We start from the raw sequence: 72,089 nt of genomic DNA, 5'->3' as shown, positions 1-72,089 counted from the left end.
AATGACAACGTTGGCACATTTTTCAAGGTAATGTTTGATGACGTGATGAGGTCATATACAAACACGTAATGCATGATGATGTGTAGTAAAAGTGTATGAGGGTGTTCACAGTTACCGGTACAACGCAAACAAGATTTATTGAGGCGGTGAAGCCGCTTCAATATTTGGGCATGTCCTTCCTTCCATCCATCGAAAATTAAGAAGAAGAAACTTTGTAAGCCACTGTGTTGAATTCTAAAGGGTAATTCTCGAGGGTTATAAAGGGTAATTCTAAAGGGTTGTAAGAGTTAATTCTAAAGGGTTATAAAGGGCAATTCTAATGGGTTCTAGAGCGTAATTATAATGGGTCTCGTTTATTTCTAGGCGTTGCCTATTTCATATTCAAAATTCCAAACTGAACTGCTTTCTTTGGACACAGGTGATTTTTTTTGAATTTTTGAATTCCAAAAAATATTACGCATGGACGAATAAATCAAATTAAGCTTATTTAAAGCACAAATAAATCATGAGGTTTTTTAAAAGCACGATTAAACAATGGGAGCTTATTTAAAGCACGAATAAACAATGGCAGCTTATTTAAAGCACAAATAAACAATGGAGGCTTATTTAAAGCATGAATAAACAATGGGAGCTTATTTAAAGCATGAATAAACAATGGAAGTTTATTTAAAGCACAAATAAATTATGAGGTTTTTTAAAAGCATGATTAAACAATGGGAGCTTATTTAAGGCACGAATAAACAATGGAAGCATATTTAAAGCACAAATAAAGAATGGAAGCTTATTTTAAAAATGAATAAATAATGGGAGCTTATTTAAAGCACGAAAAAACAATGGAAGCTTATTTAAAGCACAAATAAATCATGAAGCTTATTTAATGTGCCGATGACATAACCATGTGCCGATGATGTAACCCTGGGTCCAAAGGTTATCCTAAGGGTACCCTGTGGAGGCCGGACAAACCCTTTTTTCTATGTTTTTCAGATGTACATACACATACATACAAATAATTGCCTTGTTTAATATAGTAGCATGAAGCCTGGCGTTGGCTTAGCGGTTAGAGTGGCGGCTTGTGGTTCTAAACCCTGGTTGGTCGCTGTAATTAACACCAGGGGGATTAACTCAGCCTGTCATCCTTCCGAGGTTGGCAAATTGAGTACCAGTTCACTGGTAATTCCCTGTGTGTCGAAACAGGTGGGAATCAGGCCGTAAAACATTGCTTCAAAAAGGGGACAACGGTGTCCAAAGAAAAGCCAACCCCCGCTCTGCGGGGGGAAATGGCATCTAAAGGCGGTTAGTACGTCACGAGTAGCATGAAGACAATAGAACGCTTCAATCATACTAGGTGGTGTTGGGCTAGCGGCTAGGGTGCTGGCTTAGGATCCTGGGTTCGAATCCCGGTCGATGGCTGAATTAACGCCAGGGGGGTTGACTCAGCCTGTCATACCTTCCGAGGTCAGCTAATTGAGTACCAGTTCACTGGTAATTCCCTGCTTGTCGTTAAAGGCGGCAAAAAGGGTTGGTGTCAGGAAGGGCATCCGGCCGTAAAACATTGCTATCAAAAAGGGGACCAAAAAATAACAACAACCACTGTTCCCGAAAAAGGCCAACCCCCGCTTTGCGGGGAAAAATGGCCTCTAAAGGTGTTTTTTTTTTTGTTTTTTTTCATACTAGGTGGTGTAATGGTTTCTATCCGCTCTGAGTCTGGATTGAATGTCAGTCGTTCAAACCCCGGCTGAGTCATATAAAGACCTTAAATTGGTAAGTGCTGCTTCCTTGCCTGATGCTCAGCATTTAAATGGATTGAGCATGAGAAACAACCATAGGTCGCCAACCATTGCACAGGCTTTATGGGCCCATTGGCCTGCTCCTGCGCTGCAGTTCCTCATAAGGTAACTCATTAAATAACTACAATGGCGTGGTGCTCCACTCGGTAGAGTGCATACCTCCGCCAGGCCGAACAGTTTACATTTTGTATTCCACTTATAGACGAGATCAGCATCCGGACGTTAACCAAAATCTAATAGACTTACACATAATCTAATAGACTTAAAGCATGTCACCTACACAACTCATACACTAGATTTTATCATAATCCGCCCATAACCTTTTGACATATATCGTTTTTGCCCCCATCTATTTATGGCGAAGAATCACTTAGAGAGTTCTAGTATCCGGATCCAGATCTTCATCAAAATTGGATCAATTAATCCTTGTCACACACCAAACCTGTCCACCAAGTTTCATCCAAATCCATTCATACCTTTTTGAGATGCCCTGCTCACAAACAAACCAACAAACAGAGGTGAATGAATATGTAACCCCCTCCGAAATACGGAGGTAATAATTAAAGTACGAATAAACACAAAATCGTATTTAAAGCAGGAATAAAAAATGTGAACATTATTAAATCATGAATACATAAAATAAAGCTTATTTTAAACATTAAAATATTATATAAAGCATATTTGAAGAATTCATATAACATGGAAAGCTTATTTCATGCACAAATCTCATTTTAAATATAAATCATGTATGTATTTAAAGTACGAATATATCAATAAGTCTCAATATATATGAGACTTATTTAAAGCATGACGATATAATACAAAGCTTATTTAAAACAGGACTATACAATAGAAAGCTTATTTAAAACAGGACTATATAATAGAAAGCTTATTTAAAACAGGACTATATAATAGAAAGCTTATTTAAAACAGGACTATATAATAGAAAGCTTATTTAAAACAGGACTATATAATAGAAAGCTTATTTAAGGCATAACTATACAATAGAAAGCTTATTTAAAACAGGACTATATAATACAAAGCTTATTTAAAACAGGACTATATAATACAAAGCTTATTTAAAACAGGACTATGTAATAGAAAGCTTATTTAAAACAGGACTATATAATACAAAGCTTATTTAAAACAGGACTATATAATAGAAAGCTTATTTAAAGCATGACTATATAATAGAAAGCTTATTTAAAGCATAACTATATAATAGAAAGCTTATTTAATACAGGACTATATAATACAAAGCTTATTTAAAACAGGACTATATAATACAAAGCTTATTTAAAACAGGACTATACAATAGAAAGCTTATTTAAAACAGGACTATATAATAGAAAGCTTATTTAAAACAGGACTATATAATAGAAAGCTTATTTAAGGCATAACTATACAATAGAAAGCTTATTTAAAACAGGACTATATAATACAAAGCTTATTTAAAACAGGACTATATAATAGAAAGCTTATTTAAGGCATAACTATACAATAGAAAGCTTATTTAAAACAGGACTATATAATAGAAAGCTTATTTAAAACAGGACTATATAATACAAAGCTTATTTAAAACAGGACTATATAATACAAAGCTTATTTAAAACAGGACTATATAATACAAAGCTTATTTAAAACAGGACTATACAATAGAAAGCTTATTTAAAACAGGACTATATAATAGAAAGCTTATTTAAAACAGGACTATATAATAGAAAGCTTATTTAAGGCATAACTATACAATAGAAAGCTTATTTAAAACAGGACTATATAATACAAAGCTTATTTAAAACAGGACTATATAATAGAAAGCTTATTTAAGGCATAACTATACAATAGAAAGCTTATTTAAAACAGGACTATATAATACAAAGCTTATTTAAAACAGGACTATATAATACAAAGCTTATTTAAAGCATAACTATATAATAGAAAGCTTATTTAAAGCATAACTATATAATAGAAAGCTTATTTAATACAGGACTATATAATACAAAGCTTATTTAAAACAGGACTATATAATACAAAGCTTATTTAAAACAGGACTATACAATAGAAAGCTTATTTAAAACAGGACTATATAATAGAAAGCTTATTTAAAACAGGACTATATAATAGAAAGCTTATTTAAGGCATAACTATACAATAGAAAGCTTATTTAAAACAGGACTATATAATACAAAGCTTATTTAAAACAGGACTATATAATAGAAAGCTTATTTAAGGCATAACTATACAATAGAAAGCTTATTTAAAACAGGACTATATAATACAAAGCTTATTTAAAACAGGACTATATAATACAAAGCTTATTTAAAACAGGACTATATAATACAAAGCTTATTTAAAACAGGACTATGTAATAGAAAGCTTATTTAAAACAGGACTATATAATACAAAGCTTATTTAAAACAGGACTATATAATACAAAGCTTATTTAAAACAGGACTATATAATACAAAGCTTATTTAAAACAGGACTATGTAATAGAAAGCTAATTTAAAACAGGACTATATAATACAAAGCTTATTTAAAACAGGACTATATAATAGAAAGCTTATTTAAAGCATGACTATATAATACAAAGCTTATTTAAAACAGGACTATATAATAGAAAGCTTATTTAAAACAGGACTATATAATACAAAGCTTATTTAAAACAGGACTATATAATAGAAAGCTTATTTAAAACAGGACTATATAATAGAAAGCTTATTTAAAACAGGACTATATAATACAAAGCTTATTTAAAACAGGACTATATAATAGAAAGCTTATTTAAAACAGCACTATATAATAGAAAGCTTATTTAAAACAGGACTATATAATAGAAAGCTAATTTAAAACAGGACTATATAATACAAAGCTTATTTAAAACAGGACTATGTAATAGAAAGCTTATTTAAAACAGGACTATATAATACAAAGCTTATTTAAAACAGGACTATATAATAGAAAGCTTATTTAAAACAGGACTATATAATAGAAAGCTTATTTAAAGCATGACTATATAATACAAAGCTTATTTAAAACAGGACTATATAATACAAAGCTTATTTAAAACAGGACTATGTAATAGAAAGCTAATTTAAAACAGGACTATATAATACAAAGCTTATTTAAAACAGGACTATGTAATAGAAAGCTTATTTAAAACAGGACTATATAATACAAAGCTTATTTAAAACAGGACTATATAATAGAAAGCTTATTTAAAGCATGACTATATAATAGAAAGCTTATTTAAAGCATAACTATATAATAGAAAGCTTATTTAAAACATGACGATATAATAGAAAGCTTATTTAAGGCATAACTATACAATAGAAAGCTTATTTAAAGCATGACTATATAATAGAAAGCTTATTTAAAACAGGACTATATAATAGAAAGCTTATTTAAAACAGGACTATATAATAGAAAGCTTATTTAAAGCATGACTATATAATAGAAAGCTTATTTAAAGCATAACTATATAATAGAAAGCTTATTTAAAACAGGACTATATAATAGAAAGCTTATTTAAAACAGGACTATATAATAGAAAGCTTATTTAAAACAGGACTATATAATAGAAAGCTTATTTAAAACAGGACTATATAATAGAAAGCTTATTTAAAGCATGACTATATAATAGAAAGCTTATTTAAAACAGGACTATATAATACAAAGCTTATTTAAAACAGGACTATATAATACAAAGCTTATTTAAAACAGGACTATATAATACAAAGCTTATTTAAAACAGGACTATATAATACAAAGCTTATTTAAAACAGGCCTATATAATAGAAAGCTTATTTAAGGCATAACTATACAATAGAAAGCTTATTTAAAGCATGACTATAAAATAGAAAGCTTATTTAAAGCATGACTATATAATAGAAAGCTTATTTAAAGCATAACTATATAATAGAAAGCTTATTTAAAACAGGACTATATAATACAAAGCTTATTTAAAACAGGACTATATAATAGAAAGCTTATTTAAAACAGGACTATATAATACAAAGCTTATTTAAAACAGGACTGTATAATAGAAAGCTTATTTAAAGCATGACTATATAATAGAAAGCTTATTTAAAGCATGACTATATAATAGAAAGCTTATTTAAAACAGGACTATATAATACAAAGCTTATTTAAAACAGGACTATATAATAGAAAGCTTATTTAAAGCATGACTATATAATAGAAAGCTTATTTAAAGCATGACTATATAATAGAAAGCTTATTTAAAACAGGACTATAAAATACAAAGCTTATTTAAAACAGGACTATATAATACAAAGCTTATTTAAAACAGGACTATATAATAGAAAGCTTATTTAAAGCATGACTATATAATAGAAAGCTTATTTAAAGCATAACTATATAAGAGAAAGCTTATTTAAAACAGGACTATATAATACAAAGCTTATTTAAAACAGGACTATATAATAGAAAGCTTATTTAAAACAGGACTATATAATAGAAAGCTTATTTAAAACAGGACTATATAATAGAAAGCTTATTTAAGGCATAACTATATAATACAAAGCTTATTTAAAACAGGCCTATATAATAGAAAGCTTATTTAAGGCATAACTATACAATAGAAAGCTTATTTAAAGCATGACTATATAATAGAAAGCTTATTTAAAGCATGACTATATAATAGAAAGCTTATTTAAAACAGGACTATATAATAGAAAGCTTATTCAAAGCATGACTATATAATAGAAAGCTTATTTAAAGCATAACTATATAATAGAAAGCTTATTTAAAGCATGACTATATAATAGAAAGCTTATTTAAAGCATGACTATATAATAGAAAGCTTATTCAAAGCATGACTATATAATAGAAAGCTTATTTAAAGCATAACTATATAATAGAAAGCTTATTTAAAGCATGACTATATAATAGAAAGCTTATTTAAATCATGACTATATAATAGAAAGCTTATTTAAAGCATAACTATATAATAGAAAGCTTATTTAAAACAGGCCTATATAATAGAAAGCTTATTTAAGGCATAACTATACAATAGAAAGCTTATTTAAAGCATGACTATATAATAGAAAGCTTATTTAAAGCATGACTATATAATAGAAAGCTTATTTAAAACAGGACTATATAATAGAAAGCTTATTTAAAGCATGACTATATAATAGAAAGCTTATTTAAAGCATAACTATATAATAGAAAGCTTATTTAAAACAGGACTATATAATAGAAAGCTTATTCAAAGCATGACTATATAATAGCAAGCTTATTTAAAGCATGACTATATAATAGAAAGCTTATTTAAAGCATGACTATATAATAGAAAGCTTATTTAAAGCATGACTATATAATAGAAAGCTTATTTAAAGCATGACTATATAATAGAAAGCTTATTTAAAGCATGACTATATAATAGAAAGCTTCTTTAAAGCATGACTATATAATAGAAAGCTTATTTAAAGCATGACTATATAATAGAAAGCTTATTTAAAGCATGACTATATAATAGAAAGCTTATTTAAAGCATGACTATATAATAGAAAGCTTATTTAAAGCATGACTATATAATAGAAAGCTTATTTAAAGCATGACTATATAATAGAAAGCTTATTTAAAGCATGACTATATAATAGAAAGCTTATTTAAAACAGGACTATATAATACAAAGCTTATTTAAAACAGGACTATATAATACAAAGCTTATTTAAAACAGGACTATATAATAGAAAGCTTATTTAAAACAGGACTATATAATACAAAGCTTATTTAAAACAGGACTATGTAATAGAAAGCTTATTTAAAACAGGACTATATAATACAAAGCTTATTTAAAACAGGACTATGTAATAGAAAGCTTATTTAAAACAGGACTATATAATAGAAAGCTTATTTAAAACAGGACTATATAATAGAAAGCTTATTTAAAGCATGACTATATAATACAAAGCTTATTTAAAACAGGACTATATAATACAAAGCTTATTTAAAACAGGACTATGTAATAGAAAGCTAATTTAAAACAGGACTATATAATACAAAGCTTATTTAAAACAGGACTATGTAATAGAAAGCTTATTTAAAACAGGACTATATAATACAAAGCTTATTTAAAACAGGACTATATAATAGAAAGCTTATTTAAAGCATGACTATATAATAGAAAGCTTATTTAAAGCATAACTATATAATAGAAAGCTTATTTAAAACATGACTATATAATAGAAAGCTTATTTAAGGCATAACTATACAATAGAAAGCTTATTTAAAGCATGACTATATAATAGAAAGCTTATTTAAAACAGGACTATATAATAGAAAGCTTATTTAAAACAGGACTATATAATAGAAAGCTTATTTAAAGCATGACTATATAATAGAAAGCTTATTTAAAGCATAACTATATAATAGAAAGCTTATTTAAAACAGGACTATATAATAGAAAGCTTATTTAAAACAGGACTATATAATAGAAAGCTTATTTAAAACAGGACTATATAATAGAAAGCTTATTTAAAACAGGACTATATAATAGAAAGCTTATTTAAAGCATGACTATATAATAGAAAGCTTATTTAAAACAGGACTATATAATACAAAGCTTATTTAAAACAGGACTATATAATACAAAGCTTATTTAAAACAGGACTATATAATACAAAGCTTATTTAAAACAGGCCTATATAATAGAAAGCTTATTTAAGGCATAACTATACAATAGAAAGCTTATTTAAAGCATGACTATATAATAGAAAGCTTATTTAAAGCATGACTATATAATAGAAAGCTTATTTAAAGCATAACTATATAATAGAAAGCTTATTTAAAAGAGGACTATATAATACAAAGCTTATTTAAAACAGGACTATATAATAGAAAGCTTATTTAAAACAGGACTATATAATACAAAGCTTATTTAAAACAGGACTGTATAATAGAAAGCTTATTTAAAGCATGACTATATAATAGAAAGCTTATTTAAAGCATGACTATATAATAGAAAGCTTATTTAAAACAGGACTATATAATACAAAGCTTATTTAAAACAGGACTATATAATAGAAAGCTTATTTAAAGCATGACTATATAATAGAAAGCTTATTTAAAGCATGACTATATAATAGAAAGCTTATTTAAAACAGGACTATATAATACAAAGCTTATTTAAAACAGGACTATATAATACAAAGCTTATTTAAAACAGGACTATATAATAGAAAGCTTATTTAAAGCATGACTATATAATAGAAAGCTTATTTAAAGCATAACTATATAATAGAAAGCTTATTTAAAACAGGACTATATAATACAAAGCTTATTTAAAACAGGACTATATAATAGAAAGCTTATTTAAAACAGGACTATATAATACAAAGCTTATTTAAAACAGGACTATATAATAGAAAGCTTATTTAAGGCATAACTATATAATACAAAGCTTATTTAAAACAGGCCTATATAATAGAAAGCTTATTTAAGGCATAACTATACAATAGAAAGCTTATTTAAAGCATGACTATATAATAGAAAGCTTATTTAAAGCATGACTATATAATAGAAAGCTTATTTAAAACAGGACTATATAATAGAAAGCTTATTCAAAGCATGACTATATAATAGAAAGCTTATTTAAAGCATAACTATATAATAGAAAGCTTATTTAAAGCATGACTATATAATAGAAAGCTTATTTAAAGCATGACTATATAATAGAAAGCTTATTCAAAGCATGACTATATAATAGAAAGCTTATTTAAAGCATAACTATATAATAGAAAGCTTATTTAAAGCATGACTATATAATAGAAAGCTTATTTAAAGCATGACTATATAGTAGAAAGCTTATTTAAAGCATAACTATATAATAGAAAGCTTATTTAAAACAGGCCTATATAATAGAAAGCTTATTTAAGGCATAACTATACAATAGAAAGCTTATTTAAAGCATGACTATATAATAGAAAGCTTATTTAAAGCATGACTATATAATAGAAAGCTTATTTAAAACAGGACTATATAATAGAAAGCTTATTTAAAGCATGACTATATAATAGAAAGCTTATTTAAAGCATGACTATATAAAAGAAAGCTTATTTAAAACAGGACTATATAATAGAAAGCTTATTTAAAACAGGACTATATAATAGAAAGCTTATTTAAAACAGGACTATATAATAGAAAGCTTATTTAAAACAGGACTGTATAATAGAATGATTATTTAAAGTAGGACTATATAATAGAAAGATTATTTAAAGTAGGACTATATAATAGAAAGATTATTTAAAGTAGGACTATAAAATAGAAAGATTATTTAAAGTAGGACTATATAATAGAAAGATTATTTAAAGTAGGACTATATAATAGAAAGATTATTTAAAGTAGGACTATATAATAGAAAGATTATTTAAAGTAGGACTATATAATAGAAAGATTATTTAAAGTAGGACTATATAATAGAAAGATTATTTAAAGTAGGACTATATGATAGAAAGATTATTTAAAGTAGGACTATATAATAGAAAGATTATTTAAAGTAGAACTATATAATAGAAAGATTATTTAAAGTAGGACTATATAATAGAAAGATTATTTAAAGTAGGACTATATAATAGAAAGCTTATTTAAAGCAGGAGTAAATAGTAAAATTATGTTAAGTATGAATAAATAATAATTAAGAGACTTATTGAAAGTATGAATATATAATAGAAAGCTTATTTAAAGCAGGAGTAAATAGAAAAATTATGTAAAGTATAAATATATTGTTGCGGAAATGAGGATTGTGTTTTTTTTATTGTGTGTATTATTATTATTGCTTTATTCTGAGCCCTCCTTGCTCCAGTGTTGTGTAAAGGTCAAAGGGCGTCCCTGTAGTTAATTCCATAAAGCATACATTGAAGGACACTATAATATCCCTGTTCAGTAGTTTATTTCCTTATTCTGTGTATTAGGGTAAGGCTGTGTCTCCCATTAATTGAAATACTCCATTGCACCAAGTGAAATAAGAGTAGATCCCCTTTCATCATTGCCAAGCCTCAATGGCCAATTACATCCCCTCCAAGTCTCCATTGCCAACTGCACTGGGCAGTTTGCCAGTTTTGTTACAGCTGTGGGTTGTTTTCGCCCCAAAGCCGCCATTGAACATGTGCTCGGGTTGGGGAAGAAAGGCGTGCCCGCCCGTCGTCATCAAGGGCGGAGCCAGAGGGTCGCGCGACCAACCAGGGCCGAGGTGAGCACACCGATGGGCGTGTCCTAAAAGCCGGCGGCTTAATCGCCGGAGGCGCTATAAAGGCGCGCGCGCAAGAAGTTACAGAGAGCTGAGTTGTGTGGTTTTGGAAAGAGCTGAGTTGTGTGGTTTTGGTCAGAGCTGGAGTTGGTCGTCAGTGGTTGGGTTGAGTGGTTGCGTTGGTTGCGTTGAGTTGTCGGTGGTGAAGAGTGGTTGGACCCTGAAAGAGAGAGAGGAGAGAACCCGTCACGCCAGACCCCCCACCAGCACGTCGGCTCCACCAAGCAGCTCCGACCCGTGATCCCGCGCACACGACAGGATCGGTGGCATCAGCGGCCGTCGAGGTCCAGCCCGACGTCCCGTGTGGGATCAAGCTCCAGCTAGCTCCGTACCTTCCTCCCGGTCCAGCCTGTCATTCCTGCCTGCAGTTTCCCCATTCGTGTACGTGAGTTTGTTTTGTTTGTTCTGTCCAGGGAATAAGTTAAGCTTGTATAGTTAAGCTAGTAATTTTCACTGTGTCACCTGCTTTTTCCATTGTTCCCTGTATATAACTTTGACTGCTCAATTTGCTTGTGTGTGTAAATAATAAATCCCGTTACTCTTCTGTACGTCTTCTTCTTCCTCTTTACATTCGGTCGCTTTAGAGGTTTCCAAATTGAATATCTGTGGTGCGATACGGCCAACGTTCGGGTGAATCGGGGAAACTGTTAGGTCGCGGTGCCTCCGCTCGGCAAACAACATCATTAACCGCGGACCGTAACAATATAATGATTAAGAGAGTTATTGAAAGCATGAATATTTAATAGAAAGCTTATTTATAACAGGAGTAAATAGAAAAATTATGTAAAGTATAAATAAATAATAATTAAGAGACGTATTGAAAGCATGAATATATAATAGAAAGCTTATTTAAAGCAGGAGTAAATAGAAAAATTATGTAAAGTATAAATATATAATGATTAAGCGATTTATTGAAAGCTTGAATATATAATAGAAAGCTTATTTATAGCACAAATAAATAATTTGACATTTATTTAAAACATGAGTGTATAATATAATGTGTATTTAAAGCATGATTATATAATATAAAGTTTGTTGAAAGCATGAGTAAATAATAGAAAATATATTCAAGGCATGAATTAATAATATGAGACATTTAAAGCTTTAACGTATAAAATAAAGCTTATTTAAAGCATGAATAGATAATATGACTTAATTAAAGCACAAATGAACAATATGAAGCTTATTATACCTACAGATATATAATATTGTCCTGTCCGTAGCTAGTTAAGACCAGCCTTGGATGAATAGCCAAGACAGTTTTACTTTAAAGACAGTTCTACGAGACAGTTTCTGGAGGCATCCCGAAAAATGGTGGGATTTTTGTCGCGCACGGGATGAGGGAATGGGATGCAAAGCGTTTACCTGAACAAAAAGACAGGTTTAATCCAAAACCACAACGAATAAACGAACACGACAAATGAAAAATGCAACACAATGAAATTCATGAAACTAAACCAAAAAATGTAAATGAGTGTTGAGGTAAAAACTAAATCCTATTTTTAGGGACCCTTCACACAGTCTCAAAAACACACAAGCGAATAATAAAATAAAATAAATAAAACCCCTTTTTGGCCATCCGGTACTTGTTGTTGGCACAAGTGGGTCCTTTTTGTGGAGAGTGGTAGTGACGAGGCTAGAGCCTCCCACTCGGGAATCAGACAAGATGGCGATGGAGACAAAGACACAAAGGGTGTGAGGCGAAAATGTCCCTTTTTTTCTCCTCCGCCAAGCTCCCGAGTGAGCCCTGCAGTCCCAACGCTAATCCTGATTGCCACCTCTCCTCCACAGCGCACACAATCGCCAGTGTACTTCTCCACCAGGACACCACAGGAAGAAGACAAAAACTGGCCAATACCCAAAAATGGCTTGCTTCTTGTTCCAGCAAAGATCGAGAGACTCCTTTTCTTCGCTCCTAAGAGCCAATCGTATCGTTTTTCTCCCGCCTCGCCCTGCCCACGTCCTACAGGCCAATGGTGTCTCTCGGGGTGTGGCCTTTTGCTGTAATTGTTCATATGGGCGAGGCTTAGCTGCCGTGAAGGTTCATAGGGCCGGCGCTGATTGTAAATGTTGTTTAATGGAGGTTTTCATGGCCGACCTTGTCAGCAAAATGTAAAGGGAAAGTTACAGAGGAGAATCACGTAATGTGGAAAATTAGCCTTAATTCCTAACGAATTAGCACTTCACCCCCCATGTGAAGACACACAAACAATCTTAAGCTATAGTTTCCCTACTTAAGTACATCGAGAATTCTCCAACATGTCCACGGTCCATGCTATAATTATACAGTCCTACCTTTACTATGGGATTCCTTCATCTACCCCCACAAACATAACACTATGAAACTTATTTAAAGCATGAATACATAATGCAAAGCTTATTTAAAGCATGAGTAAATGGAAAACTTATTTAAAGTATGAATTAATAAGAATTAAGAGACTTATTGAAAGCACAAATATGAAATAGAAAGCTTATTTAAAGCAAAAGTAAATGTAGAACTTATTTAAAGCACAAATAACTAATAATATACTTATTCAAAGAATGAATATGCAATAGACAGATTTTATTTAAAGCCTAATTTGAGACTTATTTTAAGCATGAATATATAACAGAAGGCGTATTTAAAGCACGAATAGATAATTTGAGATTATTTAAAGCATGTATAATCAAAAGCCTTTTTTTTTAAAGCATGAATATATTGTCGCTCGAATACCCTCGGTTAAGACCGTGGGATCACGGATAGCCTGAACGAGCTATAACTCTGAGGTGACGATCAATTGCGGATTTGACTATGAAAGCACGGGAGGAAGAAGTGGGAATTTACCTGACGCGATCCGAGCAGTCTTCACCCCTGCAAATTAATCTCACACGAACACAGGATTTGGAATGAAAGGGAAAGTAATAAAAGGGTTTACTCAAAATAAATATCGGGACAGGGAAACGCGATGATTAAACTAGAACCTATGTTGGGACGTCCCCACTCACACTTCGGATAGAAACAATGGGAGATTGAATAAAATAAATGTCTCGTCATGTTTGTAAAATGTGGTGCGTCTTATCTGTGTCTGGCAGTGTAGCTTCGGGTCGATCAGGCACCGTCCGACGTGGCTCTGGTCAGCGCGAACCACTCGGTCCGATCTGCTGGCGTTCCACCGGCCCACCCCCATTCACCAGGCCTCTTGCACCAAGTGAGCATGCAACGGTCTCCGGGTTACTGCAGCTCCTGCGCTCCCCGTCCACACGTGAACGCCGTGGAAGATAATCATCGGCGCTCCAATGTCTTTCCACCATCTTTCAAAGCGAACTCCAAGCGGGAACGAAATCAAGGACAGAAGGAAGGCCCAAGCGGGAAGGAAAGGCAAAACAGAAGGAAGACCCAGGCAGGAACAAAGCCAAACCGAGAAGAAAGGTCTGGCAGGAACAAAGCCAAAAAGTGAGAAGAAAGGTCCAGCAGGAACGAAGCCAAAAGCGAGAAGAAGGTCCGGCAGGAACGAAGCCTAAAGCGAGAAGAAGGGTCCGGCGGAAACGAAGCCAAAAGCGAGAAGAAAGGTCCGGCAGGAACGAAGCCAAAAGCGAGAAGAAGGTCCGGCAGGAACGAAGCCAAAAGCGGGAAGAAAGGTCCAGCAGGAACGAAGCCAAAAGTGAGAAGAAGGGTCTGGCGGGAACGAAGCCAAAAGCGAGAAGGACAAAATGCCAGCGAGCCAGTTGTTTTGTCACTCGCGGTGTGACGTCAGCCCTCCTCTACTCCAACCAGCGTGGTGCCCCTCGACTTCTCGAATCTTCTCACTGCGTTGGCGTCCTCCCATTGGCCGAGCGCCTCCCACCCACTGGTCATGACATCCGTCGGTGGCCAACCACAAGTCCTTCTTTACCCTCCAATCACGGGGAAGCTCTCTTCCCTTCCATTGACCAATCACTTGTCCACCCCTACTCTGCTAATCGGTGCCCTGCTTGTTGCTCGCCCCTCCCCCTGGCCCATCAAGAGTCCTCCTGGGCATGGCTCCCAGCCTGCCCGGGCAATGCCTGAAAGCCATGGTGTACCACTGTGTGGCCGCTGCCTGCTTGTCTTTCCGGTTTGTTTTATTGTACTGGAGGGGATTTAATTAATGTGGTAGCACTAAGGGCCTATCTAAGTGTCTATAGGATGTATTGCCATAAGGGACACTGTGATGCTCACAGAGGGAACGACACACAATGGAGTTAGCATATTCCCTAATTCTAGTAACCAAGCCCCGCCCCTTCGCGGCGGGGACACAGACACGCACTTATTCCGACATACGGGCTAAACACAGAACTTATTACAGGTGATGTTCCCTATCACGACAGCCGGACACCAACCTATGCAGATCTACCTGGATCTAGATATTCCTCTACCCCAAATTCATAACAATATAATATGGCAATATGGCATATTTAAAGCATGAGTAAATAATAGAAAACTTATTTAAGGAACGAAAAAAATATTTGAGACTTACTTAACGCATGCGTGCATAATAGAAAGCTTATTTAAAGCATAAATAGATCATTAATGACTTGTTTAAAGCATGAGTATATTGTTGCGGATATGGGACTTGGCCTCAATATCCGCTTGTAAATACTCCCCTATTTCCCCAATACTCCCAAACTATCCCCCATCCCCCATTCCCTAGTCCCATTGCCTGTAAATAACACTCTGTAGAACCGACCTTCCCCTTTTTCCCCCATTAAATGTCGTGCCCAGGTCCACCGCATCTCACGTAGACAACTTTCGGACATCTTGCTAGTTATTCTTAGTCTATGTCAGTTAAGGACTCGTTTCCATTAATTCTGACTCTTCGTTGCACCAGAATGTGATTATATGGCACCAGTAGTGAGTTTAGGACCTTCCCATACCTCCTCCCATCTTCTTCCCCAAACAACAACTACAACAACAACTACAACAACAACTACAACAACTACAACAACGGCGCGCGCGGGGAGTGTGCGTCCTCACACCGGCTCGGTTAGCCGCCATTGACCATGCGCTCCACGGGGTTACCACGAAGGGGCTGGCTGTCAGCTCCTCGTCAAGGGCGGAGCCTGGTAACCCCCCCGCACCCAATAAGAAGGGCGGACCGATTCCATCTGGGGCGGAGCTAACGAGCCGAGGGCGTGTCACTCCCCGCCGGATATACGCAGCGACTTACCGGATGTGACAAGAGATGCGCCCCCAGCTTGGAGAAAGAAAGTCACCTTCGAGCGCTGAGTGAGACCTCCCGCATCTACTGGACCGGACCGGGTCGATTCTGTCCTTGAGCCAAGAGTGCACCTTGAGCCATCGACTGCCCGCTTTCCTTGCCATCAATCCCCGTGTGAGTCAGTTTTTGTCCTGTTTATCTGTCGTCTGTCAGGGAATAAGATAAGTGTGTCTAAGTGCCTGTCTTTCTATGCTGTCCCTCTTGTAGTTGTAATCTGACCTTCCGCCCTAATATAACCTCCTCCGGAGGTCTTGAGAACTGAACCCTTGGTGTCGTGTCATTTTAATCCCAGCCGTTGTGTCCTTTTCCATCATTGATTCAGCGTAGCGCGACTCGGCAACGTTCGAGTATAATCGGGTAACTTGTGCGGACACGGCGGCCATTCCGCTCGGCCCACCATAACATCAAAGTCGTGTCTGTAACAACTGGTGTCAGGAGTGTCGGATTCGAACCTGGGACTAAATTTATTAGGCCCAAATTTTGGAACACCAATTGTACCACTAGGGTAACAATTGGTGTTGGGGAGGTAGAATTCGATTCGGAGCGCGTTTACGCGCTCGAAATTATAACGGCGAAATTTGAATTTGTTTTACGGAAATAAAAACCCGAATTTTGAAAGTCACGCTATGGCGGATCAAGACAGCTGGGGTCCGGTAGAGGAGAGTGAGGCAGGGTCGGTCCAGGACCAAATTGAGGGACGCGAGGAGAGCGAAGCAGCGAGGGTAGCAGACGCACAAAATAGCGTCGTTGCGCCCGACATTGCGGGTGCGCAAAATGGCGCCTCGCTGGTCGCGGCGCCCGCGACCGTGGCAGCGCCCCTGGTGGATTCGAACCTTTTCCTCCTGCAAATGGGGGCCCTTATGGAGAGGCTAGAAGCAAAAATGGGGGTAATGAATAACCAAATGGGGATAATGGGAAACCAAATGGGGGTAATGAGGGACGAAGCGAGGGGTACCGGTGAGGAGTTAGACAAGAAATTTGGGAAGTTCGACAATAATTTTGAGGGGTTAGACAACGGGATAAAAGAGGTGAGAAATGGGTTAATGGGGGTAGAAAACAGAATGGCCGCTCAAGAGAATCAAATGGAAGGGATGCAAAAGGGGTTAGAGGGGGTAGAAAATAGAATGGCTGCCCAGGAGAATCAGATAGAGGGAGTGAAAAATGGGTTAGAGGGGTTAGAAAACAGGATGGAAGGCAAATTGAGGGACATGAGGGACCAAGCGGAAAGGGAAGTTAAACAAATGGGGCAGCAGATAGAGGGGGTCAGAATGGGGGTAGAAACCAAACTGGATGCTCACAGGGAGGAAATGGAGCAGATGAGGGTGGCAGCTGGGCAGGAGATGCAAGTGATGGGAGAGGAGATCAGAAGAGGAGTGAGTGAGGAGGTCGGAGGAGTGCGCGAGGAGGTGAGGCACTGTAAGGAGCACATGGAGAAGGAGGTGAGAAAGGGGACTGTAAAGTTACAAGGGGGCATAGAGGACCTGACGCAGGAGGTGGAGCAGCTGACGGAGGGACAAAAAGAAGTAACGGAGCAGGTTCAAAGGAACACTGCGGTATTAGGAGGGTTGAAAGCGACACAGAAAGAACTAAAAGATGACTTGATAGCGACGAAGAGGGAATGTCAGATGGTACGTGAGGGACTGACAACGAGGTTGGACGAGGTGATAGAGGTAATGGAGACGAAGGACCGGCAGGTGAGGACGCACATGGAAACGGTCAAGGTAGCCTTGGAGGACGAGCTTGAGGAGACGTACCGGGGAATAAAAGAGGTGAAGCAGAAATTAGAAGAAGTGGAAGAAGGGATGAGCGAAATTAAGAAGCGACGGAGAGGGGATAAGAAAGAGATAAAAGAGGAGATAAAAGAATTGGTCCGAAGTCTGTATTCGGATCGTGATGATGTGCTCATTAACCGGATGAGGGATTCGCAGGTGATGGAGGAGAAGCGAAGAGGAAGAGGACCCGGTGTAAGTGGTGACCAATATGGTCGTGCGTATGATGCGCCAGGTGATTTAAGAAGCTTTGGGGTCGAGATAGACCCGGGTGTTCGTGAGAGGCCATTGGTGAAGTGTGCGACAGGTCTGGTGTGCGAAAAAGGAGGTGTGCGAGAAAGTCCGACTCTGGGGTGTGTGAGGAAAAAGTGTGTGCCAAGGAGTGAGGATGCTGGCGAGAGTGAGTCGGTCGTAGCGCGTGTGCGAGGGAGCACATGGAAGCGCGGTGTGGTAAGTGTTACAGAGGGTGTGACGGGAGAGTGTGCGCAGGAGTGTGCGCGAGAAAGGTGTGTGACGGACAGGGGCATGAGGAAAGAGTGCGCTGTCAAGAGTAAGGGTGAGTGCGCTGTCAAGAATGGAGGTGAGAGTAGTGAGAGTGACACGGAGCGTGAGTTGGTTGTGACAGGTGAGAAAGGATGCACACCTGGAATGGTAGAGCGTGAGTGGGAATGCACGCTGGAGTTGGTGGTGAGGCACGTGGTTGGGTGTGCGAATGAGAGCACACCTGTGATTGTCACAGAGGAGGTGACCGAGGAGGGGGCGCGAAGAGGTGTGTTGGTGAGGTGTGCGACCAACGAATGTGTGCCAAGGTGTTCGGTGGTCAGGTGTGTGACCAAGTCTGTGAGTGGAATGAGAGTACCTGGGTGTGTAAGGAAAGGTACGACGAGGAGCATGGAGACGGCTGGATGTGTGAGCAAGGAACGGGCTGCGGGGTGTAAGAATCCAGGTGAAGCATCGACGGTAACCAGGTTAGAGGTTAGGTCGACTTTTAGCCGAAGCGGGCCCTCGGTGCGTGCTGGGCCTCGCGTGGGACGGCCGCGTCCGTGCTCCACTAGGCGGAGCGGGCAGCCCGATAGAAAGGGTCGTCATGGCGACCACTTTTTGTTGAGGCATTCCGGCAGGTCGAGATCGAGCCATGGGATGGCTCCGTGCCGAGATGGTGCGTGGGATCTCGGCACGGGTAAGCCCCCGTCCCTGCACCGAATGCCGGACGCATCCAGCCGCTGGCACAGAACAACCCGCATTCATGGCTTGGCTTTACGAAGCCGGGCTTTGGACAGGAATTGGCGCACCGAGAGGTATTAGTGAGTAGACTGGGTGATGAGGTTAGTGTGTTGGACCCAAAATTAGAGAAAAACAAAATTTGATGATTGGCAAGGGATTGGCAGTAGTGATTGGCAGATGATGGGTAGTGATTGGCAAATTTTTAATTTGTTGAAATTTGATGTGCAAAATTGGTAGTGAGCAATGGGCCCGGTGGGTAAGGGTGGCATCCTTGCCACCCTTCCCATAGGGGGGCAAAGGAGCACTAGATTATGGGGTGTATGGCAGTGAAAACTAGCCCGGGTGGGTTAGGTTATAGTGTGTAGGGATCTAGAAAGATGACATTAGGTGACGTTAAGTTTAGTTAGTGACTGATACCTGTAGTGGGGACGCAGGTAGATTAGTGTGGATGATAATGACGTGGGAGCGCAATAGTTTAAAGGGACGACTGGGAAGCGCAAGTTTCAGAAGGGAGTAGTTAGCTGAGATGATGCCGTGTGTGTGAGAATTGAACAGGTGTGATTGCACAGGTGTGCAACTGGACAGGTGTGTGGAGCAGTGTGTGAGTAGTGAGTGTTGTGGATCAGCGCGAATGCGCTTGGGGAGAGAAGGGTGCAGGTGGCACCAGGTGTGAGAGCACAGGTGTGCAAGTAAAGGTGTGTGGAGAGAGTTGGAGTAAGTGGTACGGAGTGGTGTGCATGGTGCGAAGGTATGAATGGGGGAAGAGTGGACCCCCATCACGAGTACCCGGGGCGGGTAGTGTAAGTGTTAGGTAGAGGGTATAGGTAAATTGTGGTTGGATATTGGCATTTGTGGTGCGGTTGCAGAATGGTATTGTGGATGGGTGCATTAGTGTTGTGGAAATGGCTGGGCGTGTAGCCTGTTAGTGTGTGTAGTTGGTTGGGCACTCCACCACTGTGAGGATGTCGGCCAGGTGAGGCCGCAGGTGGGCTCTGGGAGCCGGTAGTTGTGAGTGGGTGCCTGAGGATCCCGGGTGTGGATCGGGCAGCCCAGTGCCAGAGAGGGCACCGAGTGGGGAGAGCGCCAGAGGGCCTTCCCCAGGTAGTTAGGTTATGGTAAGGAGCAGGTAAGCTCGGAGGCAACTGCAGTGGTGGGGGTGTGCAGGTGGGTAGACCCGCTGGGAGAGGTACACGTCGCGGCCCAGAAATTGTGCGAGGGCACCGGGAGATGAATCGGGGGAGTGAGACCCCAAATTGAAAAGCACCACAGTTGGCCAATGGGAATTGGTTTTTAGAACCCATAGTGTAAGAGGGCCAATGGTTTGGCCGGAGAAAGACCCCGGGTAATGTAAAGTTGTTAAAGTCATTTAGGAAATAGTTAGGATTGATGAACCTGTCGCACCATACGCAGCCACTTACCTGTGGTGATGATGATGACTCCACACCTGTGTTTTCTTTGTTTTGTTGCAGGAAATGAGATTGCTGTGGATTTGTGAGACGCATCACGACGTGGATGAGACATTGGGGTGATTCCATCTCTCCCTCCCTAGGAGGGACTGATGATGAATTGGTGATAGCAAATTATGATGTTCAGTTGGAGATGGCAAATTTTGATGAGAGTTGAAAATGGCAAATTTGATTGGTTAGGAGGGAGAGAAGACGAATTTGGTTTATGGGAGGAACGGGGAAGACAGTAGGGACGTTTGTTGATTTGTAAAGTAGATGTTTATGGGTAGTGTTGTGTTTTGTGGATACAGTAAGGGGTAAGGGAGGGGCCATGTAGGTTACCTGGTTGGGGGGGGGGGCGTACGGTAGGAACGTACTTGTCTCACCTGGTTCCCATGTGCCCCCAGTGTGCATCATCTTATATTGCGTGCACTTTTGCGCCCTTACCACCTTACTCACTTGTCTGCTTCTTTTGTCTCCCACCTCCGAGGATCTGGCTTTGGGGCAGAGAGAGAGGAGAGAGAGAGGTGCTGGCTACGCAGTTGTGGGCCTGCACTTTCGCTGCTTGCTGCCTGGATCGATACACCATATGGACCGCAATTTTGGTGGCCACCCACAATGGACCGCAGTTCTTTTGCGGCCAAGCACCACCCGTGGATGGACCTATGGGTCAACGTGGCACCTATGCCATACAGGTGAACCACTTTTAGTTGACACCACTGAAGGCCACAATACAGAAATGGACGCGGTTGGTGCCTTTCTTTATTTTTGGAAAGAAGCCAGAAGGCCAAGTGCACCACACGAAGACCAAGAGACACCTGCAGGGTTAGGGGTTGTTGAAGTTATTTTTATTCATTGAACAATGGTGACTGCACCGGATGGTGCTGACGGTGTGATGGGGTGGTGCTTTTGGTGCTTGGATGGGGTGCTCTGCACATAATTAAAGGCCGTAAGGCCACAGAGCACTCGTGGGTTGGTGTATCGATGCTGGCATGCGTGCTCTCTCTATGCATAACATCTGCATGTGTTCCTCCAAAAACAGGTCCTGGATCGTAGTGTAAATAGCAGCGTAGTCTTGTAAATAATGCTCCCTACCGGCTGTATGTTTAGTTTGTGAATTCTTTCCGGATTCGGTTATCCTGTGGGTGTGTTTCTGTGAGGAGAAGGGTGCAACGTCTCAGGGGGACATATTTACTCATTTGTGAATATCTGTAAAACTGTCGCACTCAGGGTAGAGTTAATAGTAGAGGGAACTACATCTGAGTGCCACACTAAAATAGGTAAAAATTTATCGGGTTGGGACGCCCCGAGGGTAGAGAAGGGTGCAATGTTGCGGATATGGGACTTGGCCTCAATATCCGCTGGTAAATACTCCCCTATTTCCCCAATACTCCCCAACTATCCCCAATCCCCCATTCCCTAGTCCCATTGCCTGTAAATAACACTCTGTAGAACCGACCTTCCCCTTTTTCCCCCATTAAATGTCGTGCCCAGGTCCACCGCATCTCACGTAGACAACTTTCGGACATCTTGCTAGTTATTCTTAGTCTATGTCAGTTAAGGACTCGTTTCCATTAATTCTGACTCTTCGTTGCACCAGAATGTGATTATATGGCACCAGTAGTGAGTTTAGGACCTTCCCATACCTCCTCCCATCTTCTTCCCCAAACAACAACTACAACAACAACTACAACAACAACTACAACAACTACAACAACGGCGCGCGCGGGGAGTGTGCGTCCTCACACCGGCTCGGTTAGCCGCCATTGACCATGCGCTCCACGGGGTTACCACGAAGGGGCTGGCTGTCAGCTCCTCGTCAAGGGCGGAGCCTGGTAACCCCCCCGCACCCAATAAGAAGGGCGGACCGATTCCATCTGGGGCGGAGCTAACGAGCCGAGGGCGTGTCACTCCCCGCCGGATATACGCAGCGACTTACCGGATGTGACAAGAGATGCGCCCCCAGCTTGGAGAAAGAAAGTCACCTTCGAGCGCTGAGTGAGACCTCCCGCATCTACTGGACCGGACCGGGTCGATTCTGTCCTTGAGCCAAGAGTGCACCTTGAGCCATCGACTGCCCGCTTTCCTTGCCATCAATCCCCGTGTGAGTCAGTTTTTGTCCTGTTTATCTGTCGTCTGTCAGGGAATAAGATAAGTGTGTCTAAGTGCCTGTCTTTCTATGCTGTCCCTCTTGTAGTTGTAATCTGACCTTCCGCCCTAATATAACCTCCTCCGGAGGTCTTGAGAACTGAACCCTTGGTGTCGTGTCATTTTAATCCCAGCCGTTGTGTCCTTTTCCATCATTGATTCAGCGTAGCGTGACTCGGCAACGTTCGAGTATAATCGGGTAACTTGTGCGGACACGGCGGCCATTCCGCTCGGCCCACCATAACATCAAAGTCGTGTCTGTAACAATATATATATATATCAGGTTATTTAAAGCATTAATGAATAATATGAAGCTTATTTAAAGTACAAATAAATAAGAAAATATATTCAGAGCACAAATAAATAACACGAGACTTATTTAAATGATGAGTATATAATTTGACTCGGTCGAAGCTGTTTATTCCTGAAACCTGAAACACCCTGCAACCCATGCCTACAGAAAACAGACTTTTTAGAATGCCGGCTGCATTATCCATCCAATCATCATGTATCTTTGTTGAAAATGCTCAATGTGAAGGCATTCCTATGTTGAAAGTTTTCTTTCAATTAATCAAGCAGTTGTGGAGAAAACTAATTTAAAACTGAATCAGGGTGAAAAAGTGAGGGTGGAAGAAAAAAATAAAGTGAGAGCCTCGGCGGACATGGTAAGGATGGTAAGGAAGGATGGTTCCACAACTTGGTAAGGAAGGATGGTTGTGGATGGCTATTACAAGGAGAAAGCGTATTTAAAGTACAAATAGATAAATAGTAGTATTTTAGACCTGTCGCTTCACTGACGGAAATACCAATCTTTGCTGCACTGGCTAATCTCTGGGGGAAGAAAAAAAAAGGATTCCTGGGAGATCCTGCTCGCCGTGCAGGGATAACCAACGTCACGTGTTGGCATTTGCAGTTCTGACACGCGTGTCCATGTACCCATAGAAAGAAAAATTTAAAATAGAAAAATTTGGATCACAAACACTCCCGGGAGTTACCCGAATCCACCGTAGTTGTATTTATTGAAATCCATTGATCCGTTCTCAAATTATGATGCGAAAAACAGACAAACAGACAGACAGACATGGTTCCTTTTATAATATCGATTAAGGCATATTAAAGCAGGAAAAATAATACATTATTTTATTGCCCCCACAGATTAAAAGCTTCAAAAGGAAAAAAAAGGAAAAGTTCAGAATCTTTTAACAGCAGGGAATTACTAGAATGGCACTCGGTAGTTTTGTTTACGTTTTGTGTTTTGTATCTCACTGATAGGACGGATCTGGATCGGACTTGAACCAAAATCTAAGCACTTGTTTTTGTCACCTGACCAACCCATACACCTAATTATGTTCCAGTCATCCACAACTTTTTGAAATATGTTTTTTTATCGTTTTTTGCCCTAACACTCAATGGTGAAGAATCACTCCTCTCGTATTCAGATACACAATCAAATCTTCACCAAAACTGAATCAATTTGTCCTTGTCACACACCCAACCTGTCCAACAAGTTTTGTCAAAACTCGTCCACAATTTTTGAGATATCGTGATATATATAGTTTTTTTTCCCAATCTCTCAATGGTGAAGATTAACTTACAAAACTCTCGGAGCCAGATCTGGATCCGTATCTTCACCAAAATGTAATCGTTTTGTCCTTGCCACATACCCAAACGTCTCCACCGAATTTCGTCCGTATCCGTCCACAACTTTTTGAGATATCTCGTTCATAAACAGACAGACAAGCAGACAGACAGACAAACAGACAAGGTTGATAACATGACCCCCATGCCCCATCCACCTTCAGTAGCGGAGGTAAAAAGACAATTAGATATCAAACTTGTGAGCATTTTTCGAAATGCCAGAATTTACGATCTCCTTTCAGGAATCGAATAACCGAGTGAGAGCTATAAATGTGTATTGTTTTACTGTAACAATTTTCTTTTTTGTATACAAAGTCGAGGCTCATGGAGAAGCTAGCAAATTATACACAATGCAAGAAAGAACATGTTCCTCTCGACAGTGCACACACCGCCAAGGCAGTCCTTCTCTATTCTAAGTTCCTGTGTACTAATTATTTTAATCTCTAATTATTTGAGTTATTTGGAGAAAGTTGATACAACTGCGGCTTTCACTTCAACAATTCTTTATTTCCCCTATTCCAGGAGAGGCTGTGTCACTGAAATATATCCACAATTGTGATAACATTTTACAATGAATCACACAGATCACAATAAATGATTCCACATAAGGAAATGCTGAAAGGTCGAAGCCAGCAATGAAATCCACGAAAGAGAAAAAGAAAAAACCGAAAGATCCCCCAAAGGGTTGTGGTGGTTTGTGAGTAATTCATCATTTACTACACACAACGTTCTTACTGCACAATTTACAAAATAATCTTATTGCTTTAGCTATATTGTCGTAAAAGTAAAAAATAGAGATGTCCGAGAGTTCATTTACACATTATTTTCATTCATTTACACATTTACACATTGTGACAACAGATGGATGTAACAAGACAATGAATGATGGAAAAACAGAGGAGAGGAACATAATAACGTGAAAGGAAGAGAGCCTGTATATAGGTGGGTTAATGGCTGCAAAAATTATCACTCATAGAGATGGAGAAAGACATCGAGGTGGTTGGTTGTGCACTGCCACTTTGACTCTAAAATTCTAAACGAGTTCTGAGCGATTTCATTTTGAGGATTTAGATGGGCAGAGACTTGCTCAGCACTATTGTAAGTGCGCATATATACAGTATGTGCTTTGTATGCGCGCTAACACAAACACATTCAAACTTATCTCCCAAGCATGTATTCATGCTCCATTAGGTTGTACTGTACTGCATATAAATTACAATACAATAACTTTCAGAAATACATATGTATTTATATAAAAATTATAAACCACAAACACATATATATGATTACCGTTTGAAGCAGTCGCTAATGCTGTTTAACACTAAACTGAAAAGGGAGAAAACCCGGAGATGCGTTTATTTACAAGCAGCTAACTAGCACTTGCCAAGCCAGCCGTTCCTTATCAACGGCTTTGAATGAAGTGCTTGCTCGAATGATTAAACCACTTGGTGAGCAATCTACAAGAAACTTGGTTTATCAACACACCCAATATTCTTGAGACCCGACCATAGATCTACTGTTATCTATATACCTGCGAGAAGAATGGCCCTTCCTGCTGTTCCTATAAGGAATGGATGTACTAGTTAATTAAACATGAAAAGCTGAAATGTCTCGAGTCAATAAGTATTGTTACGTTTGTGGGGTGGTAGGCAATGAAATACCTTAGTCCAGGTAGAAGTGTATAGATTACCATGCTCTGAATGTCACGATGAGGAAGAAGAACCCCCATGTACCATAAGTAGGGAATCCGTTAGACCGGATGTCACGTAAGAGTGTATCATTGTCCTCATGACGATGGGTGGGGTTATGTTAATTAGTTAGGGATTAATGGTAAATTCCCTGTATGTAAGTGCCTCTGTAATCTTTTCCTGTGTTCCTTATGACACACACCACACCAGCCATGCACGCTACACCTAAAATAAACACTAAATAATAACCAACCGGAACAGGACATTGAACAATAATGCTGGCACCACCACCTGCCACATCACAACATCAAGCAGGCAGGTCCGTGAGGCCACGCCCTGAAGAGCAGTGATTGGTCCGGTATTGTAGAGTGATGAGATTGGACTCGTTGATACGGGCACGCACGGGGATCATCTGATGACGTCAGAGCCTTTGAGAATAAAAGAATTGAGTCCCAACATTTTGTTCTCTTGCGTGGGTACAGTCATTACGAGCAGACACAGTTTATATTCTCTTGCATGGGGACATTAGTGCCGTGCGGTCACAGATACTCTCGGTTCTCTTGGGTCCTGGCTTTTGTAACAAGCGGCCGCGTGTGCATCTCTTTCGGAATCTGGATTTAATCGTGGGCTGTCATGTCCCGGCATTTTGTCTCATGGTACCTGGCTTTCATCGGTTCGAGCGACCACTTTGTCCTTTCTTTGGCTCGTCGGTGCCAACTGGGCATCATCTGGGTGCTGTGTGGAACACACGGAAAGTGGACGGGCACGGCCTGCACGCTTTGTGCTTGGCGGCTAGAGGAACAAACTGCATGCCAAGGCCTGTCCCCACGAACGGGCTTCGCGCCAGGGCATGTGGTTCCCACATGGGGATGCGGGACCTTCGACAGCCCCAGACGGTCATGGGCGGTCACGGACGCCAGACGGAGGGCAGGCAAATGCACCTCACAAACTCTAAACATTATTTTCATTTTAATTTTTCCCCTTGTGTTGTATACAAGTCTGTAAGGGGGGTCCCTCGATTAGGAATTTTAGTTTACTGTGCATTTCATGTTCCCTGGCATATATTTTTTATTAAACCTGTTTTTATTGTACATTTTAAAACCGTGTCGGATTTGAGTTGACTATCCAGGTTCGAAGACGTCCAGTGGGGTCCGTGAAGGTAAGGGCTTTGCAACCCTTTGCTGCCTCATTCCCCCGCGTGTATTAACTCTGCAATCGTTGAATTTGAACGCCTCAGAGTGTAAAGCTTGCTCGGCTATCCATCCCCAGGGGTGTTCACCCCGGGAACGTGACAGTATTCAACCCATTTGCTATGACACTCCAAATCTGCAAGGAAGAATGGGAGAAACTCCCCAACTCCAGATGTGCAAAGCTGATACACAAACATACCCAAGAAGACTCAAAGCTGTAATTGCTGCCAAAGGCACTTCTACAGTGTACAGGGGTTGACTCATGGGGTTGAATACTTATGTAGATTAGATATTTCTGTATTTATTTTGTAATTATTTTGAAAAAAAAATCCACTTTGACATATTATGTGTAAATCAGTGACAAAATAAATCTCAATTTAAAGCATTTTAAATTCAGGCTGTAACAACAAAATGTGAAAAGGTCAAGGGGTGTGAATACTTTCTGAGAGCACTGTATATTCATTACCAGAATTATTTATACTAGGGCATGCCCGTACTATATATATATCTAAAATTATATCCCCCCCCTCTATTTACATGGAATGGTTTGGTCCATTCGCAAAGCCAAAGGCAAAGCGAACGGCTTGCGAGTACGGTGACAATCCCCCCCCCCCCCCTCTATTTACATCAAATGGTTTGGTCCATTCGCAACGACCACAGAACCCCCCCCCCTCTATTTACATGAAATGGTTTGGTTCATTCGCAACGCCAAAGCGAACGGCGAACGGCTAAATCGCCATAGCTCGGTAACTACTTGTCCGATTAATTTCAAACCTTGAAAAGGCACATCCTCGGGTCCCCAGCAATATACCTGGCAAGTTTAAAGTATATCGGACCCGTGGTTGTCGAGAAACAGCGGTCACAGACAAACATACAAACATACAAACAAACATACACACAGAGATTAGTGGAATTATAGATAGATTAACATTATTGAGGAATTTAAATTTTAAACACTATTACAGATCTATGAGAGTCGTCTTCGTCTCTCAGACCTTTGTCTGTAATTTGTTCATATAAAATTTTGACCCACGTTTCTCAGGCTGGGCAAATTTAATGAACAATACATGATTGGTCTATAAACACCTAAATCTTCCCTTTGTCCATAAAATGTGTCGTGAGTTTGTGTCAAAGTCCGTTTACATGGAGACGCAAATCCAAGTTTTGGGTTATCTGCTGATGTTTTACAGATTTTGTTTTCGAGCATCTCAGCCACTTCGCGTAAATGTAACAAGATCATGGATGCACATTTGCACGTTTCCCCATATGTTGGACAATATACACAATTTACAGTATTATTGTAATATTATAACAAATTTATAATCATTTCATCAAAATTATAATCATATTGTCATTCCTCCATTTTATAAATAATAATAATAATAATTACATATTATTCCCACGAAAGTAACTCTCTTGTTCGATGATCTTATTATTGGAGAGAATAGACTGTGTTCATATTACCTAAAGACACCTGGATGATACAAACCTGGGACAGAGGCTCCATTGAATATTTAACCTCAGAAACCCAAACACCCCCTCCCCCAACCTCACGTCATTCTCTGATTGTGTCCTTGGTCCGTTATATATTTTTGAAAGAGGGAAATTCAGTTTTTTGCGTTTCTGGTAAACCCAGTCATCATACCAAACCTCCCACACAAATGCTGGTGGAGGTGCAGGAGGGGTGAGGAGGCGGTGATCGGATGCTTGGGTTACCAAGGGTGCTTTTACTGCCTGCTTCGCTGCAAGGACCATAAACCACATTCTATCTGCACGGGTTGTTTGATCGTGCGCTTCCAACACCCTGTATCAGGTCAGTTTTGATGTCTCCGGTGCCGATGTAAAAAAAATAAATTCTGGAGGTAAGTGGGGTGGGTATTGGGAGGCAGGATCTTAAGATGTATAATTCGGTGATCGTGTGCTGAGATATACATTTACCCATAATACTCGAATTACTTTGTTGATTGTGTGTGGGCAGGGGCATTGTTGCATGAAAGAGCTCACAGTCTTGGATAAACGGTGTTAAGCTGGATGTCCTGGATCTGGATCCGATCCAGATCCAGATATAAGATCTGGATCCGATCTGAACCAAAATCGAATCAGCGTCTTCTTGTCACCTACCAACTCATCTACCAGTTTTTGTCATAACTCGTCCACAACTTTTTGAAATGTCGTGCTATATATATCGTTTTTGGCCCTATCACTCAATGGTGAAGAATCACTTATTAATTTAAAAAATTCTCGTATCCGAATCCGAATTCGGATCTTCACCAAAATGTAAACAATTCGTCCTTGTCGCACACCAAACCTTTCCACCAAGTTTCGTCCGAATCCGCCCATAACTTTTTGAGATATCTTGATTTTAAAAAATCGTTTTGTGCCCTATCTCTCAATGGTGAAGAATCACTTAAAAAATTCTCAAATCCAGATCCGGATCCGGATCTTCACCAAAATCGAATCATTTCGTGTGTGTCACAAACCCAACCTGTCCACCAAATTTCTGCCGAATCCGTCCACACCTTTTTGAGATACCTTGTTCACAAACCGACAGACAGACAGACAGACAAGGGTGAAAACATAACGTCCATCCATCTTTGATGGAGCAGGTAAAAATACTGTATTTATTATATCTATTTCAGTATATACACACTTTTTTGTGAATGAATATTATAGTTTCGGTGTTCAATCCAGGACAAGCCATATTTTTCCAATTGAGGTTACAGGCCAGAATGGAAAGTTGGTGCCATTCTTAAACCACCGCTGGAAATTATTTGACAAATGTGGTTGTGAAATATATTGGTCTCAGCTGGTTCGATGGGCAACAAGTGAACTGCCATGCAGAGCAAAGGTCAGTGGGTCACGTGGTCACAAAGTTGGGTAAACGAAGAGTGGTGTTCAAAATGTTCTTGGAACTCACCCTTGAACTGACGAGCCTGGGATCGAACCTCATCCCAGCTATCAACTGCCACCCTGGTGATTGGCATGAAGGATAAGACATCAATGTGTGTGCCATCTATCGGAAGGATGCCAACCGTAGCCTCCACCTGCTAACATGAGTCGTTGCACGTGAAGTATCCCAGGTTGACATTTGTCTGCCAAATGGCCTTCTCCTGTGTTTAAGTTTCATTGTGCAAGTATTTGCAGTGTTGCAGCAAATAGTGGGCAGACACTGGACTAACAAACAGCAAAGCTTAGCAAGACAAGACAAGATTTTGAGACGTATATGGAGGATATAATGAGCTGGAACAGTGACATCACACTGGAGGACCAACACAAGGAGGGAATTCCACAGGTGCGAGAGAAGGGGTATAAAGGAGAGTAGGTCCGTGGAAACTTTGGACTTTTTGTGCACAAAATCTAGGCTCATTGAAGAACGACGGGACAGATGGTAACATGGCAATGTAGTAACTAAGAGGTGCAATGGGACCACATTTGGACACGCTAGCATTGGAAAGCTAACTAGAAAGCATGTGAAAATGCAAATCCCGTCCGCGTCCGTTTGTATTCAGACATCTTCTTCTTCTTCCATATGCAAAAAATAACGAAAACAGTTTTAAAAAATACAAAATAAAAATTTATGATTTTATGCCTCCTTGACCTTTGAGCTTTCGATCTAAAAAAAAGATCAGCTTTAGCTTTTGATTGGTGAACCAATTATGTAACCCAATATGCAAATTCTTAAAATTTCAGTTCAATCGGATGAAAATTGCCGATTTTATGTGACGCTGACCTTTTGACCTTTTGACCTTTTCACAAAATTATTAATCTGTCTCCTCTGCATTATCATAATAAAGCTTTGGTGAAAAATTGATGACAAAACTCAAATGGTAAATTTAAACTTCAGGTCAATTGAATGAAAAGAAATGATATTATTTGACGCTTGACCCTTGACCTTTTAACCTTTTGGCAAAATTATTAATTTGCCTTCTCTGTATTATCATAATAAAGCTTTGTTGAAAATATGATGATAAAACTCAAATGGTAAATTTAAATTTCAGGTCAATTGGATGAAAATTAATGATTTTATGTGATGCTGACCTTTGACCTTTTGACTTTTTTACAAAATTATTAATTTGCCTTCTCCATATTAACATAATAAAGGTCTGTTGAAAATATTATGGCAAAACTCAAATGGTAAATTTTAATTTCAGATAAATTTGATGAATATTGATTTTTTTTATGTGCCGCTGATTTTATGGAGTTTGACCTTTTGGTAAAATTATGAATTTTCCTTCTCCGTATTATCATAATAAACGTTTGGTGATGGCAAAACTCAAATGGTAAATTTAAATTTCAGAACAATTGGATGAATATTGATGATTTCACGTGACGTGTATTTTATGGAGTTTGACCTTTTGGTAAAATTATTAATTTGCCTTCTCCATATTTACATAATAAAGGTCTGTTGAAAATATTATGGCAAACCTCAAATGGTAAATTTAAATTTCAGAACAATTGGATGAATATTGATGATTTCACGTGACGCTTATTTTATGGAGTTTGACCTTTTGGTAAAATTATTAATTTGCCTTCTCCATATTAACATAATAAAGGTCTGTTAAAAATATTATGGCAAACCTCAAATGGTAAATTTAAATTTCAGAACAATTGGATGAATATTGATGATTTCACGTGACGTGTATTTTATGGAGTTTGACCTTTTGGTAAAATTATTAATTTGCCTTCTCCATATTTACATAATAAAGGTCTGTTGAAAATATTATGGCAAACCTCAAATGGTAAATTTAAATTTCAGAACAATTGGATGAATATTGATGATTTCACGTGACGCTTATTTTATGGAGTTTGACCTTTTGGTAAAATTATTAATTTGCCTTCTCCATATTAACATAATAAAGGTCTGTTAAAAATATTATGGCAAACCTCAAATGGTAAATTTAAATTTCAGATCAATTGGATGAATATTGATGATTTCACGTGACGCTGATTTTATGGAGTTTGACCGTTTGGTAAAATTATTAATTTGCCTTCTCCGTATTATCATAATAAATGTTTGGTGAAAAATTGATGACAATAGCTAAAATGCTAAAAAAAAAAAAGAAGGTTATAGCCCAGACAGACACACAGACATACACACACATACACACACACACACACACACACACACACACACACACACACACACACACACACACACACACAGATGTGATTACAAAACCCCGTATCCTGCTATGCAGGGGATTAGCTAACAAGAAAAGAGGAGAGAGAGAGAGAGAGAGAGAGAGAGAGAGAGAGAGAGAGAGAGAGAGACAGAGACAGAGACAGAGAGACAGAGACAGAGACAGAGACAGAGACAGACAGTGGAAACACAGTGAACTGAAAGAAATAGGAGGATAGGATGGGGTTGAGTAAGTCCTCGCTAATGGAGTCCAGAGCCACAGCTTCCCTCTCTGCCCCATTTCCTTCTTTATTGCCAGAATGGTGATTATCTCGCCCCTCATGAATTCCCAGAGCATGTTTGACACTATAAGGGACACTTATGCCCAATCGGACAGGACATCTTCCCATTCGTGTCTTGCTTCTTGATGCTCTTGTAACATACGAAGCAGAACTAGTGCACGAGCACAGATAGTATTGCAAGCAGTGAGTGCCCTCATCCAGGGATCCCCACTCCACCCTCACCTTCTTTCCCACAATTCCTGGTCACAGGCGCATCTGACTCACAGGGCAGGAATGCACCTGGCGTTGGTCGACCCAGTGGTAAGATGGGCCAGGATGGGTCCAGGTCGGGCATGGACCACCAATAATAACAAGGAGTGAATATCTTTAAAATGCTCTCCGCATGGACATCCTGTTAACAGGAGCATGGTGGAAGAACGAAACGAAATTAATTATGCATTTCAGTAGCATGATTTAATCAAATTCTGCAAATATCACCATAGCAACTGTTTCTGATTGAATAGAAATGTGCTTGATACTGATGAGAAGGTTCGGGAGCTATGTCTCATCTGGTCTGAAATGAGCAGAGCTTTTATGGACCATAAAATATTCTAGTGAGGCAAAAGAGTGAACAAAATGCTCAACAGATGAAGGAATTTTGGAATTTGCCAAGAGTACAAGCACATAGGTCTATTCTCGCAAAAATGATCCCGCTGGACCATTTGTGTCCACACTGGAAACAATATGGCCGACTTATCCTCCCCACCAAGTGATAGTGTGCTCCAACATTGAACTTCTCTGATGGCGCTCTATATATGAATTGATTCCACCGCCCACATTGCATCCCAGAGAACGCTCCCACCGAGCTATTCTGCAGCACATACCAGATAACACTAAAACAAAATATTTTATTGTATTCACCTGCCTAATGTACCTGCTATGTACCTGTTTCCCTATCCACAGGTTGCTCCTAGATGGTAAAACGATGCAGACGGTGTCTCTTCTTGAGTTTTTCGCACTTGCTGTCTTCTCCCTCCTCTCCCTCGATATGATCTTGCTGTCTTCCTGTGTACAAGTTCTTCCTTCCAACAGCTCACAACCGAATGAGGGTAAACAGTTTACACTATGAACTCATAATGACACTGTCAAACTGTCATAATAACACGAAGATGAGATTGCAGACCCTTGCCATGACGTATTTGTGTGGTGTATTTTGTGTGGTGTTTATTAGCTGCTCTGTTTCTGTGGTTCATTGATGACATAGATTTATGTTCAATCCAATATGGCTATTGAACCACGTGACCGATGACGTCATCAATTTAATTCTCCCATACAATTTTTGCGTAGATCATGCTCAAGAAATTTCAAACTGATCGGCTCAAGCATTCTACTTGTCTAATTATGACGTCATAATGAAGGCAAAGATGATATCATCATGAATATATGTTGTTCCTCATGGGGAGTACTTGACAATTCACCATGCTTAAATTTTTTCATGAAGTGGTTTTTTTTTTGGAGGGCTAACCCCCGCCCTAGCAGGGAAAATGGCCTTAAAATGCCTGTTGTGTTGTTGTTGTTGGAGTGGTTTTGGAGATACAGAGGTGCAAAATTTTTCAACTTTTCCAAGAAGGCGCCAGTACCACGTGATGCATGACGTCATAATTACCATTAACAATTCTACAAAAGGAGGCACTCCTTTGGTGAAAATTTATTGGCAATTGGTTCAACGTTTGCAGAGAAAAGCATACTCACGTTCTGTGTGGACAAACAAACAAACAGACAGATGGACAGCCAAATGAAAAATCACTAATAGAGTGACATTTGGAAAAAGAGGAGAACAAAGTAGAATGCAACTCAGTCGAGCATCCTTTGGCCTCAAAAATAATTGGTGGTTCAATTCAGTGACCTGATATGCAAATAGTCTACAAATTTTAAGTTAATCGGATGAAAATTGACAATTTTAGAAATTTGGCCTATCTTGACCTTTTGGCCTATGTTGACCTCAAAAATAGTTAGTGGTTGGTTTCAGTAAGCTGATATGTAAATCCTATTCAAATTTCAAGTCAACTGGATGAAAATTGAGATTTTTTGAAATTCGAAGAAAGGTGGTTGACCTTTGGCCTATGTTGACCTTGTAACCTATGTTGATCTCAAAAATTGTCGGTGGTTGAATTCAGTTAGCTGACATGAAAATCCTATTGAAATTTCAAGTCAATTGGATGAAGTGAGGATTTTAGAAATTTGAATAAAGTGGTTGACCTTAGGCCTATGTTGACCTTTAAGCCTATGTTGACCTCAAAAATAGATGGTGGTTGAATTCATTTGACTGATATGAAAATTATATTCAAATTTCAAGTCAATTGAATGCAAATTGAGGATTTTAGAAATATAAAAAGGGTTGTTGACCTTTTGGCCTATGTTGATTTCACAAATAGTTGGTGGTTGAATTCAGTTAGCTGATATGCAAATCCTATTCAAATTTCAAGTTAATCGGTTGAAAATTGAGGATTTTAGAAATTTGAGGAAAAGTGGTTTACCTTTGGCCTATGTTGACCTTTTGGCCTCAAAAATATATAGGATTTGGTCTGACCACGAAGTCTAACATTTGGTGAAGTTTCGTGAAGATCAGTTTAAAATTGTGACCTGTAGGTAAGTATAAGTGAGCGGACAGACAAACAAACAAACAAATGAAAAATCACTCATAGAGCAACACTTGGCAAAACAGAACAAAGTAGAATTGCACTCAGTAGAGCATCCTTTTAACCTCAAAAATAATTAGTTGTTGAATTCAGTGACCTGATCTGCAAATCGTCTTGAAAGTTTAAGTTAATCTGATGAAAATGAAAATTGACAATTTTAGAAATTTGGCCTATGTTGACCTTTTGGCCAATGTTGACCTCAAAAATAGTTGGTGGTTGAATTCAGTTCGCTGATATGCAAATCCCATTCAAATTCCAAGTCAATTGGATGAAAATTGAGGATTTTAGAAATCAGAAAAAAGTGGTTGACCTTTGGCCTATGTTGACGTTTTGGCATATGTTGATCTCAAAAATAGTTGGTGGTTGAATTCAGTTCGCTGATATGAAAATGCCATTCAAATTCAAAGTCAATCGGATGAAAATTGAGGATTTTCGAAATCTGAAATTGTTGTTGACCTTTGGCCTATGCCGATCTCAAAGAACGTTGGTGGTTGAATTCAGTTAGCCGACATGAAAATCCTCTTCAAATTTCAAGTCAATCGGATGAAAATGGAGGATCCAAAAAAAAAAAGGTTGACCTTTGGCCTTCGTTGACCTTTTGACCTTTTGACCTCAAAAATATAAAGGATTTTGTCTAACTACGAACACTACCATTTGGTGAAGTTTCGTGAAGATTGGTTTATAATTATGACCTGTAGGCAAGTATAAATGAGCGGAAAACCTCGTTCAAAAACCCTGTTCGAAAACGTGATAAGATGACTCTCGAGCAATAACAACATATGAATATTATCAATGGGAGACACAGAAGGTGAGAACTTCCTCTGGATGCCAAATTGTTAACTGCTCCTGACAAATTTACCGATAGTTTTTTTTTCACTTTGTGACGACCCCTGACCCATCTGAGCATTCTGCATCACACTTTGGCGACATGACTTCAGATTATCTTGATTGAATTGCTGTTGTTTCCTGTAGCTGCAACTAAGGATTTCTGTGAAAAGGAAGTGGTTGCTAGGATCAAGACTTCAGTTGATAATGGTTTTAAGTTCTGTGGTTTAACGATGCTTCCTTTATAAAAACAAAGCTCATGAGGTTTGAGTGAAAACCACTTCTTGCTGATATGGAATCACAAACTACAACAATAAACAAACAAAAAAGAAAATTTGAATCTAAAACAGCGATGTCTGGCATCATAAAACTGTGTGCAAAAGAAAGCTGGGACCAATTTTAGCGAGTTCCAGCTTTCCTATTCGCTTCTGCTCGGTGCAAAATGGAAAAAGGTCGATAAAAAAATTTCAAATTCGATTTTCCAGCATTAATTGAAAATGCCGTAACCATCGCATGTAGTTTTGACAATGTTGACGCCATTGATAGGATAATCACCAATGACATAATGTGTTGCCATGACATCGCACAAGATCATATGATGTATGTAGAAATAGTTTTGCTTGATATTTAATGGTCAACTTTATTTATAAGCACCATTCTGTTGTAGTAACCACAGAAACATAATTTACCGAGTGTGGGTGGGATAATGTGGAGAGGTCTGGATTACGAAGCACACGGTCCTTGAAGAGGACATCCTGTAAAAATGACCATCAATCATGGACATAAAACGTTCCATAGTATATTCCAGATGAGTAAATCTTTGGCACGGCACAACAACAACGAGAAGACTATTGCTTCAATGTTCGAGAGAATCATTGCTTATTTGTATTTATACTTTGCCTGCAGGACTGCCTCCCCCAATTGAGCTGCGCATTGAGAAAACCAAGTCACCATTTCGTGTGTTACTACATTGGATCAATCCCGTTCTTCCTGATCATCTGATCAACTGCACAGGTTGTGTCTACCACAAACTGAAAATAGAAAAAGGAAATAAGACGATTCATGTGAGTTTTATTTTTGTTTTCGCTTCTGTCTCCCTGGTCTTTGCCAACAATTTGGGATCTTGAATTGCTTCTGTCGTACTACTACGCAAAGCTCGACACTTGTGGTAGAGAAATTATTGATTAAAATATTGCACTTGTTAAGGAAAGCCAGAAATATAGTCACATGGTGTGGAGATAAGCCCATCTATTGGGCACGATGTCAAGTTCCTGAGGGAAAGGGTGCACCAAAACCATGCCACAAACTGGACACCACACTGTCATCATGAAACAAATATAGTCATGTCCCACTACAAAATCTCGAAGGTATGTCCAATTCTTCCCCATCGCTACCTCTGCAAGTTTGGAGCGTTCACACTACACTCTTCTTCCCCCGGGGGAAAGGACTTTTTAGGGCCGATACCGCGGGGTATTTTAACTCTGCTCAGGCACAGGTATGTTTTACTCATGGCCACAAGGAAGGACCACAAGTACTCCTCAGGACCACAAGGAAGGACCGCAAGTACTCTGCTCAGGACCACAAGGAAGGACCGCAAGTACTCTGCTCAGGACCTCAAGTGCTCTGCTCAGGACCACAAGGAAGGACCACAGGTACTCTGCTCAGGACCACGAGGAAGGACCACAAGTACTCTGCTCAGGACCACAAGGAAGGACTGCAAGTACTCTGCTCAGGACCTCAAGTGCTCTGCTCAGGACCACAAGGAAGGACCACAGGTACTCTGCTCAGGGCCACGAGGAAGGACCACAAGTACTCTGCTCAGGACCACAACTAAGGCTGAAAATTTTTCCTACCTCTAACCATTTTGCAGTCGTTTTGACTGTTCAAACACAGGAAGGAAAAGGAATTTTCGTTTAAGAACCTAGTGTCAATGATTTCATTTAATGACAATTTTGTTCCTCATTGGTTTGATGTTTACACGGTATTGATGTTTACTAAGGCTGAACATTTTTGACGACAGCAAATAAGCTCGAAATCTGGATCGGCGGCTCCATTTGATGTTTGATCAATCATGACCGGAGAAATCCCTGTCTTTTGACAAGAGTGGCCTGGCTGTAGCCGTCCAGATCGCAGGTGATGCTAAGGTTGGATGTTCGTCCACAGGAGATCGGGGTAGCACTCGCCACACTACATATGGTAGATTTTTTTCTGCCAATTGCTCTGTGCCTTCTGGTTGGGTTTCATTAGTGGGAACGATGGTATGTGTGGCAGACAGGCTTTTTGTTAATTGTGGATTATGCGGTTTAATTTAGAGGGAAGGGTGAGGAGAGGGGGAGGAGAGGGGGAGGAGGACACATTTACCTGTGCAAACGGTACTTTAACCTCAGAAAAGAAATTGTAATACAATTTAATGTACCTTTTAATCAGACAAAGTGAATAACACTACTTCTGAATACAAGCATAACTTTATTTGAAGTTCACACAAAGTCCAATTGAGAAACCCGTATATAAAAATGTCAGAAAAGAAAAATCAATTGAAACAAAATCAATGGCACTGGTGATTAATCCCTCTGTTTTTTTCTGATTATGTGGGTGATGACGTGTCTTCTCCTATTCATCCCACACACATCTCTCTTCCTGAGAGACTCAGCATATGTTTCTCTCAAATCTCTCGAATATATTTTCGATTGTAAGGTGCACTCAAATAACAAAAATGTCTCATTTAGTAAAAAATAAAAATAAACTAGAGCAACGTGACTGTGTCACCAATATGCCTCCGCATAGTCCCACAATAGTTAGATGCCCTCGTTCACTGTCCTAAAAATAAACAAGTTTGATTTAAATCGCTTCAGCTGTTTTCAAGTATCACATTTTCACCAGCCATGACAGATTTCACATCGATCAGTGAAGCGGTTTCAGAGAAGGGAATTTTTAAAATATCAGCTTTCAAACTAATGTGGCTGCCATACCACGTGACATATGACCTTAAAAATGTACACTCTGCATATGTATGTGTAAGGGATCACGTTTGTGAAGTTTCATGTTGATCGGATAAGGTTCGTTTTTCTATCCAAGATGGCTGCCAAACCACGTGACCAACGACATCATCATTTTCAAACTATATGCAACAATGATGTTAGATGATATTTGTAAAATTTCGCATCGATAAGGTAAGAGTTTTCAGAGATATAATTACTTTATATTATCCTTCAATCCAATATGGCTGCCACACCATGTGACCAATGATGATTTTGTGATCATCTTTTCATCGCCATGCCTAGTCATTGACACATGTAAAGTTTCGAGTCAATCAATTCGGTGGTTTGGGAGACTATTTTTTAAAGGTTTTTGTTTTGGTATACAAGATCGAGGCTCGTGCAAGAGCTAACATTAACCCTTTGTGTACGGGATTTTTTTTCGATAAAAAATACCCCCGGTACAGGATTAATTTGGCATTACGGGAACGCAACCACGTACTGATGATCTATTTATACGTACTAGGGCATGCCCGTACTATATATATATCTAAAATTATATCCCCCCCCTCTATTTACATGAAATGGTTTGGTCCAAAGCGAACGGCTTGCGAGTACGGTGACAATCCCCCCCCTCTATTTACATGAAATGGTTTGGTCCAAAGCGAACGGCTTGCGAGTACGGTGACAATCCCCCCCCCCCCCCCTCTATTTACATGAAATGGTTTGGTCCAAAGCGAACGGCTTGCGAGTACGGTGACAATCCCCCCCCCCCTCTATTTACATGAAATGGTTTGGTCCAAAGCGAACGGCTTGCGAGTACGGTGACAATCCCCCCCCCCCCCCCTCTATTTACATGAAATGGTTTGGTCCAGCGAACGGCTTGCGGAGTTTGGTAAAGAAATCGCCATAGCGTGCACGTAATTAGTTTTAAAACATAGTTTAACGGCAACATAGTTTGCCAACGTGAAATAAATGAATACGCTCTCAAATGTGCCGTCCGAGGCAGAGTCTGTTCGCCACGTTCGGCACACGTGATAGCTCGCTGCTCTCTGATTGGTTGAATCGTTTTTTGGACATAGCTCAGTAACTACTTCTCCGATTAATATGTCGCAAATTAGTTTTAATTAGTTTTACAACATAGTTTAACGGCAACATAGTTTGCCAACGTGAAATAAATGAATACGCTCTCAAATGTGCCGTCCGAGGCAGAGTCTGTTCGCCACGTTCGGCACACGTGATAGCTCACTGCTCTCTGATTGGTTGAATCGTTTTTTGGACATAGCTCGGTAACTACTTCTCCGATTAATATGAAACCTTGAAAAGGCACATCCTCGGGTCCCCAGCAATATACCTGGCAAGTTTCAAGTATATCGGACCGGTAGTTGTCGAGAAACAGCGGTCACAGACAAACATACATACATACATACATACATACATACATACATACATACAAACATACACACAGAGATTACTGGAATTATAGATAGATAGTCGATGACGTGTAGTAACGGCATCCGTACACAAAACTTTTTCATGGGTTGCGGCACTGGACGTCATCCATACTCAAAGGGTTAAACACAAAAAACATAAATGGACACATAAAACATATAATAAAGGGAGTGGGAGACCAGATGTGGAGAGAGAGGGAAGCACACAAGCACAACAGTAGAGAACACGGACATCGGGAGATCTGTGGGAGGGAGAGGGCTTGGGGGATGGGGGAGAGGGGCAGGGAGGTACACGGTATAAAACAAATTGACACTACGAGGAATTTCAGGAATGAAATACTGCTCAATGGAATACTGCTCTCCCCTCTGGGCTGGTGCTCCTGCCTCACACCTAGCTCGGCTTTGCGCGGTTGAAACCAAAGCTTTCAGAATCATTGGAATCTCCCGTGATGAAGCTGATTGTGAGGGCCTTTCTCTCTCTCTCTCTCTCTCTCTCTCTCTCTCTCTCTCTCTCTCTCTCTCTCTCTCTCTCTCTCTCTCTCACTGCAGGCAGGTTGGTGGTCTTTCTGTCTTCTACCGACCCCTCTCCGGCCTTGCTCCCCCTGCTCTATCTGTGCTCTGTCCCCCAAATATTCCTACAGGTCGCACAAGATCTGCCAGCAACCCTCTTTTGGTGAAACTGCCAAAATCAAGACTCTCTGCTCACCTTCACTCTTTCATTCCTCTTTTCTCCAGCCACTGGAACAAACTCCCACACTCTCTTCAATCCCTCTCCTCCCTCTTCTCTTCAATCCAAACACCCAAAAGCTTGAGTGACAGAACTTATTTGAGAGGATTGTTCAGAAAGTAGATGGGAGGGTTTTCCAGTCGGTCAGGTTTAAGGTTAAATCCAATATGGCTGCCAAACCACGTGACCTATGACATCACACTTATCATAAAAACATTCTGCATGGGTGTCACTCCTACCCTGAAAGTTTAATCTCAATCGGACATGTGGTTGCTGAGAAAAACGAGGTTTAGCCCGTACGGACGGATGGACATCCCGAAAACATATTGCCTCCGGCCACCTTCGGGGGCGAAGGCATGTAAAAAAAATGATAAAAGCTGCATTAGAATGTTAGAAAAGTTGAAAAGTTGCATTCAAATTCGTTTTACGGAATTTTTGTTTATCCAATATATAAAGCTTTTTCTAACCAATGACCCACTCATTCACCAATATAAAAGTTTGATACTTTCTAAGTTGGATAAAGGCTGAAATTTTGCAGATCAATGTAACTCACCACAATTCCCGGAAAAAAATTGTATATTCATCGTCTATTGATATTCCCTCTCTACTCCCATCCCATCCCATAAACCTTATTTTCCTTTTCCAGTGGAAATACAGGACAATCAATGCTCACAACACTTACCAAAAACTTGCTGTGAAACCTCTTCAATCCCTACGACTTTACATGTGCACCTTTCAAACGGAAATGGAATGTTCGAGATGGAGTGAGCCGGTATCCAGGATTTCAACATGTACGTAACACTTCCTGGGATAGAATAACTGCATCGTTCCGGTTGATACGGTGCCCGGGGATTTTTCACAATGATTATTTCGTCTTTTCATGGAAAGATAACTCATTATAACGTGCTGGGAATACAAAACGTGTTCTGACTTGCTCTTGGATGTTGTCCCATACGTAATCAAAGCTTTCAACATTGTCCTGTGTCCATGCATCTGTACAATGAAAATGTCTGCCAATTCGTCTGTTTTTGTCTGTCTGCAGTTTCAGAAAGTACCGCAGTAACAAACCTCTCATGTGTGTGTTTAAACCTGGAGAAAATGACCTGCCATTGGCAGCCTGGGCCTAAAGCTCCAAGAAACACGACATACCGTCTGTATTACTGGTATTATTTTGGTCATTTACTCGAAACATGGATTTTCTTATTGAGCAAGGAGTTAACCTATGTGTTGCATTGTTATGTTGTGCATATAATCAAGCTAAGTTTATATAATTGCCAGCAACTCGGAGCAATTTGCTTTGGGGCATTTGTTTATTACATGTATAAAAAATAGGTCCGAGTGGGCGGACGATTATCTCTTGAGATTGTTTTGGGGGAACCCCCATGGCCACCCCCTGGGAAACCCCCCTGATCTGAAATCGAAAAATCTAAGACTGTGTGTTCCTGCAGATCATTGAGTAGAATGGCTGTATCGGATTTCAGAGTAATTGGTAGGTGAATAAGGGACGAGTAGGTTTCCGAAGTTTGTGTGTTAACCCCCCTTGGGTGCCCCCATGATCAAAAATCGAAGACTGAGCGATACTTCTTTGTATTCATGTGTAAAGTTTTTTTTTTGCGTTTTTTATGGGATTTTGCCCACCACAAAGCCTACAAGGCCACTCAAGGTGGGGGCTACACAAAGAAAAAAAATTATAACAACCAGCCCCTTGTACTAAAATATATATATATATATATATATATATATATATCAGTTACTATGCGATTTCATACCATCAGTGGTGAACCGCCATTAAGGTATCCCATCCAGCTATGCTGTACCTTAATGGGAGCGATAAGTACCATCTGCCACATGGCACATTATCTCTGGTATCCACTCATTATATGGAATCCCCTGGATGCAGCCGGGAGCAAACCAATCCAAATATATGTTCAGTTCTCCAGCTTTCAATGAGCGCACGTAATGACGTCACTGCCATGTACACACGCTCTGCCTGTCAAGCTCTCAAGAGAACCCTCTGACAGAGCAGAATTTTGATCTTAGTCTTTCAGAATACGTGTTTCAGAGCAATCAGCTGGGTGATAATGGAGGAGTAGCAAAAAGAGCAAAAAGTTAACAGACGACCGGACAGACAAACATCATAGCCCGTTTTATTCGGTCATCTCTTCGAGAATCGAAAAGGTGACGTGAAAATGGCTGCAATGTTTTAAGTGCACCATGTCTGCACCCCTTTTCCCAACCACACCCCAGACATGCGTAATAAACTGTTGGCCTCTTACCTCAATAATAGGACAAGAGGATTATTTATCTTCAGATTGGAAAATTTCCATTTATGACAAACCATGGTCTGAGAAAAGTAAACATATCAAATACAAACAACCTTAATAAGCCAATACTATCCCTCCCTGGCAAACCAGGATGAAACCAAGTAACGGGGCGGGCGGAGGATGTACAGAGTACAGCTCACAAGACAAGACCCATCAGACCTGCACCTTCCCGTGTAACACTAAGGCGAGATACCTGATCTTCATCAATGGCTCAAGTTCTACGATGAAAATAAACCCAAAGTCTCTCATAATAGAAATTGAAAACTACGGTGAGAACAAACAATCAACATTATTCGGATCTATAAAGATCAATGTGCATCACAACACACCTTAACACTTACTTTTTAATTTTAACATAATCACACTTTTTTTCATTAATTTTTTAAAATTTTTTGGGGATACAAGATCGAGGCTCATGAAAGAGCTAACATAAATCACAAAAAAAAAAACGACACATAAAACATATAATAAGGGGAGCGGTTGACAAGATGGGGAGAGAGCGAGAAGCACACAAACACAACATTTGAGCGCAGGGACATCGGGAGATCTGTGGGAGGGAGAGGGCTAGAGGGGAGGAGCCGTGGGATGGGGGGGGGGGGATGGGTAGGAGAAGTATACTGATTGGCTCACAGGTAATGCGCTCTCCTTTGAACTGTCTAGTCTGGGTTTGAACATCCTTTGGAAGGGACATTAAGCCTCCTATCCCATCTGCTAACATTTGCTGATGAGCATTAATGTTCCTCCAGTATCTTTTAAAAAATGACAGGCTTCACCTATGGGTCTTCACCGAAACATCCTAAATTCCTGGCTTCACTTATGGGTGACATTGCATCATCACCATAGCTCCACCCCAGAAAAAATGTGACCAGGAGCCAAGTTCTACATCAGAATAAATGAATAACACCACGTTTTGCTGAAGCTCTGGATAATATGAACGTGTGGACCCAGCAAAGGCCTATTCTTGTTTGAACCCTAAGGCTTCAGCCTTGGTATGTATGTGGCTGATTCAAGGAACTGATTGTTTGCATTTGCAGTGAAACCTGCTGTCCCTGTAGGATTCAACACGTCAATAAACAACACTGAACTATTTCTACAGTGGGAGACTCCAAACAGCAACCTGAATTTGGAATACGTGCTCATCTTCTATGGCTCTACACTTACCTGGGTACCTACCTATATAAAACACAATGTCAGTTTGTGTGTGTTCTACAAATGTCTGTCCCCCTTCAGCCACATAAACACCAAGGCTGGTGTTTATAACAAAGGAAATGGATTTGTCCGCCCATTGGAGGAAGACATCTCATGTTTAGGCCGCTGGTGCTCCCATGGTTGGCAGCGAGTGCCCCGGAAGCATTGACGGAAAGAGAGTGGCAATCATATCTGTGGGAAAATTGCATGCTCAGTCAGGGTCATGCAGATAGCTCAGATGGCAAAGCACTGGTACGGTTTTACAGAGGACCTTGGTTCGATTACTGGTCTGGGCATGCAATTTTCCCACATATATGAATTTAATTATTTAATCCTGTTCATTAATATATATAGATATATATTTACAGTTCATATACAGTGTAGGTGGAAAGTCGATCCCTATTTTAGATTGGTAAAAAAAGTCGAACATTATCAATTTATTTAGAAAAAAAGTAATTTGAAAAGGTAGGCACAAAGGTTAAGTTTTCTCTAGAATTCAATGTGGGCTCCAACTCTTGCCACCAGCTTCTGGAGCCGCCCAGGAATGGCGTCCACTGACTTCAGTAGGAACTCCGGCGGGATGGAAGACATGACTTCCCGAATACGGTCCTCCAGTTCTTCCAATGTCCTCGGTTTGGTGCGGTACACTTCTTCCTTTGCCCACCCCCCAAAGAAAGAAGTCGCACGGTGTCAAGTCGGGGCTCCTGGCTGGCCATTCATTTGGACCACGACGACCCATCCAACGCCCTGGGAAGTTGACATCCAGCCAGTCACAAACGACATGAGAAAAATGCGGAGGGGCGCCATCTTGCATAAATATCAGATCGTCGATATTCTCCCATGTGCTGACAACCAGCCAGACCTCGTCTCGCAACATAGTCAGGTACCGCTCAGCATTCATGGTGTTGCGCAGAAGGAATGGGCCCACAACCTTATCCGAGGTCATACCACACCAACAGGCTATGCAGGATGGACAGAGAAAACAGGCTCAACAACAGGCTATGCAGGATGGACAGAGAAAACAGGCTCAACAACATGCTATGCAGGATGGACAGAGAGGGTCAACAACAGGCTATGCAGGATGGACAGAGAGGGTCAACAACAGGCTATGCAGGATGGACAGAGAAAACAACGTACAAAATTGTACAACGTTAAAGAACACAGCACAATAATATATAGTAATACACTCGCATTTTAAACATAATTTATAAGTACTTTAAAATAGGTAGCGACTTTCCACCCACCCTGTATATATATATATATATATATATATATATATATATATATATATATATATATATATATATATATACTACCGGTCAAAAGGTTTAGAACACCTCAATTTTTCCAGTTTTTATTGAAATTTTTCCTGTTTTATTGAAATTTAAGCAATTCAAGTCCAGTGAATAACCTGAAATGGTACAAAGGTAAGCAGTAAACTGCTCGAGGTTAAAAAAAAGTTTAGGCTAGCAAAAACGGCAAAATAATGTAAATTGCACAGTTACATTGTAAAAAAAAAAAGGCCTTCTTCAGGGAGCAAGTAATGGGTTAACAACTTACAGCTGTTCTGCAGCAATGTGTGTAAATTCAGCCTTGCAAGTTGATGCAAACAATTCCTACAGGTGTCCCAACCTCTGCTGATTACTTGATTACAAACCCCTGTCTGTATAAAAGCAGTATTGGAACAGACTGTTATTACACCCTCTGAAGCATTATTTGAACAATATTGCACTGCAGGAAGTAGTATATTGGAAACTGGAGGAAACTCTGATAGAAAGAGGTCTGGCAGACCCAAAGCCACAACAGAATCAGTAGACAAGTTTCTGAGAGGAAACAGCTTGCGTGATAGGCGGCTCACAGGCCAACAGCTTCAAGCACAGCTTAACACTGATTGTGCTTCTCTCTGTGTCCTTCTCTCCTGACAAGGTGGAGAAGGTTTTGTCAAACCTCGACTCTGATTCTGCAACTGGACCAGACGGCATCAGCCCACGGGTCCTAAAATCCTGCTCTGCCACTCTATCTCACCCTCTCTCTGTTCTTTTCACCCTCTCTTTTGCTCAAAGTCATCTGCCAGCATCTTGGAAATCAGCAAACATTACCGCTTTACACAGAAAAGGTGCAAAAACAGATCCTTGCAACTACAGACCAATCAGCCTGCTCCCAATTATCAGCAAAGTCATGGAATCCATCATTGCTTTGGATATCAAATCCTTCCTCTTCTCCAATGGCGATGGCTTGATCTGTGATCATCAATTTGGATTCAGACCAGGCCATTCTACTCTGGACATGCTGCTTCTGCTGTCTCAACAATGGATGGAGGTCCTCAATGCCAAACAGGAAATCAGAGCTGTCTCCCTTGACATATCACGTGCCTTCGATACGGTCTGGCACCCAGCTCTGCTCACCAAACTCTCCTCCTATGGTATCCATGGAAATCTCCACTCATGGCTTGTGGACTTCCTCTCTGGTCATAGGCAATGTGTGGCCCTGAAAGGATTTATCTCATCTCCCCCTTCCTGTTCTGGCTGGAGTTCCCCAAGGTCGTGTTCTGGGCCCTGTGCTATTTCTGGTCTTCATCAATGATCTCTCTGACTCTCTCGAAAATCCTCTCTAGCTCTTTGCTGATGACTCCATTATCTGCCGCTCCATTCCTCATCCTTCAGATCGGCAGTCTGCAGCCTCCTCACTCTCTGCAGACCTGGACAAAATCACAGACTGGTCAAACAAGTGGAACATGTCTTTCAATCCTGACAAATCCCACACTCTTACTATGTCTCTCCGAAAAGACCGACTGGAAAACCCTCCCATCTACTTTCTCAACAATCCTCTCCAAGAAGTTCTGTTGCTCAAGCTTTTGGGTCTCACTATCTGCCATGATCTTTCTTGGGATAACCACATTTCCAAGCTGGCCTCCAAAGCCAGTCGCCGACTGGGCATCCTCCGTCGTGCGAAGTCCTTCCTTAACACACCTGAGCTCCTCACCACATACAAGGCTTTCATTCGCAGCTCAATGGAATACTGTTCCCCCCTCTGGGCTGGTGATCCTGCCTCACACCTCGCTCGGCTTCACGCTGTTGAAACCAAAGCTTTCAGAATCATTGGAATCTCCTGCGATGAAGCTTTCTCCGAGGGCCTTTCACTCACTCACCGCAGGCAGGTTGGTGGTCTTTCTGTCTTCTACTGACTCCTCTCCGGCCTTGCTTCCCCAGCTCTCTCTGTGCTCTGTCCCCCTAATATTCCTGCAGGTCACACAAGATCTGCCAGCAACCCTCTTATGGTTAAACTGCCAAAATCTAGGCTCTCTGCTCACATTCACTCTTTCATTCCCCTTTTCTCCCGCCTCTGGAACAAACTCCCCCACTCCCTTCAATCCCACTCCTCCCTCCAGGTCTTTAAAACAGCTGTTCACCACCATCTCTTATCTTCCCCCATCCAAAACCTTGATCTTTTCTACCCCCGCTAATTCACCCCAGATGCACTTTTTTTGAAATTCCAACTTCTTTCCTGGAAGTCCTTGCAGTGTTGATATGTTTTATACCTCTCCCTCCTCCCCCCAAGCCCTCTCCCTCCCACATTTCTCTCGATGTCCTTGCTCTCAAATGTTGTGTTTCTGTCCTTCCCCATCTTGTGTTCCGCTCCCCTTATTTTGTGTTTTATGTGTCGGTTGACTTTTTGTGTGATTAATGTTAGCCCTTTCACGAGCCTCGATCTTGTTTACAAAAACAAAAAAAACAAAAAGAAACCCACTGGTCGAAGTAAGCAAGTCTCAGTTTCAACTGTGAAGAGAAGACTTCGAGCTGTAGGTTTGACAGGTCGAGTGGCAGTAAGAAAGCCATTGCCAAGATGGCAAAGTAAGAAAAAGAGGCTTTCCTGGGCCATGAAGCACCGCCAGTGGACTACTGAAGACTGGAGGAAGGTCTTATGGACCGATGAATCAAAATTTGAAATATTTGGTTCATCATGCAGGGTTTTTGTATGCTGTCGAGTAGGCAAAAGGATGGTTCCTCAGTGTGTGACACCAACTTTCAAACATGGAGGAGGAAGCGTGATGGTCTGGGGCTCTTTTTCTGGATCCTGAGTCGGCGACTTGCACAGAGTAACTGGCACCCTGAACCAAAAGGGCTACCACAGCATTTTGCAGCGCCATCCAATACCCTCTGGTATATGCCTAGTTGGTGAGGGGTTCATCCTACAGCAAGATAATGACCCTAAACACACCTCCAGGCTATGTCAAAACTACCTTTGTTGTAAGAATCAGACCTACAACATTGTCCCAATAGTGAGTTTCATTCAGAATCGATCTCTAGCAAAACCTGCAAGAAATCAAGAAGCATCATATCAGTATACAGTAATCATAGAAGTAATGATGGATTTGGAATTAGTACAAGCAAGCCTGGAACATCTAGTAATACGCACCATCTGAGTGTGCACTACACCACACAGAATAAATGTCTCAGGAATGATCGGAGCGCTGTCTGTCCGAGTTCTTATGGGAGCCCCTCAGTGGTCAGAGGCAGCATAGCACCTGGGTTCAACTTAGACACAATTTCATTACAACCTTCAAGCAAAAGAACAAGACGGTAGGCTTCAAATCATGGAATGGCCAGCACAGTCTCCAGACTTAAACCCCATCGAGCTGGTTTTGGATGAACTGGACAGAAGGGTGAAAGCAAAGCAACTTACAAGTTCAACACATTTGTGGGAACTTCTGCAACAGTGTTGGGAAGAATTTCCCGAACAACATTTGATTTCCATTGTAGAAAGAATGCCATGAGTGTGTTCGGCGGTTATATGTGCAAAAGGTGGCTACTTTGCCGAGTCAAAAATTTAAATTTTATTTTGTTAACCAAAATGATTCTATGATTTCTTTTTTTATCTCCAATTGTTTATTTGTTCTATGCTTAATTTCAGAGTACATTGAGACATTAAACTGTGTAAATTTCAATAAAAACTGGAGGAATTGAGGTGTTCTAAAACTTTTGACCGGTAGTGTATATATATATCTCTATCTATAATTCCAGTAATCTCTGTACGTTTGTACGTTTGTACGTTTGTCTGTCTGTGACCGCTGTTTCTCGACAACCACGGGTCCGATATACTTTTCACTTGCCAGGTATATTGCTGGGGACCCGAGGATGTGCCTTTTCAAGGTTTCATATTAATCGGACAATTACTTACCGAGCTATGTACAAAAAACGATTCAACCAATCAGAGAGCAGCGAACGATCGCGTGTGCCGGCGTTGCGAATGGACCAAACCATTCCATGTAAATAGAGGGGGGGGTTCTGTGGTCGTTGCGAATGGACGAAACCATTTCATGTAAATAGAGGGGGGGGATTGTCACTGTACTCGCAAGCCGTTCGCCGTTCGCTTTGGCGTTGCGAATGGACCAAACCATTTCATGTAAATAGAGGGGGGGGATATAATTTTAGATAGATATATAGTACGGGCATATATATAGTACGGGCATGCCCTAGTCTATCTATAATTCCAGTAATCTCTGTGTGTATGTGTGTGTGTATGTGTGTGTGTCTGTGACCGCTGTTTCTCGACAACCACGGGTCCGATATACTTGAAACTTGCCAGGTATATTGCTGGGGACCCGAGGATGTGCCTTTTCAAGGTTTGAAATTAATCGGACAAGTGGTTCCCAAGGTATGGTCACCGTACTCGCAAGCCGTTCGCTTTGGCTTTGCGAATGGACCAAACCATTTCATGTAAATAGAGGGGGGGGGGGGTTCTACCGTACTCGCAAGCCGTTCGCTTTGGCTTTGCGAATGGACCAAACCATTTCATGTAAATAGAGGGGGGGGTTCTGTGGTCGTTACTGCCACGTGGTTTCAAAGTTTTTTTTTGTTGTTGTTGTTTGCACGCATGTTTTTTTGCACCCACGTACGGGCACGCCCTAGTACATTAGAATTGAAGGAGGACATCTATTTATGACGTGTGCAGATATGGTTAAAAATTTGCCCATATCTGATTGGTAAGACGTCGGCCATTACAAAGCTTGCAGTGTTTGTGTGTGAAATTTCTGAGGCCATCCCAAAGACTGAATAGCTCAGTGGGGTGTCACTGCATAAGTGATGAGGTCCTTGGGTTTGTCAGAATGTTTTTCACACTAGCCCCACACAGGAATTTATTCCCGTTTGTTAAATATATCTATGCTCGTGTGTGTGTGTATATATGTATATATATATATGTATATATATATACAGTATATATATATATATATATATATATATATATATATATATATATATATATATATATATATATGTATATATATATATATATATATATATATATATATATATATATATATATATATATATGTAAAATATGGTAGAATTGAAGGCACATTTAATTATTACGTCCATAAATATGGCTAAAAATATGCCCTATCTGATTGGTGGATGATTTGGTAGAGTGAGGACTTGTAATGCCTATTTAGTACATATGCACCCAGGAGTGGGGCGAGGTGGTGGGGGGGGGGGGGGCAAATTGAGTAAATAAATATTGAATAAAGGAAGAGGATTAATAATGATAGGAGAAAGGAGGGTAGGGGTATGGGAGAAGTTGGGAGAGGAGATCTGAGTCAGAGGAGGGAAGGTGGATGAAAACTTCCAGCATATTTGCGTATACAGTGAATAGGTGATCTCTTATAGTAACATAATAACCCAAACAGGTTTTCCTCATCTTTTATTTTCTCTATATTTATCTTATAGCTATGGGGAGGCATGAACTAAGTGACAAAGAGAAGCTGTTGTGAAAATCAGGATTTGCAGTTTACTTTGTCTCGATGTGTTTTCTTGTTTCTAACGGAAATGTTTTGTGATGCACTCACCCCAAATTCCCAGAATGTAACAGTTTCCAACACCTTTTATTACTTATTGGACTATGATGAACGAGGGGTCCATAAGGTTTGCATCCAAGCAAAACAAGAATTATACTACATTATCCAAGGATTTTCCAGTGACCTGCGCTGCAGGGACCTTCCAGGTATGATCCTTTATATGCTCATTGAACCTATTTCAACCTCGTAATTTTGTTTAAAATAAGGTCACCTGAAAGATGGAGAGGCATTGGGATCGTCCAATAGGATGGTGCAAGGGTAACTCATTTCCCATAGAATGGTCTAATCTGGGTTTGATTCTTCACCCGACCATAAAGTGTAGGACTCCCACGTTGCAGGCAGGCGATGCTTCTGAGATCAGAGTTTGATGGGACGTCAAGCAGAGTATCGCTCTGCTCGCATTATACCTGGTAGATATTAAAGATCCCACGAAAAAGGGTCTTTCATCAAAGATTAGGGCAAGTATCACTGGCACCCTGAACAATTCCCAAACATGGAGCCATGTCACCCACCATGGATCATCCTGAAATAGGGCCTGGACACTTAACTATAACAACAACAACAACATCAACAACAACTTTGCCTTGTAGTTAAGAGATACTGTAGTGGGTATTGTAAATACAGCCACCTCCCAAATTTTTTTTTTAATGAGTCTTTAGAGTTTAGACAGTTGCTTAACTTGTCGACATATCTCTTAATTTCCTGTTTGTTGTTTTCAGCAGTGGATTTAAGAAAGAGAAAAGACAAAAACCTGAGAGTGTACATTTGGTTAACTACCTGCTGCATAGTCCCCATCATTCTGGTGATTCTACTCCTAAGATTTTGGCATCGGTAAGCTAATACCACCATAACTTGAAAGTAAAATAAAATATTGAATTTGTCCCATGATAGCTGACCAATGATATACTGTAACCAACAACAGTCAATTTGAGCCTCATTATGATGAACAGATAACATTGCATGAACTGGTCGTTGTATTGAGATTCAAACTGTGGGATGTTCCTCATAACGTGATTCAAAGTTTGTGATTTGAGGGAAAAGACGTTACATTAATCTATTGCCTCTCATGGCGTTTTTCAAACTCTTTAATCTCTTAGTTTGGTGACGTTGGTTTGGCCAGACATCCCTGATCCAAGCCATGCCTTTCTGGCCCTGAAACCTTCCGCGAAGGGTGATATGAAAGTGAGTCTGCTCAATGTCTGAGTGAATTATACAATCCTATAAGTGCTGTTCATTCACCTGCAGGAATCAGGGGATGCAGTTAAGTATGCACAAATTGGAAACATTAATTTATTTAATATCAATTTTACTTGTCATTCAAACTACACCGATGGACCTGTTGACCTCTGTTCATCAGGAACATCTCTCAAGCTTGACCTGGAAATCTTTCAAAACCAGGACTTTGACCAACTACTCTGCTTTAAATTACTATTATTTTGTATGCAGTCTGTGGCGGCTGGTTGAATCCTTGCTGGGAGCGCAGCCGATCTACTGATGCAGTGCCCCCCTGTTATCAATAAGCTGGTACTCATTTTGCGGAAGGAAGGATGACAGGCTGAGTCAACCCAACTGTTGTTAATTTAACGACACGACAAGGGGTTCAATGTCGAGACCCTGAGATCTTAAGCCAGCCACGTTAACCTTTAGGCACTACTAGGCATCTATGCTTAAAATGAATAAACGATTTCATGAGCGGCCACGATTATCCTACCATCTTGCAGGGAAGGGGTGGCGAGATCCAGTGTAGGAGGTAGATAGACCTATTCTCTTCATGGACTGGCTGGCCAGGCATGACATTCGACTTTAGCTGATTTAGGCAGGAATTTGGGATTTGTTCCAGGATGCATCGACAATAAGTCCCCCACTCTTCTCAAAAGACATTGCAGAATATTTAACGTCAACCAACAAATGCTTGGAGATAGTACACCCAGCTTAATGTCCATCTTAGGGATGACACACCTAATGGATGCTTCACCCGGCCTGTGCAACACCAATCCGACAATTTATAGTCTGGTCGGGAATGAAGCGCAAACTAGGACAACTGAAAGGCAAGTAAGTTCACTACATCTGCACCATTCTGTCGGACCCTTGATCGCATGCCTTACCTCCTTAAAACTATTCCCAGACTGCAACACCCTTGAGACATTCCCTGTAGTCATGCTTTATTGAACCATAACTTTAATCAACAACACTAAAAAATTAGAAAGATGTCATGCCGAGCACGATATTGGCAAAATCCACCCCTCTTCCCCCTAAAAAGTTGCCATGGATACATCAAATTGTCCATTTCATTAAGATTTAAATTGGTGATCTTAATCAAAGCTTGGGTCAATCGGATGAAAATTCATTACTTTTCAGATGAAAATTGATGATTTTCTAAGTTTGACCTCGAGTTGACCTTTGACCTTTTGACCCCCAAAATAATTGGGTTTTCAATTTCGTTATGTGCTATTCAATTGCCCTTTAATTTCCATGTTAATCAGATTCTCAATTAATCAATTTCCATGTTAATCTGAAAAATTGGTAATTTTTCAGATAAAAATTACTTTTAGTATTTTGAGCTTGAGTTGATCTTTGACCGTTTGACCTCAAAAATAGTTGCTTTCCAAATTCAGGGATGCACTTTGTAATTGCTGTATAATTGTCAAGTTCATCTGATGAAAAGTGACGATTTTTAGATGAAAATTGATGATTTTTGAAGTTTGACCTTGAGTTGAGCTTTGACCTTTTGACCTCAAAAATAGTTGGTTTCCCAATTCAGGGAGGCACTTTGTAATTGCTGTTTAATTGTCAAGTACATCGGATGAAAAGCGATGATTTTCAGATGAAAATTGATGATGTTAGAAGTTTGACCTTGAGTTGAGCTTTGACCTTTTGACCTCAAAAATAGTTGGTTTCCCAATTCAGGGATGCACTTTGTAATTGCTGTTTAATTGTCAAGTTCATCGGATGAAAAGCGACGATTTTCAGATGAAAATTGATGATGTTAGAAGTTTGACCTTGAGTTGAGCTTTGACCTTTTGACCTCAAAAATAGTTGGTTTCCCAATTCAGGAATGCACTTTGTAATTGCTGTTTAATTGTCAAGTTCATCGGATGAAAAGTGACGATTTTCAAATGAAAATTGATGATTTTAGAAGTTTGACCTTGAGTTGACCTTTGACCTTTTGACCTCAAAAATAGTTGGTTTCCCATTTTTTTGACTCAATATGCAAATGCTGTTCAACTTTAATGTCAATCGGATGAAAAAATGACAATTTTAGTAATTTAACCTCAAGATGACCTTTAACCTTTGACCTCAAAATCAATAGGCTTCTTCTTTATGATGAGCTCGAGCATCTGGTGAAGTTTCGTGAAGATCGATTTTAAATTTTGACCTGTAGGCGATTGACACACAAACAGACAGACAGACAGACAAACAGACAGACAGAATAATGTACAAGACCAACCAATATACTTGAAAATTTTCGATTTTGCAAGTAAAAATGTTTAAAATGAATAGACTGCAATAATACAACCAGAGCAAGGGAAAGTGCAAAAGAGATATGAGAAGAAATTAATTATATCATTGAGCTGGATATTTTCCAGGTTTTTTTCCCCACATTTCCAGAACAAACATTTGTGTTTGTTGATTCGGACGGCCTGTGGATATAGTTAACTGTCTGAATGAGTCTGAAAGATTCCACTTTTCCAAGCCAACAACCAACTTGTATTTACTGCTCTCAAATGTTGTGTTTGTGTGCTTCCCCCTCTCTCCCCATCTTGTCTACCGCTCCCCATATTGTATGTTTTATGTGTCTGTTTGATTTTTTTTGTGTGATTAATGTTAGCTCTTTCACGAGCCTCGATCTTGTATACACACACAAAAAAACCATCCTATATCCAGAATCATTATGCCAATGTTATTTAAAGATGTGAGGATGAACCGTATAAATCACAACAATCTTGTGTATTGCAGCTTGGAGCAGACAAGAGCAATAAGGTCAACTCTTTCGACGCGTACTCGCACATTGAAGTATTGTCGGACAAGAGTAAGTCCTTGGAAGAAAAAGGGCTCTCTGTAGGGAGTCTGCTCATCCCACACACAGACATTCGAGCCAATGAGCTGCTCGCTCTTAGGATGGACTAACGAGGCTTCGACTAGGCTCGTATGGATGGCCAACGAGCCGGTGAAGCTGGAGATTTTCCACTTCGGTCATCACATAAATTTGGTCAATGGCGCAGTAATCCAAGCAAAGCACCCAGGACATTATTCGGAGGTTAGAGATAAGCTCAAATGGTTTGAATGTCGATGCTCCTGTGATTTCACTTCTGCTGCGCATGAGAGCCCACGGCGAATGAAACAAGGTGCCACTTCAGTGCTGACGACCTCTTCCTTGGTATTAACAACAACAAGGAACTTTGGCACTGGAAGCGGCCAATGGGCCCATCATGAATGCGCTGGACCAACACCAGATACTATCACCCATCTACACGCAAGCTACCAACAAGTCCTGCCAATACCCACATACCACTCAATCTCTAATGCATCTTGGTTATAATAGATGATGTTATAAGAGGCTATGATGAGCATTTAGAATTTGCATTTTTTAATGATTTGAGTTTGCGAGTGAGTGTCATTCCTCAGGTGACACACTAGAGGTCAGGTGGCATCGGTGTAGAATTGCTGCCCTGTACTGTTTTAAAAAAAAAATTTTTTTTTACAAAAGCCAATTAGAAGGTCACCGAGGGAAGATTTATTGTTTCATTGACATTTTAAAATTTATCACACATCATGAGGCATGAATACACAATGGGACCACGTGATTCATTCTAGTGTAGATTTTTCCTACCTGGGAAGTAGAGCTGTTTGAATTTCGAATTCTTACTTGAGCATTTCAGTTGTATTGACAATGGCTTGTGGAATCCTCTTGGCAGTTGCTTTTTACTTGCTCCGATGCATTATACACGTGCTGTAGTATGCTGTACAACTACCGTGTATAGTCCAGCAGTACGTACTCTACTTTAATGTAAATAATTGCCTCTCCAACCCCCGTTACTCCCAAAAACCATGTACAGAAATATGGGTGTTGTTGATAAGATGGCATCAGCTCGACTCAGCGAGCTTGGCTGTGACATGCAAAACTTTGGGAAAGTTTCAAACCAGGCCTTCTGCTGGATCACCCCCTTTCATGTATAATAAATAATTATTAGCCCCCCTACTATCGGTTTGCTCTCCGTATGTCTGTCCGTCCCATCTGTGGTGTTCTGCACTTTTTCCCCTTACCCTGTAACATATTCAACTGAAACTTGGAACATGACTTTATTATGATAACTTACAGAAGAAGTTTGAGTTTCAGGCGTTTCGCCAATTTTTAACTGAATTTGGCCCTTTTTAGACTTGAAAAATATCACATATTATGCATGGGTCTGTTTTCCAGATTTTTTCCCCTTACCCTTTAACATATTGAACTGAAACTTGGTAGGAGACATCCATTGCAAAGCAAATCTCCCTTTTATGTTTTTCAAAAAGAAAAAAAAGGCATTACATCTGTTTGCGGTTTGTGGTTATTTATCGGTGGCAAAGTGCCCGTGAATTTCCACCAATTCGGCATAAAAAGTTATTTGTTTGCCCCAACAGAGGGGGGGGGGGGGGAGGGGAAATAGTTGGGATTGTCGAGAATTTGAGGTTCATATTTCATGGTGAATATTTTACGAGAGGAATTTTAAAAAATAAAAAAGAAGTTCTCGAAAGTGGAACGGAGTGGGTGGATAACCAGCTGAAGTGAGGTTTGCTCGTTCCTGGAGCTTTGCATATGGGGATTTAATCCCTCATGTATAAATTCGAACTCTACAAAACTTGGTACAAAAGGCATCTGTAGTCATTCTACGAATGTGGATTTCAAGGGATGGGAGGAGTTGAGCCTGAGTTTGAATCTCGTCCCAGATATCAACTGTCACCCTAATGCTTCTTCGCGCACAGGGCAGGGGATCAATGTGTGCGCTTTCCATCGGAGGGATGTTAAGCTGGAGGACCTGTCGTTGTTGGACGTTAAAGATATATTGGGGTCTTTCAAGAAGAGTATGTGAGTTATCCCAACCTGAACAATTTTGACCCAGCTTCAGTCGAGCATCCTGCGTGGACAGTCGATTCATGGAAGACTTCAGCCAAATACCTTCTGCATCTAAAAAACCCACAAGAAGCCCACACAAGCCCCACAAGAAGGTGGGAATAATCGGGGCTATTAAGAGGATTACAGTAGTAGTAATTTGCAAAGTCGTGCAATATCTTGAAAGGGGACTGTGATGTGATAGTGAAGCAATCTGTTGCTTTATTCTCTCCGACAAGTACAATAGTTCTGAAGTTGTTTGAGATACACTACATGACGAAAAGTATGCGGACACCCCTTTTAATTAGTGGATTTGGATATTTCAGGCACACCCATTGCTGACAGGTACATATAATCAAGCACACAGCCATGCAATCTCCATAGACAAACATTGCCAGTAGAATGGGCCATACTGAAGAGCTTAGTGACTTTTAACGTGGCACCATCATAGGATGCCACCTTTCCAACAAGTCAGTTCATCAAATTTCTGCCCTGCTAGAGCTGCCCCGGTCAACTGTAAGTGCTGTTATTGTGAAGTGGAAACGTCCAGGAGCAACAACAGCTCAGCCGCAAATTAGTAGGCCACACAAGCTTACAGAACAAGACCGCCAAGTGCTGAAGTGCATAGCACATACAAATTGTCTGTCCTCGGTTGCAACACTCACTTCCGAGTTCCAAACTGCCTCTGGAAGCAACGTCAGCACAACAACTGTTCGTCGGGAGCTTCATGAAATGGGTTTCCCTGTCTGAGCAGCCACACACAAGCATTTGTGTGGCTGATCCTGATCACCATGCCTGATCACCATGCGCAATGCCAAGCATTGGCTGGAGTGGTGTAAAGCTTGCCGCCATTGGACTCTGGAGCAATGGAACGCGTTCTCTGGAGTGATGAATCGCGCTTCACCATCTGGCAGTCTGATGGATTAATCTAGGTTTGGTGGATGCCAGGAGAATGCAACTGTCGGAATGCATAGTGTTAACTGTAAAGTTTGGTGGAGGAGGAATAATGGTCTGGGGCCTGTTTTTCATGGTTTTGGGCTAGGCCTCTTAGTTCCAGTGAGGGGGAATCTTAATGCAACAGCATACAATGACATTCTAGACGATTGTGTGCTTCCAACTTTGTGGCAACAGTTTGGGGAAGGCCCTTTCCTATTTCAGCATGACAATGCCCCCGTGCACAAAGCGAGGTCCATACAGAAATGGTTTGTCGAGATCGGTGTGGAAGAACATCACTGGCCTGCACAGAGCCCTGACCTCAACCCCATCAAACACCTTTGGGATGAATTGGAACGCCGACTGCGAGCCAGGCCTAATCCCCCAACATCAGTGCCCGACCTCACTAATGCTCTTGTGGCTGAATGGAAGCAAATCCCCACAGCAATGTTCAAACATCGAGTGGAAAGCCTTCCCAGAAGAGTGGAGGCTGTCATAGCAGCAAAGGGGGGAGGGGGGTGGCGGGAACCAACTCCATATTTATGCCCATGATTTTGGAATGAGATGTGTGATGTTCAGGTGTCCACATACTTTTCGTCATGTAGTGTATATCTGAAGGTCTGCAGTGGTCCAGAAGTGAGGCAACCATGAGGGGTCAGAAGGAAAGAGGACCACAGGCTGCCATGTTCGATGATAAATAATCGTTTAAAAATTCTCATTTCACAGAATCCCGATGTGGATCTGTACCAGGCAACATGCTCATGATGAGATTGTTTATCGGAGCACATTTACCAACCGAAGTGGATTCGGTCCCTGCGGTGCACCTCCGATCACCGATTAACCGTGTGCATCATGGTTAGCCAAAAACACCTGGTCCAGTGAAACATATCGATGATTATATCTGTTGTCAAACACAAACCTGCTTTCTAATATCCAAAATATTGCAAAATTTTGTGGAAATCTGTCATCGTTCAATGTGTCTTGCTTCTTCGACAAGGGAATGAGAGGAAGAAACATCTGAAATTAGTAAACCAGTGTCCATATGTGATACGATCATGTTTCAGTCTGTAAAATAATTATATTACAAAGGATTCGAACTGCATTTTTGCCGTTTGGGCAATTCCTGTCCACTGTAAATATAACAAGCGTTACGCTTAGGTCCCCCGTCGGTGAAGTGATGTGAGTTGACAAAGTGGAAGACGCAGAAAACATGCTATGATATGATATTTCGCTCACAAGGTTCAGACATACATGGAGGCGGCCATCTTGGATTTTGACGTGGCGACCCAATTTTCAATAGCGTTCTTCCTTATGCCTAGATACACCCACACACCAGATTAGAAGTTGGTACTTCGCTTATTTTCAAGATATTCTGCTCACAAGGTTCAGACATACATGGCGGCGGCCATCTTGGATTTTAACGTGGCGACCCAAATTTTCAATAGCGTTCTTCCTTGTGCCGAGATACACCCAAACACCAGATTAGAAGTTGGTACTTTGCTTATTTTCCAAGATATTTCACCCACAAGGTTCAGACATATATATGTGGTGGCGGCCATCTTGGAGTTTGACGTGGCGACTCAATTTACAATAGCGGTCTTCCTTATGCCGAGATACACCCACACACCAAATTAGAAGTTGGTACTTCGCTTATTTTTCAAGATATTCATCTCACAAGGTTCAGACATACATGGCGGCGGCCATTGTGGACTTTGACGTGGCGACCCAATTTTAAACAGGCTTCTTGCCTGTGCCTAGACACACCCACACACCAGATTAGAAGTTGGTACTTCGCTTATTTTTCAAGATATTTCGCTCACAAGTTTCAGACATATATATGGTGGCGGCCATCTTGGATTTTGTCGTGGCGCCCCAATTTTCAATAGCCTTCTTCCTTATGCCGAGATACACCCACACACCAGATTAGAAGTTTGTACTTCGCTTATTTTTCAAGATATTCATCTCACAAGGTTCAGACATACATGGCGGCAGCCATCTTGTATTTTGACGTGGCGACCCAATTTTAAATAGATTTCTTCCTTGTGCCGAGATACATCCACACACCAGATTAGAAGTTGGAACTCCGCTTATTTTTCGAGATATTTCGCTCACAAGGTTCAGACATATATATGGTGGCGGCCATCTTGGATTTTGACGTTTCGACCCAATTTTCAATAGCGTTCTTCATTATACCTATATACAACCACACACCAGATTAGAAGTTGGTACTTCGCTTATTTTTCAAGATATTCATCTCACAAGGTTCAGACATACATGGCATCAGACATACATGGCGGCGGCCATCTTGGATTTTGACGTGGGTTGCACCCACACACCAAATTCGAATGCGGTCCTTCGCTTACGCACGCACGCACGCACGCACGCACGCACGCACGGACGGACGGACGGACGGACACACGGACGGAGGGAAAAACCATCATCCCCCTTTCGCTCCGCTGTGCGACGGGGGACAATAAAGTCACCTTGAACGTAACGCATCTTCTTCTTCGTTACACTGCACTCGGTGAATGGTAGTTTCGGAATAATTTGGCCGAGGCGAGCGAATCGAGGTTGAGACTGCTTGCTCCTGATGTGTTGAACACCCTGCAACCCATGCCTACAGAAAACAGACTTTTTGGAATGCCGGCCACATTTCCCATCCAATCATCACGTAACTTTTTTTTTTTTAAATTCCATGGCTAGGTGTTCTTAGGCCTATGTTGTTGAAAGTTTTGTGGCAATCGTTCAAGCGATTGCGGAGAAAATGAAATAAAAAGCGAATAAAGGTGAAAAAGTGAGTGTGAAAGGAAAAAGGGAAAATAAAAAGTGAGGGGCTTTGCGGACTTTCCACATCATGGTCAAGGATGGTTGTGGACACCGATCACCAGTAATAAATATCAAAATCAGTATTTTTTGTATCATTCGGAAAATAATTAACTAGTAATAGGTGGAATACCAGTTGTTGTTTCATGTGCAGCCTGTGGCTGCTAGTTGCATTATTTTCGGGAAGTGCAGCTTGGGCCACGGATGCAGTGCCCCTGTTACCAGTAAGCTGGTACTCATTTTGCTGATCTCAGAAGGATGACAGGCTGAGTCAACTCACCTGGTGTATGTTCCTACAGCACGACAGGGCTTGATACTGAGAACGCTAAGATCTTAAGTCAGCCACCTTAACCATTAAGCCAACACCAAGGTTATGGAATGCTCGTCCTCAATGAGGACACAACCCACAACATAATCTTTAAAATGGGGTACCTATATTTTACATTTAAATAACTAAGTAAAGAAAAACCTACGTTGGTAGTGGAGATGGTAAAGTGTATATAAGTATATAATTCAAGGTGATATGTTGGTAGCGGATATGATAAAGTGTATATAAGTAAATAATTCAAGGTGAAGTGATATGTTGGTAGCGGAGATGGTAAAATGTATATAAGTAAATAATTCAAGGTGGTACGTTGGTGGCGGAGATGGTACATTGTATATAAATAAATAAAGATTCCCAAAAGAATGTTTTATTCTCCCAGAAAAAGAATAAATAATTTGTCAAAATTTCAAATTGGCCCCAATCCCAAAATCATTGGACGTTGCTCATGTCCAGATAGCATTGCATACAAGTTCCGAATATGAAGGAAATGCGTCCACAGACATTTTAGAGTCGAGGCTTCTGGCAGACGGACGGACAGGACTTAAAATACAAGCCCCCAGGCTGGGCTGACATCCGAGTTGGGGGCTCATAAAATGAAAGGGTAAAGGGGTAGTGGGTTGTCTGCAATGCGGATACAGCACTGGCATTATGGGTAAAGTTGGTCGTCCTGTGTCCGAGTATCATTGTGTATTATTTGAGGAACACCGAGAAGACAAACAGTTGAGTTATCCTGCGCTGAACCTGACGCAACAATATACAACACGAGGGGAATGTTTGTGCGCCATGACGCTCAAAATGGCGGTTTCTCTTCTTCAACCACAAAGGATGGAAAATTCCCGCACCTGCGCAAATCGCCAAAAACGTTATTCCTTTTTCTCAGTATTTATAGCTCATGTGATAATTCTATCCAATGTTGGGGGTGGAGGGGGTGAAGCCATTACTTTTCTGATACGTTCGAGAATAGGTCATGTTTAGGCTCCGAATCTCCATGAAAAGGGGTAAACTCTGTGGAAGGAATTTTCTTGTCTCCCCCTCACATATTCATTTTTTGTAATAAAAAAAAACATTTATAGGGAAATTCATGGGGATTGAATCGCGGCCTGGCTATAAACTGCCGCCCTGGTGTTTCAAAGGCAGGACGTTAAGCCGGGTGTCCCGTCTGGCAGCACTGGTGGCTCGTTGGTGGACCTTAAAGATCCCGCGTTGTTTTTCGCGAAGAGTGGGCAAGTCATTACCGTCACGCTCAACAAATTACAAATTCCTGCTAAAATCAGCTGCAGTCGAATGTCAGGCCTGGCCAGCCGGGTCGTGAGAGAAGTGGGTCAAACGCCTCCTCTGGATGACCCCACAAGAAGGTGGGAAAAATGGAGGCTGTAAAAAGTCGTAGTTGTAGTGAGAACATCAAGTGTATGTCCATAAGTGCTGTAACAGTTTGCTTTCACTTTAAAAGACCAAGGCTCATGGTGGTGGAACTTGTGCAGGACAAGGACAATAGGAGACATCAAGGTAATATTACTTGAATTACAAAAGGCCATTATTAGACAAGGGACAAATTAACACATTATATGGTATTTCAGTGCTTTTGACTAATTCTTAGCTCACCTGGAACGAAGTTCAGGGGAGCATATGGGATGCCTCGTCGTCAGTCACAGTCCGTAAATACTCGCAAGTTCTTCTCCAAAACTGCTGATGGGATTGTGACCAAACTTTGCTAAAATGATACCGGTACTTGGTAAGTTGCAACTCAAGATTTTTCACGGCATTAAAAAATTCGGGGTCTGAGGGTGTCTATGGGAGCTCAAAGTGGGTCCAGGTTTGACTCCCCAAAATAGATATTTCCTTTCTTTTCAGAAACTACACATCCAATTCCAATAAAACTTGACCACAACGTTCTGTTCATCACCCATGACTGGGGTCCCGGCTTGAAATCCCAATTTGCTGCAACAGTCTAAATGTTAAGCTTCTATTCAAACTACAAAGTGAAGTAAAGTTTTGAAGTAAACTAAAGTAAAGTTTATGTAAAGTTTGTATTCTACAAGTAAAATTTCAATTTGTTTTGTAAAGTAAAGCTGGGATACTTCAGGGTTGAGAGTTTGGTAGATCTCCTTTGTACCCTTTCAACGTGCTCAACATATTATTTGTGCAGCAATTCCACAGCCACAAGTTGTTCTTATATTCCTCGTGAGGTCAAACAAGTGCCTTGAACAGCAGAGGAGGACTCTATTTACTCAGGCGAGTAAATATCCTCTTGATTGTCCCGAGTATTTGGGAGGCCTTCATGTTAACTACCGAAGTTCTCTTAAATCTCATTGTTCCCCCCAACCTCTTAGAGACGGCTGTTCATCACCATCTCAAATCATCCCCCTTCCAAAACCATAAGCTTTTCTACGCATGTTAATCCTCATTCCCTCGCCCCACACACACCCCAAATCCACCTCATTAAAAATATCCAGTTTTTCCTTCCTGGGAGTTTGCTTCTGTGTCCACCTTGTCCGCCCCACACGTCCTTCCCTTCCCCAAATCCCTTATTGGCCTAAGTCTCCCTCTATTTTGTCCTTCAACCCTGCTGTTGGTGTTTCCTCCCTCTCTCTACTATTCCTGTTGCTATGTTGTGTCCTGATCCGTTCAGGGTTCCAGCTCTTTCATGAGACTTGACTCTGTATACAAAAAAACATTAAACACCAAAAAAAAAACGGACACACAAAACATACAATAAAGGGAGCGGGAGACAAGATGGGGAGAGAGAGGTAAGCACACAAGTACAGCAGCAGAAAATATGGACACCGGGAGATCTGTGGGATGGAGAAGACTAGGGGGAGGAGGCATGGGAAGGGTGGGGGGGGAGGTGGGAGAAGTATAAAACACATGGACACAGCGAGGATTTTTAGGAAAGAAGTTGGTATTTCAAAAAAGTGGATCTGCGATGAATTAACGGGGGTAGAAAAGATCAAAGATTTGGATGGGGTGCCCGAAGCCTCTCCTCAGTGAAAGACACATGCAAGCCGCTTGGAGTTTGCAAAAAAGCACCTAAAGGACTCTCAGACTGTGAGAAACAAGATTCTGTGGTCTGATGAAACCAGGATTGACCTGTTTGGATAAGAGATGGTGGTGAACAGCTGTTTTAAAGACCTGGAGGGAGGAGTTGGATTGAAGACAGTGAGGGAGTTTGTTCCAGAGGCGGGAGAAAAGAGGAATGAAGGAGTGAAGGTGAGCAGAGAGTCTTGATTTTGGCAATTTCACCAGAAGAGGGTTGCAGGCAGATCTTGTGCGACCTGTAGGAATATTTGGGGGACAGAGCACAGATAGAGCTGGGGGAGCATGGCCGGATAGGAGTCGGTAGAAGACAGAAAGACCACCAACCTGCCTGCGGTGAGTGAGTGAAAGGCCCTCAGAATCGGCATCATCGCGGGAGATTCCAATGATTCTGAAAGCTTTGGTTTCAACAGCGTGAAGCCGAGCTGGGTGTGAGGCAGGAGCACCAGCCCAGAGGGGAGAGCAGTATTCCATCGAACTGCGGAACATGCCAAGGAAGGACTTCGCACGACAGAGGATGCCCAGTTGGCGACTGGCTTTGGAGGCCAGCTTGGAAATGTGATTTTCCCAGGAAAGATCATGGCAGATAGTGAGACCCAAAAGCTTGAGTGACATAACTTCTTGGAGGGGATTGTTGAGAAAGTAGATGGGAGGGTTGTCCAGTCGGTCTTTTCGGAGAGACATAGTAAGAGTGTGAGATGTGTCAGGATTGAAAGACATGTTCCACTTGTTTGACAAGTCTGTGATTTTGTCCAGGTCTGCAGAGAGTGAGGAGGCATTGGAGAAAAGGAAGGATTTAATTTCAGAAGCAGTGATGGATTCCATGACTTTGCTGATAATTGGGAGCAGGCTGCAAGGATCTGTTTTTGCACATTTTTTGTGTAAAGCGGTAATGTTGGCTGATTTCCAAACTGATGGCAGATGACCTTGAGAAAAGAGAGGGTGAAGAGAATGGAGAGAGGGTGTGAAAGAGCGGCAGAGCAGGCTTTTAGGACCCGTTGGCTGATGCCATCTGGTCCAGTTGCAGAATCAGAGTCGAGGTTTGACTGAAGCTTCTCCACCTTGCCAGGAGAGAAGGACTCAGAGTGCAGGAGCAGCTGGGTATGACTGGGTAAGTTGGGTCGAGAGAGAGATGGGTTTGGGACACAAGATTTAGAGGCAAACACAGAGTTGAGGCATTCGGCTTTGTCACGTGCAGTGTCAACTGTGTATCCATTTGAGGTAAGGGAGGGGATGGAGGGGGAACAAACACCGGAAACTGATTTGACCAGACACCACCAGGATTTGGAGGAAGGAGACAGGTTTGAGAGTTCAGTCGTGAGAGTGGAGATATGGTGCTTCCTGGCTCTCCTGAGGGTAGACACACACTTGTTCCAAGCTTGTTGGAAGGAGCTGAGATTGCATTCTGTTGGATTTGCCTTCCAAGAGGCAAAGGCAAGTTGTTTCAGGGCAACTGCCTCACCACAAGATTCAGTGTACCATGGACAGGAGGAAGGGCATGACAGCTGAAGACGAGATGGGATAAATCTGTGCATGAGAGAGAGAGAGCAGTTTACTTTGGAAGAATTCCCAGGAAGAGTTGATGTCAGAGGCGGTAGAGATGGGAGACCAGTCCAGATGATTGATGGCTGCTTGAAGACTGTGCCAGTCAGCCTGAGTGAAATGCCAGACTCGTCGATGCTGAGGAGGCTCTCTGAGAATGGCCAGAGAGATGTCCACGTTAACAAGCACATGATCAGAAGAACCGATTGGAGCAGAAGAAGAGCAGCAGACATTTGCAGGAAAGTTTGTCATAACCAAGTCTGGAAGAGAAGATACTCCGTTGACTGAGATTCGGGTCGGGAAATTGACAGATTGTGTCCGTCCCAATGAGTCGCAGAAGTCCTTTGCTGAGGTGCCATGGCTGGTGAGAGAGGAATCCACACCCAGCCAGCTGGCATGATGACAGTTGAAGTCGCCACATATGAGGAAGAGAGAGTTGGGATGAGTGGATAGAAGTTGGTCCATGTTGTCAGACAGCGACATGTAAATGGAGTCATCACTGTTTGGAGGACGGCATAGAACACATCTGAACAAAAGGTGGGAACAGAGAGGAAGCCGTAGCAAGAAGTAGGCCTACTCCTGGGGGTGGGGTGGAGAGAGGGCAGCGCAAGAAGAGTGAGGAAAAGAGTTTTTGATACAGCAACCCCACCACCAAGACGAGGCTCAGGTCAAATGGTGGAATGATGAACGATGCTGTTGGAATTTCAACTCGGTGTCGATTATGACTCCTAAATCCTTCTAGTGGTGCTCAGAAGTTCAGTTCCCTTGAAACTGTAGCCAAAATTTCCGTTGTTACTGCCTATAAATGCAAAACCTTGCCCTTTGCTTCATCTGAAAGGTATAGTTGCCACACAGGTACGAATCTCATAAGATTATAATCTCATAAGGCAACAGGCCGACAAGCAAACCATTACATACGAATTGATTGCAATTCAAGAATCGTGATCAGTTGTTGTTATAAAAAGATGTATTTTTGCTGCAATACATGCTATCCTCAACCTTCATCTAAACTCAAAAGGCCTTTCTTGTGATTGCCTTCCAATGAGTCAACTCACAAGAAATGAAATACTTTGAAATGGAACAAAACCGTTTCCCACAAAGCGTTTGCCAGTGAGTGATTAATTGTCCGCAGAACGGATGAAACTGGTGTGAGACTCGAAATGTTCTACACTTGAAGCCTGGTCATGCATTGATGGTCTAGTCTAGCCGGTTGTAGTGCTCCAGCTTTGGTAGACCGTTACCGTGTTTCATGTGCAGTTACCGAATCTTTTTGCTTGAAAATTCTAAACACAGGTAGAACTAAAATGACACTCGGTAGAGAGCATACCTCCGCCAGGCTGAGCTGTTTACGTTTTGGATCCCACTAATGGATGGATCTGGATTCGGACCTGAACAAAAATGGAATCGAATCGTCCTTGTCAGACACCCAACCGGTCCACCAAGTTTCGTTCAAATCCATCCACAACGTTTTGAGATATCATGCTATATATCGATTTTTTCCCTATCTCCCAATAGTGTAGAATCACTTTAAAAATTCTCGGATCCAGATCTTCACCAAAATGTAATAATTTCGTCCTTGTTACATACCTAACCTCTCCACCAAATTTAATCCAAATATGTACACAGATTTTTGAGATATCCTATTCACAAACAGACAGACAGACAGACAAATAGACAGATAGACAAACAGACAGACAAATAAATAGACAGACAAACAGACAGACAGATCAACAGACAGTCAAACAGACAGATAGACAGACAGAAAGACAGATAGACAGACAGACAGACGGTCAAACAGACAGATAGACAGACAGACAAACAGGCATACAAACAGACAGGCAAACAGACAAATAAATAGACAGACAGACCAACAGACAGACAGTCAAACAGATAGACAGAGAAACGGACAAATAAATACACAGACAAACAGACAGACAAACAGACAGTCAAACAGACAGTCAAACAGACAAACAGACAGACAGGGGTGAAAACATAACCTCCACCCACCTTTAGCGGCAGAGGTAATGAAGCCAGGATTTGAACTTATGATCTTTGAAACTTATGATCAGAGCGCTTCCCCTGAATCCTAACCTCTGACCTTTTGAGGTCTTTTCACTGCAAGTAATGCATGCTGTTCCATTAATTAATAAATAAAGCATTACTATAATTCACCAAATGTCCGTCTGTCTGTTCGAAGGTACCGTAAAAACTGCTGAACCGATCGCAAATATATTTTGGGTGGGTAATCCTGGGACCCCTGGGAGTAAAATAGGCTATTTAGTTTTCCCAATTTCAGCTTTGGTCTCCAGCATTCTCAGGTTTGGACTCCCACATAACATTCGCGTTCACATAACGTTCATTGTGACGATGTTCTCATTGTGACGATGTTGTGACGATGTATGTGTTCACGGTAGTGTTTGACGTGACGGTGTGAACGTAATTTCGTAATGTTTTTCGTTTCATAATCTTTTAATGAGCGTTTAATGTTTAATGAACGTTTAATGTTTAATGGACGTTTAATGCCCTTCAATGTCCGGGGCCGCACACGCGCTACACTGGACGGGCCAGCGTGTATCTTGCCCTTCGCCGTCAGGCTCGGGTAAACCGCTGAGCCCCATCCGTGATGAGGACTGGGGCTTGAGACTGTGTCCCACTAACGAGGAATTCCCAGTAAGCACGAGTCATCAGCTCGCGTTGATTAAGTCCCTGCCCTTTGTACACACCGCCCATCACTACTACCGATCGGACAGTTTGATGAGATCCCCAGATCAGCCCCTGCACGGGCTGTTCTCGGCTCGTGCCGGTTCACCGAAAAGATGAGCGAACTTGACTGTCTAGAGAAAGTAAAAGTCGTAACAAGGTTTCCGTCAGTGAAGCTGCGGAAGGATCATTATCGGGACAACATGAGAGCGAGCGAGACGCGAGATGTACATGGTACGTGATCGTCCATGTACTGTTTAGCCATGTACTGTTTAGATTTTGATGATTTGCGTGTGGTATGATTCAACGGATGTTTATATGAATCGTTTAAAATAAAAAAAGCCTTCAATTTCTGATATTTTGCCTTTTCATTTGGGCCTTCCAATTGAAGCCCCACCCATAGGGCGGGTACCGTTGCTAGTTATAGTAATTAAAGGCCCAGTCTCATAACAGAGCTCCAGGGCATATTACAATATTGAGAGATGTTTGTAGGCTTAAACCGGTTGCCGGAAGAGTTCAAATTCCACCACGGGCATCACAGGAGACTTGGCTGAGGGTGATTTGGGCTGGAATTTGTCATTCGTTCAGGGTGCCAGCAATAAGTCGCCTCTCCTTTGTAAAAGATAGCGAGAGATACATTAACGTTCTCCAACGACCACTTCCAGCACATGGGACACCCATCACTTAGATGGTGCACGCATTGATGCATTGGCCTATTTGCAAAACACCAGGATGACAGTTTAGAGATGCGTTGAGATCCTCAACATTTATCCCAAAGCCACCCCACTTCTCCTCCCCCCACAAAAAAAAATCTTCCACGCATTTGTAACCTCTACCCTTTCTCTCTCCTATCATCCTCCATTTGCTCAATATTGCACGCACCCACAGGTAATGGACAAAAAAAAAATGGAAGCACCAATGTAAAGTCACTTAATATGGTGTTGTGCCACCATGTGCGGCCAGTGTCTGGAATTCTACAGGAGGGATGCGGCACCATTCTTCCACAATAAAGTCAATCAACTCACCTGTTTGATGGAGGTGGAAAAACGCTGTATCCGGCGTCATTCCAGAATATCCGATAAATGCTCGATTGGGTTCAGATCTGGTGACTGAGAAGGCCATGACATATGGATAGCATCAGTGTCATGCTCATCAAAAAACTGGGCAACCACGCGTGCTCTGTGGGTGGGTGTATTGGGAGCAGTCTCCTCTTGCAGCCATACTAGCCATAATTACCAACCAGGCCTGTGCAGCATTTTTATATATGACCATAAGCATCCTGGGATGTTATTTGCTTAATCAAAACATGGGCCACACCTGTGTGGAGACCATTGCTTGGTGTCCCTTATTTACCCAGATGTTTCCATTTTTTTGTCCACTACCTGTATATATAATGTGTACATAACTAGAGAGTTCATAGAACACCTTACCACACGCAGTCTTGAAAAGAAGGACGTGGGAAAAATATTTTCATTCTGTTTTGCTTTTCCGAGCACAATCTATATTTCATTGTAGCCGCCATTTTGTCTGAACCTCGATATTACCCTAACGCTGAAAGTGTGAGCGGCATATTTAAATAGCGGCAAATTAAATAAGGGTTTTCAAGGTTGTAGAAATTTCTTTTTCGGAAATTTACCGCAATTGATGCACCGTCTTTTACATTACCTTATGTAACACATTAAATTAATTATTTGTGCCTGTTGTTTGTTTCCTTTTATGACGTCCCTAAAAACAATAAGTTTCCTGTTTGGAATGATTTTCAATCTTGCTTGACTGTCAGACAGGCAGATTCGAATCCAGACTTTTTTCAGGTCCGAATCCAGATGCAGCATTTTCTTGGTTCTCTCTATACGCGTGCGCGCTCAGGACGACTTTCGGTACAATTTGCCAAATTCAGAGCCAAAGAATTGCTAACCTGCAGGTTCGTATTCCAATTTGTGTTCTACAGTATTCAAAACATAAAATTCCATTGAAATTAAGTAGTTCCTTGATCATAGACTGGCATCTGTACGCAGACAGACAGACAAAGTGAACCAATTATTGCTTCACCTCAATTTTTGCTTCGTACCTTAGCAATGGCAGATTGTAGAGGCGAGTCCGGCCTGGCTAGCAGAGGTGAGTCGCTAAAAACGTACGTAACTCATGCACGAAAGTCCTCCTTGGCATTCAATTGTCATTTTGAAAGTCCTGGATTGCTTAACCTTGCCTTTCGCTTTGCGAGCGGGGTAATAAGCCAGTATACCCCCCTGATAGTACAACAAAAACATGCGAGAAGAAACAAAATGCAAACTCAAAGGTGCAGTTACCTGCAGTGAACTCGCCAATAGCGCCATCATCTGACGAAATGCTATTTGTTCAAACGATTTCAATTGTTTGCATTGTTACCATTGCAATTAGATTGTCAGATTGCAAAATTATTCAAGTTATGATCAAAAAGGAGTTTTCTTGTTAATTATGTCAAAATCCCAAAAAGTAGGTCAAGGACACTAATCAAATATCAGGTGCACAACTTCAGTGCAGGTACACTATTATGATCCAAGAACATTTTGAAAGGCCAAGCGGTATTTGAGATTCTGCATTGGCAAAAAATGTTATTTTTTTAGACTGCCATTTGACCTTGACCTTTAACTCGGAGGGGTATGATGTAAATAAATTTTAAATGCGGCTTACTCTAGTCTATCTATAAAGGGCATTTTTATTCCGATCGGACAAACCTCAGTCGACTTATGGTGAAATTTAAAGAAATATCTATAATTAGGCCATGACCTTAAAATATGTCAAGGTCAAAAATTATGTCATCACAACACTATTTTTATTCCCATTA

General features: G+C 40.8%; 1 protein-coding gene across 3 annotated transcripts; it reads left to right on the top strand.

The window, feature by feature from the left end:
• Positions 1 to 28,996: 28,996 nt before the first annotated feature.
• LOC137432883 (interleukin-13 receptor subunit alpha-1) lies at positions 28,997 to 57,347 on the top strand. Of its 3 annotated transcripts, none has more exons than XM_068125175.2 (11): positions 28,997 to 29,192; positions 33,743 to 33,888; positions 37,210 to 37,367; positions 42,103 to 42,247; positions 42,499 to 42,619; positions 43,871 to 44,049; positions 44,815 to 44,945; positions 51,826 to 51,967; positions 52,544 to 52,652; positions 52,919 to 53,003; positions 55,779 to 57,347. In XM_068125175.2, the coding sequence occupies exons 2-11, from the start codon at positions 33,765 to 33,767 to the stop codon at positions 55,947 to 55,949; spliced, it is 1,365 nt and encodes a 454-aa protein (XP_067981276.2). In that variant the 5' UTR covers positions 28,997 to 29,192; positions 33,743 to 33,764; the 3' UTR covers positions 55,950 to 57,347. The 3 variants fall into 3 exon arrangements, with proteins under 3 accessions (XP_067981276.2, XP_067981277.2, XP_067981275.2); XM_068125176.2 differs by having other exon boundaries at positions 29,034 to 29,192; positions 44,836 to 44,945; positions 52,541 to 52,652; XM_068125174.2 differs by having other exon boundaries at positions 29,086 to 29,192; positions 52,541 to 52,652.
• The last annotated feature ends 14,742 nt before the right edge of the window (positions 57,348 to 72,089 follow it).

Source organism: Myxine glutinosa, chromosome 8 (assembly GCF_964187855.1).
Source record: "Myxine glutinosa chromosome 8, kmMyxGlut1.1, whole genome shotgun sequence".
Taxonomy (NCBI): domain Eukaryota; kingdom Metazoa; phylum Chordata; class Myxini; order Myxiniformes; family Myxinidae; genus Myxine; species Myxine glutinosa.
Note: the sequence above shows the minus strand (reverse complement) of the source record. Positions and strands in the feature narration are given on the sequence as shown.

Bases quoted from the DNA above. Each gene is read 5' to 3' on its own strand.
- LOC137432883 (XM_068125174.2), top strand. From the start codon at position 33,765: ATGCAGACGGTGTCTCTTCTTGAGTTTTTCGCACTTGCTGTCTTCTCC. The intron at 42,248-42,498 runs GTACGTAACACT...GTCTGTCTGCAG, and splicing joins GGTATCCAGGATTTCAACAT to TTTCAGAAAGTACCGCAGTA. The intron at 53,004-55,778 runs GTGAGTCTGCTC...TGTGTATTGCAG, and splicing joins CCGCGAAGGGTGATATGAAA to CTTGGAGCAGACAAGAGCAA.